Genomic DNA, 72,089 nt, shown 5'->3' with positions numbered 1-72,089 from the left:
CCTCTCTCTCTCTCACACACACACACATACACACACACACACACACGCGCGCGCGCGCGCGCGCACATAAAGACATACAAATGCACATTCAAACATTCTTCCTTGCAGTAGATGGAGTTGTCAAACTCATACAGTTTTGTATTTGATGTTAATTTTATTATTCATTAATATTCCTTATATTACTAGTTGGGCGGTCTGTGATTTATGGGCTGAATATCACACTCCTTTCTGTACCAGCTGAGTGACATATGGTGTAAATTGTTTCTGTTTGTAGTATTACATTTATGAATGTCCTATTGTTTTGAAAATATGATTGGTTGTTGACAACAAACTTCATAACTCTGTAATGTACTGTAATGCTGTTTTCAGTATGCTCGACTGTTTAAAAGATGTTTACCGGAGGTTCCAGAGCGGACACCACACATTATCCTTATTACATGCTTCCGTGTAACAAATATTCTTCCCTCAATGAAGAGTTATCGAAGAAGAATGCCATAAGATATTAGTGAATGGAAATGGGTAAAGCAAGCCAACTTTTAACACTTCAATTTACAAACTCTGGAGTTACCTTTAACACTATGGGTGTACAGCTAAGGCGCTTAAGAATATCTTTAACATGATTCTTATACAAGTAGAAAATAGAAACCTAAGAATTTAGAATATGTTTTTCCATCTACATAATTAGCATCATGAATTATTTATGACGACATGGTCAGTCTTTGTGCAGTACTGAATTGAATATGTTGTGTTTATCTAAATTCCACGATAGTCCATTTGCAGGGACTTCTCAAGTATATATATCATTTTCAACTTTGGGAGCTACTGTATTACGCTTGATTATAATATTTACATATTCAATAAAGAAGATTATTTCTGCTCCTTTGATATAAATGGAAGATCACTTATATATAAAAAGAACAGGAGTACACCCAATATTGATGTCTGTGGTACATATGTAATGATGATTCCCCACATCATAATATTTAGTGCCTTTAGGAGAACCTTCTGAATTGCACAATGAAATGATTTTGAGAAACCACAGAAGTTACCAAGGCAATACTTCGCATTGAAATTTTGATTTTCAATTGAAAAACAGCATTCATTGGATATCCGAACTGAGAGAGGTGTTACTATTCTTGAACAAGTAATTTGTTCTGGAGTTTTCAAGGAAGAGGCAAGTAGTGAGACTGGTCGCTAATTATTAATACCTTTTTTACCATCTTTCTTGTAAAGAGGTTTGACAGGAGTTCTTTTTTTTTCAACTTGTCTGGAAATGTCTTCAGTACCAGACATTGGGGTAGTCGCACCATGAATCGGGTCCAGGAGAGCAAAGGTTGTATACTGGTTTTTCATCAGTTGACAGTCTGTGGAAGAAGGTAGCCCATACTGCCTGCTTCAGTTTCTACAATATTCAGTTTCTACATTATTTCCAATGGCCGTCCCAAAATACTAATGTAGTTCATCAATCATTTTGTCTGTCAGCCTGTCTCTTATGGTTTTACCATGAGAAAGTTTCTTGTCTCTCAAACTTTGTTTCACCTTCCTCAACCTAGTGCCCATCCTCTTCTGGACATGACCAACACATTCCAGGTTTGTGATAATCTTCTTACCATAAGGCTGAGCGGCTACTACACTGTTACATAATTTTGATTCTCCATCACCAAAGAAAATTTTAACGTTTCCAGCTGGTGTAGTTTGTATTTAAAATATATAATGAAATACCTCCCATGTGAATGTATAAGTGATATATACAGGGTGTTTCAAAAATGACCGGTATATTTGAAACGGCAATAAAAACTAAACGAGCAGCGATAGAAATACACCGTTTGTTGCAATATGCTTGGGACAACAGTACATTTTCAGGCGGACAAACTTTCGAAATTACAGTAGTTACAATTTTCAACAACAGATGACGCTGCAAGTGATGTGAAAGATATAGAAGACAACGCAGTCTGTGGGTGCGCCATTCTGTACGTCGTCTTTCTGCTGTAAGTGTGTGCTGTTCACAACGTGCAAGTGTGCTGTGGACAACATGGTTTATTCCTTAGAACAGAGGATTTTTCTGGTGTTGGAATTCCACCGCCTATAACACAGTGTTGTTGCAACAAGACGAAGTTTTCAACGGAGGTTTAATGTAACCAAAGGACCGAAAAGCGATACAATAAAGGGTCTGTTTGAAAAATTTCAACGGACTGGGGACGTGACGGATGAACGTGCTGGAAAGGTAGGGCGACCGCGTACGGCAACCACAGAGGGCAACGCGCAGCTAGTGCAGCAGGTGATCCAACAGCGGCCTCGGGTTTCCGTTCGCCGTGTTGCAGCTGCGGTCCAAATGACGCCAACGTCCACGTATCGTCTCATGCGCCAGAGTTTACACCTCTATCCATACAAAATTCAAACGCGGCAACCCCTCAGCGCCGCTACCATTGCTGCATGAGAGACATTCGCTAACGATATAGTGCACAGGATTGATGACGGCGATATGCATGTGGGCAGCATTTGGTTTACTGACGAAGCTTATTTTTACCTGGATGGCTTCATCAATAAACAGAACTGGCGCATATGGGGAACCGAAAAGCCCCATGTTGCAGTCCCATCGTCCCTGCATCCTAAAAAAGTACTGGTCTGGGCCGCCATTTCTTCCAAAGGAATCATTGGCCCATTTTTCAGATCCGAAACGATTACTGCATCACGCTATCTGGACATTTTTCGTGAATTTTTGGCGGTACAAACTGCCTTAGACGACACTGCGAACACCTCGTGGTTTATGCAAGATGGTGCCCGGCCACATCGCACGGCCGACGTCTTTAATTTCCTGAATGAATATTTCGATGATCGTGTGATTGCTTTGGGCTATCCGAAACATACAGGAGGCGGCGTGGATTGGCCTCCCTATTCGCCAGACATGAACCCCTGTGACTTCTTTCTGTGGGGACACTTGAAAGACCAGGTGTACCGCCAGAATCCAGAAACAATTGAACAGCTGAAGCAGTACATCTCATCTGCATGTGAAGCCATTCCGCCAGACACGTTGTCAAAGGTTTCGGGTAATTTCATTCAGAGACTACGCCATATTATTGCTACGCATGGTGGATATGGAAAATATCGTACTATAGAGTTTCCCAGACCGCAGCGCCATCTGTTGTTGACAATTGTAACTACTGTAATTTCGAAAGTTTGTCTGCCTGAAAATGTACTGTTGTCCCAAGCATATTGCAACAAACGGTGTATTTCTATCGCTGCTCGTTTAGTTTTTATTGCCGTTTCAAATATACCGGTCATTTCTGAAACACCCTGTATATATATATTATTCGGAAAATTGCAAATTTTATAAAGAGATAAAAATCCGAAAATGTGAAAAAAATTTCCTTTCTAACTCTTCTTAAACAGCGATTTATGGATTTTATCAACTGTCTACTCAATACAGTTCAATATTTCTTGTAATATGAAATAACTTATATTTCTATGTTAGTTCTAAGCATTTCGAACAATTTCCTTTGTTTGTACGCGGCACAGTAAGGCGTTAGACAGAGTCCGCCAGAAAAATGTGTACACACTTCAAGGAACGAAAGGTATTACTTATGTGTTTATTTTCCAATTAATAATTGATCACACATGTTGTACAACCTTCAGTTTAGCACATGATTACTTTAAATGTTCAAAATGTTCACCGTTGGCGGCTATACACATAACAGAAGACGAGCGGTCGTCGCAAGTACGTCTGTCAATGTTACAGTGGAGATCGCTGCACCTGTCGCAGTAATCTCCGGGCGAAGTTCCTCCAGCGTGCGTGGCTTACGACGATAGACGTTATCTTTCACAGTTCCCCACAAGTAAAAGTCCATAGATGTTAGATCTGGCGACCATGGAGGGAACTCAATGGGCCCTCTTCGTTCGATCCAATGCCCTGGAAAATTGTCATCGAGGAAAGCTCGTACGGCTAGGTGGTAGTGTGGTGGCGCCTCGTCCTGTTGGCAGAAGACCTCTTCATCAGCTCCATAAACCGCGCTATACCCGGCAAAATTGATGTGCGTAACATATCCACGTACACTTCTCCAGTGACAGTAGCATCAAAGAAAAAGGGTGCTACTAAGCCCGTAGGTTATAGTCCTCTCCACAGTTGAACCACTGATAGATGACCGCTTTATCTACATGAACATTTTCCGGTGTCCTGTATACACTGTTATGCTGAATCACATTTCCATTGAGTTGAGGTTGTGCCTCGTCACTCAACACTACATTCGTCACAAATTGTTTGTCATCAGTTACCATTTGCTGATACCATCAGGATTGTCATCATTAATCGCGTGCAGCTTTCAGAATTTTTCCTACACTAATACTCCGAACCCCCACTTTACGTGCACATTGCGTAGCAGACTTCTGTGGAGAATTAAGAAACGTTTACGATACGAGAGCCGACGAAGCAGGACTCGTAACTGTATGCTGTCTTCCTGATCTTCCTTTGTGAATATCACAAACCGTTCCATACAATTCAAACTTGTTAATGGCGCTTTTAATTGTTAGGCGGTTCTGTTTCAAACCCCCGCCTCCACTCAGTTGCACTTCAACGGCATAATCAAACTTGAGAAACCAAAAAATGGTTCAAATGGCTCTAAGCACTATGGGACTTAACATCTAAGGTCATCAGTCCCCTAGACTTAGAAACTACTTAATCCTAACTAACCTAAGGACATCACACACATCCATGCCCGAGGCAGGATTCTAACCTGCGGCCGTAGCAGCCGCGTGGTTCCGGACTGAAGCGCCTTTACCCGCTCGGCTACCACGGCCGGCCTTGAGAAACCACTTCACAATACATTTGCGTTGCTCGAATGTCAAGTGTGTGCCAGCCCTCTTCTTTTCTCAACAGTGAGTTGAAAGTATTAACATCAGTTGAGCCAAAGACCATACTACAACACACCCGTAACTCATATCGAACGATAATATCGATATGTCGACAGAGCGTGACAAAGAGTGAATACATTTTTCTGACGGACTCTGTATTAATAACATCTCCAATCTGCAGCTGAGGCTGAAGAGACAATGTTGATCACGATTGTGTAACAAAATTTCTTATCACCAGTACGTGGCCTGCACAGCGAAGAAATGTGCTGGTTTGCAGCTCTAGACCTCCAGGCCGTGTATCCAGTTGTAGAAATCAGTCCCTGTTGTCTCGTGGGAATGGGTGCACCGGCGTTTCGTTCAAAAATTTCTGTCATTCTGTCGTTAATTCATGTTCATGTGCGCGAAAATATAGAATATTATAATAAATTGGGGTTAATTTGGACTAATATTTTATTGAATTACATACATGATACCCTTTTACTGTATTACGTAAGAACTAGCACCCAAGACTCAGTGCTAGGGCCACCCTTTCCCGTATCGCTATTGCGTTGAGCGGCAGTTTTCATTACGGCGCCTGAGTCAATTGGGAGCTATCTGACTTTCGGCATGTCTGATAGAAGTATTTTCAGGCGAATTGATTAGGATACTATATCACAGAACTGGCATGAAATAACCTTCGCCGTCTACTGTCCAGTTCTTTGCTGAATATATATGCAGATAGATAGAGATGTATTCCCCAACGAAACATTTCTGTTGTCATGATGGTGTGGTTTAGATGTCTCTACGATACAGAAAGCCGTACGTTAAGAGGAACCACGTTGGAGGAGTATCTATGAAAATGCCAGACTAACATTCTATTTGAAATGTGGTGCAACAGGAGAATGCTGAAGATAAGATGAGTAGATTGGATGGCTAATAAGAAGGTAGATGATACGAATTGTGGAGCAAAGAAATTCTTAACGTGACTAAATGACGAACTGGATTCATAGAACAGATCCGAAAGCTTGAAGTAACCAAGGGATTGGTTCAAAAATGGTTCAAACGGCTCTGATCACAATGCGACTTAACTCCTGAGGTCATCAGTCGCCTAGAACTTAGAACTAATTAAACATAACTAACCTAAGGACTTCACACACATCCATGCCCTAGGCAGGATTCGAACCTGCGACCGTAGCGGTCGCTTGGCTCCAGACTGTAGCGTCTAGAACCGTACGGCCACTCCGGCGGGCAAGGGATTGGTAATTGATGGAAATATATATATATATATATATATATACACTCCTGGAAATTGAAATAAGAACACCGTGAATTCATTGTCCCAGGAAGGGGAAACTTTATTGACACATTCCTGAGATCAGATACATCACATGATCACACTGACAGGACCACAGGCACATAGACACAGGCAACAGAGCATGCACAATGTCAGCACTAGTACAGTGTATATCCACCTTTCGCAGCAATGCAGGCTGCTATTCTCCCATGGAGACGATTGTAGAGATGCTGGATGTAGTCCTGTGGAACGGCTTGCCATACCATTTCCACCTGGCACCTCAGTTGGACCAGCGTTCGTGCTGGACGTGAGACGACACTTCATCCAGTCACAAACATGCTCAATGGGGGACAGATCCGGAGATCTTGCTGGCCAGGGTAGTTGACTTACACCTTCTAGAGCACGTTGGGTGGCACGGGGTACATGCGGACGTGCATTGTCCTGTTGGAACAGCAAGTTCCCTTGCCGGTCTAGGAATGGTAGAACGATGGGTTCGATGACGGTTTGGATGTACCGTGCACTATTCAGTGTCCCCTCGACGATCACCAGTGGTGTACGGCCAGTGTAGGAGATCGCTCCCCACACCATGATGCCGGGTGTTGGCCCTGTGTGCCTCGGTCGTATGCAGTCCTGATTGTGGCGCTCACCTGCACGGCGCCAAACACGCATACGACCATCATTGGCACCAAGGCAGAAGCGACTCTCATCGCTGAAGACGACACGTCTCCATTCGTCCCTCCATTCACGCCTGTCGCGACACCACTGGAGGCGGGCTGCACGATGTTGGGGCGTGAGCGGAAGACGGCCTAACGGTGTGCGGGACCGTAGCCCAGCTTCATGGAGACGGTTGCGAATGGTCCTCGCCGATACCCCAGGAGCAACAGTGTCCCTAATTTGCTGGGAAGTGGCGGTGCGGTCTCCTACGGCACTGTGTAGGATCCTACGGTCTTGGCGTGCATCCGTGCGTCGCTGCGGTCCGGTTCAGGTCGACGGGCACGTGCACCTTCCGCCGACCACTGGCGACAACATCGATGTATTGTGGAGACCTGACGCCCCACGTGTTGAGCAATTCGGCGGTACGTCCACCCGGCCTCCCGCATGCCCACTATATGCCCTCGCTCAAAGTCCGTCAACTGCACATACGGTTCACGTCCACGCTGTCGCGGCATGCTACCAGTGTTGAAGACTGCGATGGAGCTCCGTATGCCACGGCAAACTGGCTGACACTGACGGCGGCGGTGCACAAATGCTGCGCAGCTAGCGCCATTCGACGGCCAACACCGCGGTTCCTGGTGTGTCCGCTGTGCCGTGCGTGTGATCATTGCTTGTACAGCCCTCTCGCAGTGTCCGGAGGAAGTATGGTGGGTCTGACACACCGGTGTCAATGTGTTCTTTTTTCCATTTCCAGGAGTGTATATATATATATATATATATATATATATATATATGTGTGTGTGTGTGTGTGTGTGTGTGTGTGTGTGTGTGTGTTTGGGGGAGGGGGCCAGATAAAATCTGTAGAGAGAGAGGAATGTACGGCGTTTCTGACAACCCACTTCCTATTTTTGAACAGTTATAAATTCTTTAATCATGAACCAGTTTAACGTCATTTTGAACATCCACATAAGATCCACCATTCTTTACGCATTTTTTTAAAAACGAACTGGTATGTGCGATGCTGCTGCCTGCAACATGTTGGGTGGAAAATTGTCTAACACATCAGATATTATACTGCTCCCAATTCATCCAAATTCCGTGGATTTCTCTTGTAAACCTCCTCCTTGGCCCACCCCCAAAGAAAAATTCGGAGGTGATAAATCAGGGCTGTGGGCAGGCCATTCATGTGCAACGACCTGGGAAATGATCATGCACCCATTCGTGGACATCATTTGCAAAATTTTCAGGTGCTCTGTCCTCCATGAAGAGAAGCTGTGGGTTGTCCCATTGTGAAATTTCTGGCCATACACGATCTTGCAGCATTTCCAGGTATCTTTCGCCATTCATTGTGTTCCGCAGAAAGAAAGGACCAACAACTTCCGATGAGGTGATACCACCCCACACTTCGGATGCCACAGCGCTTTTTCAACACATTCGTGTCGGTTTTCAGCCGTCTAATAATGGCAGTTATGCCAGTTTACAAATCCTCCTATGTGGATAACTTCCTCTTCATTTCACGCAATGTTCCTGAAAAGTTTAGGACAATCATCATTCCATCCCAATAAAATTTTTCTAACTCCATTCTTCTGTAACAGTCATCAGGAAACAATTTCTGCATATAACTTGGCTTCCATGTCGCAAAAGTAAGATCTTTCGTAGAAACTGTTGCAACTGCGTAACGTGAAAGACCACTTTCAGGAGATACTTGAGGCAGTGATTTCTTAGGGCTTCTCGTGAACGTTTCACGAACATTCTCTGGTGTCCTCGACGTTGATGCTCCTCCTGATCTTCTAGCATCGGTGACACTCCCTGTTAGAATTTGGCATGGCAATTTTTAACTGGTTTTCCATCCAGTGTTGTATAGATCCCTCGTTTAGCCCTCCACCAGCTTTGTACTCGTACCACAGATCCCCAGATCTCATAAAGAGCTGCTATTTTGACCCATTCTCCCACCGTTTACACAGGTGCCGTTTTCCAACAGAAACAAAAGAAGGAGCGCTGTTTCTAACAAAAGTGGTTCTTAGAAAATTGGTTCATAAATAAAGAAATTATAAATGTTCAAACATGACTCATCAGAAACCCTGTGGATACATGAATGTCATCTTACGGAACTTTAAAGACACATCGTAATATTTAGTCAATTATTTTAGTGAAAATGAAATAAAGTATTGGGACATAGCCTACCAAACTGGCAAAAAGCGTATATTGAAGTAATAGGGAGAGTGCAGTGGACAGAGTACAGAAGAACGAGGAATCTTGCATCCAGGCTAAAAAAGTTCATCAATCAAGAACACAGAGGATAGAGAAGAATACTTAAGTCCAAACAAAAATATAGGGAAGAATGTAAAATTGATGTGGATCAAGGGAGATACTAACATTTAATATAATGAAACATCGTCGTTCAAAACCGCAGATTTTTTTAAATCTCTGACAGTCACAATCTGACCAAAAGATTATATTGTGCAAAAGAGCAACATGCAAATGGAAACCGAATAACGTTTGTCGAAACGCAGTAAAGAGACGTTTTATGGACGAATGCAGCTGAAAATTCCCTTGAAACCTGACATAGTAAAGGCGAAAAAAGATTTAATAAGCTCCACACTATATGCAGTTTTATTATGCATCATCCTCCAGTCCTCTTCACGGAATATATGTTATAAATGTGATATAATATGAGCAGGAGATACGAATCACATTGCCTTTGTGTGTAAGCTGTATACAAACCAGTTAGCAGATTTATTACAATCAGGTAGCTTCTTACGTTACCTGTCCCCCATCAAGATAAGATATTAATTATAAAAGGCAATTATGAAATTTGAGTATATTCACCTTCACCCCATACAAACCTAGAAAATTCCCAAAACACGAAGTGGTTGCTACATGGCCTGCAGAAGAAAGGATACTACATAAAAAAATTATATTCAATTTTGTACAGAACACAGAGCGAACCGATTGGAGTACAGTGGAGGCACGCAGTTATTATTCTGTGTTACACAGAGTAATAATGTCGAGAAGACGTCCAGAGCAGGACTTTGTGGCGACCCACCCTCACATTATATTCAAGCAGGAAACGAGTTTGTCATTCTGAAGCTAAGACGTGGAGACCGAAAGTCGGCGGCAGAGGCGGCGCCCCGCTAATGCGGTGTGATGGTGATACGGTTTCCGCAAAGTTATTGCGGGGGCTGATAAATTGCGCGTCAGCTGGGGGAGGCGGTGGCGGTCCGTGATGCGGGGCGACGGCCTAAGCAGCAGCCGACAGGTCCATTACGGGAGGCGGGAGGCGGCCGCCAGCCAGCTAGCGGGGAAATTACGGGGGCGGGGGGCGGAAGGCCGCTCGTGGGACACTGGTGGTACTCTAGGTCGTAGCTGGCGTCATTAACCGTACTATATGTGATTACTGGTGTACTTCCGGCTATATATCCGAGTTGTTGTTTCCATTTTATGCATACATCGACACCGACCCGGTCGTCTTCAGGTGTTGCAGTTGTGCTGTTGGGTGTTATCGCTGCCGGGACACCTATCAGACTTTTAACTATTGTTGCTCCTGCACTGTTGACAACAGGTAATTAAGAGTCCGACTGCCGACGCCCACTATACTCTGCTGCTCTTTCGTCTTACAGAGCCCGCACAGATATTCCGTGAAATGAACATTCTCTCACCATTTCCCAGCTGTAGTGTATCTGATGGGCAGCGAGATCTTTATAAACTGAGTGCTGGACACCAAGCCTTGTTTAAATTGAAATCTCCTTCCATCTATGTTGGTTTCCTATATCTTTATTTCGACAAACACGTTAATTACGCCGTCCCTGAAACTTTGCGTTTGCACCGCTATAGTAGTCTCATTTTGTTTCACGATCACATTCGAGGCAGTGGGCAGTGACAACTGACTCTCGTGGTTGTTTTAGTTGGGTGTGTCGCTGATGTTTTTGTATTTCTCTTCGATGGTTCTAATAGTCTACCGCATGTAACACATGCCACATTTGCTTGGAATGCGGCACACACCCAACTCCCGGGGATCTAGGTCGTCTTTAACATTACAAAGAAGACACTTGGTAGAGCGAAATATCTACATGATATCCATTGTTATTTCACACCCGTCAAAAGAGATAAAAACGCTGATTTTATTCGAGGAGGGTTGAAGGTAGTTACTTAACGAATACTACTTGCATGTAATTACGCTTCATCAAGTCCTTTATTATTAAGCACTGTAGACCACGTATACTCTCGGATACATATACTCATTTTATTGCCATTTCCCCGTAGCTGAGTGACTGCTGGCACGGTAGCTCAGCGTGTTCGGCCAGAGGGATAGCTGCTCTCTGTAATCAAAAAACTTAATAAATGAATCAACGTTAACTTGAATGGGTGTCATGGGACGTCCGTCCCCGATAAATGCAACGATCGATAACGATCAAAATGAGATAAAAAAAAGTTGTTAGCGCATCTGAGTGCCAAGAAGCGGGCCCAGGTTCGATTCCCGACCGGATCGGAGTTTTTCAACCGCCAAGGAATGGATGTTGTGTTTTTCACATCATCATTATCGACACGCAAGTCGCCCAGAACTCTTTACGAATACACCATTTCAGTGTGTGTACCCAAATGTTTTTAAGTTCCCCGTTGCTGGAGGGCAGTTTGGTTTTGTATATTGCTGGCTGAACACATGTTGGAAAATTTCAAGGGGATAACGTCACGAGGCAACTGTCAACGTTATTCCTGCTCACCTGGAGTTTCGTTACGAAGATGCTCTTACTTTCGAGCCATTTCTTGGGTGGAAGACCATTTTCATTTCCGTTCTGCCTGGGAGCTTCCCCATCACTGCTGTACAATCATTTTCTTTTTCCACTCATTGTGCTTGACACACCTACTGGAGAAGCGAGGGTAAAGACTGTTTTCCAGGGGATGACCTAAGGATCAGCTGTGTACCGAAACCGGTAGCCAATAGCCGAAGACCATAAACTACGACTACAAACAAACTTCTTCATTTTGCCTTATTTCTCGTTCAGAATACAAAGCAACAATTATATTAATATAAATAACACTGCCACATTACGGACTACAAATTCATCTTTACTCCGGAAGCCATCATACGGTGTCATGACTGATGCACTGATATCGTCCTTAAGTGGTACTGTTACTGTGTGACTACCATCGCCGGCCAATGGGAAAGCAGCGGTGTCTTTCAAACTACAATAAGACACCCCAAAACGCGTAATTATTCCCACAAGAGCAGTAGCGGACCAATAATAGCGAAAGTGGTATTTTACTTCATAAGCCAACCCGCGACCTGCTCGCTTGGAGATGGTATTTGAGAAAGAGGCAGCTAAGGGCTCCAGTATTGTCCAAAATAGGGGAAATTCTATGTTTAATCGTTGTGAAAACTATGTTACAGAAAGCACGGTATGTATCACTGGGCACTACTGTCAGTCTTGCAACCAGCAGCCGCCGCATACAGCGGGTAGCCGACGGCCAGGCGAGAATGTGGCAGGCATCAAAGAGCGCTTCATCGTGACGACCGACGATTGAACTTACATAAAACGTAAAGTAATATTAAAAAAAAAAAGAATACTGTGATATACCGGACTTAGTCACGGCCGGCCGGAGTGGCCGTGCGGTTCTAGGCCCTACAGTCTGGAACCGAGCGACCGCTACGGTCGTAGGTTCGAATCCTGCCTCGGGCATGGATGTGTGTCAGGGTAGTTAGGTTTAATTAGTTCTAAGTTCTAGGCGACTAACGACCTTAGAAGTTAAGTCGCTTAGTGCTCAGAGGCATTTGAACCATTTGAATCAACTTAGTCACTTAGTAATACATACAGTGCCAAGCTAGGATCGCGCATTTATTCTGGAACATTGTATTGAATTGAGAACTAGTAAGGAATTTTCCTTGGCTTGTTAGTGTATTCGTTACAAGCAAATGTAACGAAATTTAACTTTGTATCTTGATGAAAGTGTTAAGTAGTTTGGACATAAAGTACAGCTTCTGTTGAATTATTACGAATTATGCTGTGGTGATTTGGACTTAAACGTAATTACAAACTTTCTTGAAAAGAGACTGAGAGCAGTTTACGGGAGTGGCAGTTTATTGACTCGGTGGGAGTGAGATTATTCTTTGACGTTGCTCAACTATGTGCGTACCATTAGTACAGTCGTATTGATTACGGGCACTTCTATGAAAGCCTCGTTTCTTGTGGCTTCTTTCTGAGTCGGTGACTACACTCGAAGCACTCAGGTTTCCTCAGGACAGTCAGTTGATCGAACACCTGCACACGAAGAACCTAACAGCCTGTAGGATAGGAGAACCGCCGCCGAGTTTACTGGTATCCACAGTAAGAATAAACCGCGAACTGTGAAAGAAGTTACGACGTGGAACACTCGTCATGAGAGCGGTGTATACTTTTAATGCACGTACACAACGACGCTTCGTTTGTCACAGAATTGCGTATTTGCCACAGCAATGAGGCTCTCATTAGTGTTCAGTTAGGCAGATTATTGGATACCTTGCAGCAGACAATATTGGCACTCCTGCTTCAGGGAAAGCCAATAATATTTCAAAATTTAGTGTGCTCTCATTATCCTCTTCTTCATCGGTCATCAAACATCGGTGCGATCACAGTACAGCGAAAAGAGCTTTCGAATAATTGCACAAGACGTGCACCTGTGCATGAAGTATTAATCTTTGAACACGTTGGTCACATTTATTCTTCTAAAATCTGATTTTGCCGTGTATATTTTCTCGACAACAAAGTTATTCAAAAATGGTTCAAATGGCTCTGAGCACTATGGGACTTAACACCTGAGGTCATCAGTCCCCTAGAATTTAGAACTACTTAAACGTAACTAACCTAAGGACATCTCACACATCCATGCCCGAGGCAGGATTCGAACCTGCGACCGTAGCGGTCGCGCGGTTCCAGACTGAAGCGCCTGGAACCGCTCGGCCACCTCGGCCGGCCGGTGCCGTAGGCAATGACGCAAAATTCGCTGAAGCTGTATATCACTAACATACTAGTTACCACCTGATTGAGAAAGAAGCTTAACTATCGATCCTTTGGGTATTTTTTATTTTAAGTCACCTTTTTAAATAAACGAAAATAACATGACTTTTGCTGCTTTGATGCATCCTTTATCAAAACATTAAACTGTGTCGTCTGAGTACTGTATGAGAGTCACATTTCAAGCGGAGGTATAAACTAAGAAGTTATTTAAGAATGTAAAAGATGAACTTTTCATGAACTGAGTAAGGTCGCTGTTCTTCTCAGTTTATTCATTAATATCGTCTGAGTCACATTTCTCTTCCAACTAACAGCTTTGTTGTTCGTTTATTGCCAGGTTATAAACCGAAGCAGGTGTTACGGTCTATAGCGTTAGTCTGGTTCTCGAAAATGTAGTTATAGCTCGAAGTACATTGAACTTAACCAGCAAAACAAAGCAGTTTAATTGATGACGGCGTATAACTAGTAAAAATACGCCAAGTTAACTGCAATTCTCGTCGGCGAGATCCAATTGTATGTAATTTACTGGCTAGAGTAGTGAAGTTATTCCGAGGTGAAACTTCCGACAGCGACTAAGTGAGGAGTAGTTGGGAACGCTGAACACTGCTGTGCTCGCGCACACGGCGCCTGGCTGTTGGATTGAAACAAGCGACAGTCTGGCGCGGCGCGTCGGACCAACAGCTGTGCGTTGTGGGGCTGTGGGGTGGGGGCAGGCGCCCGCAGACAGCGCAAGCAAACGGCCGAGCCGTGGCGAGGCGAGGCAGCCTGGCCGACTCGTTTGCTTTGTTTGCCCGACACTCCAGCCGCCCACGCTGGCACACACACACACACACACACACACACACACGACGCTCCGGATTAGACGGCTCTTGCGGCGCTGACAAGACCTTGCGGCCTCGTACGAAGCAGAATCCCTTCGACCACAGTTACGACTATTTACTGTTCTTTACTCTGTGGATACACTGAAACTTCCGCGGCCCATCCTATTCGAAAGGAGTAGTAAATGTTTAGAAAGGTTATTCACTTTATTTTAATGTTTGGAGATAGGATCAATTTACCGCCAAGGCCTGCTGCTAATATTTCTTTATTGAACAACCGGTTTCGGTCCACGGCCCACCATCAGGTTCACAAAAGCATTTACAGAAACATACTAGCCGATATAAGATGGCGTCATATAATAAAAGTTACGAATTCGTCACTGTTGTCGCATAGTGATATAAATCACGTCCTCAGTCATAAAATTTTCTCCCCACGTCGGAGGTTCCAGTCCTCTCTCTCGGGCGTTAATGCGAATGTTGTCCTTAGCGTAGGTTAAGTAGTGTGTAAGCCTAGGGACCGATGACCTCAGCAGTTTGGTCCCACAGTAGCTTACCACAAATCTGCCAATAAAATTTGCCAGACATCGCACTGGTTCATGCTATATCAATAGTCAGCATTAACATCACGAACCGAAACACTCTACATGCTAACACTATGTGGCATCCCTGTACTAAGAGTATGTAAAATGCCTCTGCTCGTTGCGTAAATGCAGACTTGATATACTATGAAGAAGTGTGCTACCAGATAAATGTTACGATTGACGATGAAATTTAAATTAGTATTACTCGTGAGTTGTGCGCCCCCTGCAGTCGAGTGGTCAGCGCGACAGAATGTCAATCCTAAGGGCCCGAGTTCGATTCCCGGGCCCGCATCTCGTGGTCGTGCGGTAGCGTTCTCGCTTCCCACGCCCGGGTTCCCGGGTTCGATTCACGGCGGGGTCAGGGATTTTCTCTGCCTCGTGATGGCTGGGTGTTGTGTGCTGTCCTTAGGTTAGTTAGGTTTAAGTAGTTCTACGTTCTAGGGGACTGATGACCATAGATGTTAAGTCCCATAGTGCTCAGAGCCATTTGAACCATTCGATTCCCGGCTGGGTCGTAGATTTTCTCCCGTCAGGGAGATCCCCATCGACGCGCAAGTCACACGACATTTATTTGCTCGTGAATTCCAAAGAGCTACAGTAGCTCAGCAGCCCAGTGACTGTACGTAAGGAGTTAAAAAGAACAGGGTGCAATGGTCCCCATGACCCACACGTTTGTGTAGTCAGCCTTAAGCGATGCTTGAGTTGGTGTAAGGAACGACGCCGTTGGACTACGAACGGCAATTCGATGTAGGTGATTTTCGTGGTTCGGATGTGGTCCCCTTATTACAGCTGAGAAAATGCTAAATGCGGAAGAATGTTAACAGGTTTTGCAGCATTGTGCAGTTCGGAGATGATAATCGCTTGTATTAGCATGATGATGCACTCTGTCATAACATAGATGTTACCTGTCTAGTTCAACTGCACTTCATGAATATGTCTACAATGTGAAATTAGTCTGACATTCCATGTGATTATGTACTAGGGGCGTTTTTTTTTTTTTCTCGACCAATTTCGGTTGAAAAGGTGCGGAACTTGTTATGGGACATCGTTGAATATTCCCACTTCAGTCCTTATAGTCTGATGAAGTTGCGGTAAGTGGTGGCGCTATTCATAGCCTTCACAATGGCGTCTGTGAAGGAGATTCGTTCCAAGTAGGGAGTGGCCATTGAGTTTACTTTGGCGGGAAATCGGAGCAACGCAGACATTCACAGGCGCTTGCAGAATATCTACGGGAATCTGACAGTGAACAAAAGCGCGATGAGTCGTTGGGCGAGGTGTCTGTCATCATCGTGATAAAGTCGAGCAAACCCGTTTAGTCTCCCGCGTACCGGGCGGCCGCACACAGCTGATTCCTGCAGTGTTGGAAGGTGCGAACACACTTATTCGAAACGGTTGACGGATGACAAACACCTCGCTGTACCAATGGACGTCTCTGATGGCAGTGCTGATACCCACGTCCACCCATTGGGATACTCAAAAGCTGTGTGCACTCAGGTTTCCTCGCCACCTAACAGAGCAACGAAGGACCGTCTGTGCGGAATTTCTTCCGCGCTACGAGCCTCATCGTGGAGGTTATTGATTTACTGATGCAGCAACATATTGGCTTCCACATCGACCAGCAGAGGGGTACCATTCAGGCAAACAGGCCATCCCTACTGGGAAATAGCCTCCTAAACGTTGAAACATAGGCTTTTGTAGCCAAGAAAGCGGGGAATACTGTAGTGTAATGAAATCCTGAATAGAACCAAGCTGCGTTCAGAAAAAATTATGTTGCATTACTTATTAAACATCCCTAAGTTGAGTGTGTATATTACCTATGTGTCAACGGATTGCCGCCTAACTACCCACTGTTAGTGCAGCTTTAATAGGCCTAGCTTGAAAATTAACATAGCCGTTCGAAATTAGTCACCAGCATAATTACAATAAAGAATTTAGTTTAATTAAAATATCGAGTCTTAGTTTGAACCTATAATGGAAATTCCTAAAACTGTAAATCTATTGGTGAACGTGGTTAGTTTAATACTCGCGAAAAATAGATGTGCGAGACAGCCTAACACACATTAAATCAACCTATCCCATTATTTGAGCTTCAGTCCGTACAGCTGCTGTCCTATTCACAAAGTGTAAAACGAAGTCTATGCTCCTTAAAAATAGATACAATGTGAATATTGATCGCTGCTGCTTCCTCCCACAGAAATCGCTGTAGCTTTAAAACTAGTTCTTTCAGTTTTGTAACTGCAACGTTTTCCATCATGGAAGATCAGATTTCTTAGACAAAGCAATGTTATACCTTTAAGCACCCATTCTCCTGATGGTGGATGACTTTTCACCTCATCATCGAGGTAATAGCATCGAGGGGATAGCATATGACAGTAAGTTGCTTTCATTGCAAACATGCTTTCCCGTCACTTTAGCTATGTTGTTTGACCTAGTGACGTGACGTACTGGTTAGCATACTCGACGTGCATTCGAGAGGCTGCAGCGATGGTTCCTTTAAAAGGGCACGGCCGATTTCCTTCCCCGTCGTTGAAGTAGTCTGAGCTTGTGATCCGTCTCTAATGACCTCGATTTCCACGGGATGTTAAACACTAATCTTCCTTCCTTCTTCCTTTTATGTTGTTTCATAGCGTCCCACGTGAACTGGTACCCGTAACAATCACATTTGCTTCCCTCGCCGCTATAAGATGTGAAGTGTCTCCTTGTACGTCCTGGACCACGGTGTATACGCGGTACGTTTGCCGAGTGGGATGAAGAGCAATTAGGCAACTGGATCAGATGAGTAAATCTTACCTCATTCGCTAAAATGCCTTTACAATCACATAGACATCCGTGACAAAGCCCGCGAAAATGAGCATACGTTACTCCGTTGATGGTGATGCAGGAGTTAAATGAGACATGAAGCATGTTGAACCCTTTAGTCCATTCTGAAGAAAGTAGAGCCACTCTCTTCTTACCTTCACTCTACCCCCATTAACTGAAGCGCTCCAAGCGAAGTGGCACGGTGCTTAAGGCTCTGGACTAGGATTTTGGGCAGAGGGGGTGAAATCCACATTTAGGCATTTAATTTGGATTATGTTAAACAGCTATAAATGTAGGAGATCACTCTGGGCGAGTGACAGGTCTGGCGTCGTGGGCCTAGAGATTATTCTTAAAATGATTCAAATGGCTCTGAGCACTATGGGACTTAATATCTGAGGTCATCAATCCCCTAGAACTTAGAACTACTTAAACCTAACTAACCTAAGAACATCACACTCATCCATGCCCGAGGCAGGATTCGAACCTGCGACCGTAGTAGTCGCGTGGTTCCGGACTGAAGCGCCTAGAACCGTGGCCGGCTAGGTAATTCTTCTTTAGCTTTCCAGGAGACCAGGTTTTAGGTGTGTCTGGTGGGGAATCCTGGTTTGTTGGAAAGAGTGCATTCCCATGTACGCGCAGTAGCCCAATCAAGTGATTCACAATTAAAGTGTTGTAGTATGAAACTGTATAAACCACTTAGCAGCACCTTATTTTAGTAAATATAGCTAACAAATTGTATCTGAGCATCAGAATAAATGGTTAAATTTGTTTATGGGTCGTACTAACTTATTATATGGTCACACATAATAGATTGCAAAGCGATTACAGTGGTGGGTTTAGGCTCTTTTAGTTGCAGCAAATTTTATCATTGCCTTTCTTTTCAAAATTTAAACACTTCGCTCATAATTTCACACTGAGGTTAGTTCAAGAGTGCTATAGTGACCTAAATTGTAGCCTACATATTCTCAGTAACAATATAAAATAAATTTCCCCAAAACGATTACGACAATTTGTGGGCTGTTTCCTTTGAAAACTTCACGGCCAATCTTTATCGCCATCGTTGTCCTTCTTTCCCGAGCTATGGTTCTGTCTGCAACGACGTCGCCTTTCACTTTTGCTTACATAACACAAACGAAACTCTAGCATTCACTACAGCCACCTGCAACGTAAAGTACAAACTTTGAACCTAACAGCAGCTACAAGTCAAGCCATCTGTACTAGGATAGATCACTCTATGCCAGGATAACAAAAATCGGTGACGCTACTATGCTGCAGCCTTTATACGGGGCCAAAGGTTTTCCAACGAAATAGTGATCTACTGTATGGTCAACCAACAAGGAGCGTAAAAGCTATCACAGTTGTAATTCATACTTGAACAGAAGATAACAAACTCAACTGAGCTTGGCAGTGGATAGCAAAATGTGACGTCAGCTCTAAAGATGGAAACACTGCTGCAGAGTTCCACCTCCAGTGTTGGCATTTTGTTGAAATAATGTTACAAGTGTATCATTACCTGAACACGTAGTTCGTGGTGTCTGTTGCACCGAGGACTCGATATATTTATTGCACCTTACAAGACTTTTGTGTCACAAGGAAGAAGACACCTACAATTGCCACGGTTTCGTTACTACAGGCACTATTTACCTTTTTACCACGTACACGTGAGATACTATGGAAGAGGTTATCGCAACATCCAGAAGAACGCTTAATAAGGTAGTCTGGGACGACATTTACTCTCACAGTCACTTCAGTGACTTTGTGGATATGGAAGCTGTGGCCTTCCTGTAGTGCATTCCTAAACTAGAAATACTACACAGCAAATGATTCATACGTAAAATAATCTCGATCACCTTGTGCTCCAGTTTCATGTTGACATTAAAAAGATCCGCCACATTTGTATGAAGGTACAAGGGGTGGTCAAAAATATAGAAGCAACAAAAGCACATCACATTATCATGCCTAATACGCCGTAAAAAACCCGTTGGTGTTCAAAACAACTTCCAGTGGTTTAGGAATGGCTAACTGGAAGTTCTGTTTAGTTTTCAAGGAAAAAGCTTCCGACAAAATGGTAGCGAGTTCAGCAAGCCATCACGCATCCTTCTCTCCTAAGTAGACCACAAAGGCTCGATAATGTTGAGACCTGGTGATTGTGGTGGCCGGGGCAGATCCAGCAACTCAGCCTTGTGCTCACAAAACCAGGCCAGGACGATGTGAGCTGTGTGAAGAACGGTGCTTTGAGATTGGAACACGGCATCGCCATTGAGGAACAAACATCGTACGATGGGATGGACTTGATCAGCGAAAATGGTCACATATCCATTGGCAGGAATGCGAACATGCAGAGTAATCTTGGGGCCGTGGAATACCACGATGCGGCTGCCCAAATGGTAACCAAACCCCTGTCATGTTTCACTCCTGGGACGTAAACTCGGCGTGAAACTGAAATCAGTGTGAAACTAGACTCATCCAGCAAAGTGGCGTTCTTTCATTGCTCCACAGTCCAGGTTTTATGGTTTCGGCAGCACATTTTCCTGTTACGGGTATTTGCGTCACTCGTGATTGGGCTTAGGATTCCAGCTCGCTCTTTAGTTCTTTGCGTATGGATTTTTTTTTCACGTTTTTTATTGCCGACAGATTCACGACTGCGACGTTCAGTTCTTATACTTCGACAAAATAATCTTCAATGATCGTCTGCGGATAATTTTTTTCTGCTTTTCCTGTATATAGTATAAATTTTATATATGGTATCTATTAAAAATCTAACAGTTCGGCTACTGTAGTTACCGAAGCACCTGCTACATCAGCACCAAAAATTATCTGCGACGTAATGCTCTCACAGCTGCACAGAAGTCTGTGCTGCTACAGTAGACACTTGAAACGTGTCGAAGACGTTTCACAGGTGCCATTCGAGGCCAAATACAACAGCGCCACCTGCTAGCATGTTTAGCATACGCATTTATGTCACCGCGTGCATTTCTCGCGGTGTTTCCATATTTCGTTCAGTGAACTTTGTCAGGTGACACTGCCAACAGTCTTCATAACAATTTTTGACAGAACTGTTCCTATATAGTGACTGAAGTAGTTACATAGGGCCCTGTCTGGAGAGTCTGGCGCGCACAGGAAACAATGTTTCCTACACTCACTGCTCATTGTGCTTCTGCCAGGGGCCCTGTTCAGTATCTTTCCGCCGCTCTGCCGATCGGATCGTTAGGCGAGCGCACAGGGCAGCCTTGGTTTCCCCCACGTAAGCATTTCGGAAGCGATAACGCATGGTTCTAGTGACACGAGGCGCCACTGTCAGTTTTCCTAGCGCCTAGCAATCAAATGCAGGCAGCAGATACCAGATACGTGCCTGCGCGGCTAGCAGCCATCAGAGGCATGCTATTCTTCGCACTATCGAAAAATGTGTTTAGAATATGTAGTACTGCTCAAATTCCGCTGACCAGGTGTTTCCATGCAAACATAATAACGATTATTCTGCCATTTTACACTCATTCACATCGGCATCTTGTTTTAGATTTTATGATACGAATAGTAGTTAGGAATGGTGTGTGGTATCCATTGTACAAATACATCTACAAAAACACACGGAAAATTGTTTAAGAGAGTGTCAAAGAAAAATAAGATGCATAAATGTGGTTGTAGCTTGCTCTTACAGATCCAAATGATGAAGTAGCCTACTTCCATATGTGATACATCAACGATTTGGGTCTTAAAAACATAATTTAAGAAACGCCGTTTCGAGAGCGTATGCCGAGACCAGCTAGTGAAGATCGTCAAAGTTTATAATATGCATCTGATGAATCAAAATATTTCATACACTCCTGGAAATGGAAAAAAGAACACATTGACACCGGTGCGTCAGACCCACCATATTTGCTCCGGACACTGCGAGAGGGCTGTACAAGCAATGATCACACGCACGGCACAGCGGACACACCAGGAACCGCGGTGTTGGCCGTCGAATGGCGCTAGCTGCGCAGCATTTGTGCACCGCCGCCGTCAGTGTCAGCCAGTTTGCCGTGGCATACGGAGCTCCATCGCAGTCTTTAACACTGGTAGCATGCCGCGACAGCGTGGACGTGAACCGTAAGTGCAGTTGACGGACTTTGAGCGAGGGCGTATAGTGGGCATGCGGGAGGCCGGGTGGACGTACCGTCGAATTGCTCAACACGTGGGGCGTGAGGTCTCCACAGTACATCGATGTTGTCACCAGTGGTCGGCGGAAGGTGCACGTGCCCGTCGACCTGGGACCGGACCGCAGCGACGCACGGATGCACGCCAAGACCGTAGGATCCTACGCAGTGCCGTAGGGGACCGCACCGCCACTTCCCAGCAAATTAGGGACACTGTTGCTCCTGGGGTATCGGCGAGGACCATTCGCAACCGTCTCCATGAAGCTGGGCTACGGTCCCGCACACCGTTAGGCCGTCTTCCGCTCACGCCCCAACATCGTGCAGCCCGCCTCCAGTGGTGTTGCGACAGGCGTGAATGGAGGGACGAATGGAGACGTGTCGTCTTCAGCGATGAGAGTCGCTTCTGCCTTGGTGCCAATGATGGTCGTATGCGTGTTTGGCGCCGTGCAGGTGAGCGCCACAATCAGGACTGCATACGACCGAGGCACACAGGGCCAACACCCGGCATCATGGTGTGGGGAGCGATCTCCTACACTGGCCGTACACCACTGGTGATCGTCGAGGGGACACTGAATAGTGCACGGTACATCCAAACCGTCATCGAACCCATCGTTCTACCATTCCTAGACCGGCAGGGGAACTTGCTGTTCCAACAGGACAATGCACGTCCGCATGTACCCCGTGCCACCCAACGTGCTCTAGAAGGTGTAAGTCAACTACCCTGGCCAGCAAGATCTCCGGATCTGTCCCCCATTGAGCATGTTTGGGACTGGATGAAGCGTCGTCTCACGCGGTCTGCACGTCCAGCACGAACGCTGGTCCAACTGAGGCGCCAGGTGGAAATGGCATGGCAAGCCGTTCCACAGGACTACATCCAGCATCTCTACGATCGTCTCCATGGGAGAATAGCAGCCTGCATTGCTGCGAAAGGTGGATATACACTGTACTAGTGCCGACATTGTGCATGCTCTGTTGCCTGTGTCTATGTGCCTGTGGTTCTGTCAGTGTGATCATGTGATGTATCTGACCCCAGGAATGTGTCAATAAAGTTTCCCCTTCCTGGGACAATGAATTCACGGTGTTCTTATTTCAATTTCCAGGAGTGTATATGGCGGTATAGTCTAAAAGTATTGTGGTGGGGATCTTTTATATATGTCTACTGTTATTACGGATTCGATCGCAAATAATGCTTGTGACAAGCAGGAGTATAAAGGTGATTGCTGCTACTTTCATTTACAGTACTTTCATCTGTACTGTTAGAATGGCTCTGAGCACTATGGAACTTAACATCTGTGGTCATCAGTCCCCTAGAACTTAGAACTACTTAAACCTAACTAACCCAATGATATCACACACATCCATGCCCGAGGCAGGATTCGAACCTGCGACCGTAGCGGTCACGCGGTTCCAGACTGAAGCGCGTAGAACCGCACGGCCACGCCGGCCAGCTACTCTTAGATTCCTGTGTAATCACACACTCGGAAATCGCTGCGTAATTTGAAAAACATGGTGAATTATATGTGATAAGAAAAAAAGTCACTGTCAGTTGTTTCACGCATAGCAGTTTCATCTATAGCAATTTCATCTTTCATTTCTTAAACATACGGAAGTCACGAAGTCGAAGATACGTCATTTACATCTACATTTACATGTAAATCCTAGTAATGAGTACTAGGATTTACATGTAAATACAACAAATATTGCCGAAAAATACTTAACTTTCACGAATAACAAAGTCTCAGAATGTGTTACAAACACGAAGGGGAACAAAAAAATTTCAGCCATCCAAACCTGTGACCCATCTTACTGCAGTTCATTGCCTTAACCACTTGGCCACTACAACCAGTACTATGTACTCGCTTTATTCCTAAGTATTCTACCTGAGAGAGACGCAGGTTGACTTCGTTGCTAAATGAACTGGGTGTAAGCCGTAAATGCTTGAAGTTTTGGAAGGTTTCCACTATCAGGCTTCACAAAATTACTTTCCTTTTATACTTAAAAGTTGTAAACGCGTTTCGATTGTTAACAACGAAAACATTTGTTGGAAAAAGTACACGAAGTCACTATTAATTTCAGCTAACACTCGTGTAATATACGTAAACAGAGCTGACGTCTTGAAATTTAATGATTTTTAAACTCTTAATTCGTATTATGTGAGAATAATTACCGAAAATGTTTTTTGATCATTCACAGTGACAAAAATACAAACCATATTTCTAACAACCAATTATGATCTAACTTTCCACTTGGATGCATCCTGGTGATTCTTCAGTAAAACATAGTCATTACGTCCGATAGTGAAAACACTCAGTAATTCTAAAATAACAAATTCTAGCTGTAAACAAATTACACCAAACCGAACGAGTGGCCTTATTGAAACCTAACCACTGCTCGGTATAGCTGTCGGAAAATCGGCGGTAGGACCTATTGGCAAGAGGTCTCAGAAGCTTACAGAATAGCAACTTCGGACAAAGAACTGAAAATGACTTCATTACTGAGGCTCACATACCGCACCTATCGGTATGAATCAGATAAAATAGAGACCCAGGTGATCATCAGCGTGTTTATGTGCTTGTCATGTTCCATGTTACAGTAAGCTATTAGACGTTTTTCGGCACGATATCTGCACAATTCTGTGAGAATTTGATAACAAGACCAATGGAGTTCTACCTGATGATATTCCGTGAAGCATTTCCCTCCACATTCCCTCCACACGACCATACTCTATCCTTCGCACCCGGCATGTTGGCGATTATTACGCTCTTGTATTTAATAAAATCCCGTCTCCATTCGTACTGAAATGTATAAGGCTAATGGAACTATTAGCCTGATATCTTAGGTGAGTGGTCAGTGTGTCTGACTGCCAGGGTTTTTTTTCTTCGTGGACACTTGGAATGGGGTGTACTCAACCTTGTTATACCAGCTCATCGCTACTTGAATGGGAAGTAGCAGCTCCAAGGTCTGAAAAGCCGGCAATGGGAGGAAGAGCGGTGCGGTGACCACATATGAATGACGTCACGCGGCAGAGGCTGACAGCGTTGCCATTCTGTATGCGCACGTTTATCTCGGGCAAATCGCACAGTTTATTTATTTATTTATTTCCACATATTCAAACGATATTCGATTCGCTGTCACTGCATATAGCAGCTTTCATATCAGTGGGCTGCGGCAGTTACTGATACTGAGTACATGACACGTTTTTTAATGCTGTGTATATTACCTATGATTTTTTCCGCGGTGAATCATGCGTAATACTTTCTTAATTGACCTTCAGTTTTGTAGCGGTAGTGTATAAAGATTTAACTATAAATTTGTCTCTCTCAAGATTACATACCGACCTCACAGTTGCTCTCTGGTTATGGTGTTCTGGATATCTTCCCAACCGATTGCATTTGGTTATACATAATGCGTAGTTCCTCCACGACTACATGTAACGTTCGCTTTCATGGTTTGCCAAGGTCATATTTTGCTTCACATCTTGCGATCATCAGACCTTTTGCTCGAAGATATTCATACATCCCTTGGCAGTTGGAGCTGTTTAGTATCCACTGTGTATAGCAGTCGTTTCATTATGAACAGTTCTTCGTCCTTGTTTCTCTCCACAGATTTTTATGCTGCTGTTGGCCACAAATCTTGTTCAAACGTTTTCACTCTAAATTCATAACTATTACCTCTTCTTTGGTGATTCTCGAAGTCTTAATTTTACTTAACACGTCTTGAGCTTGTAACACTAACGCTATCCCCTAATAACTAAACATTTAGTCCTGTCATGGGAAAGCCACATATATAACTAACATGCCGGAAACACGCTAATATTACCCTCTGAGGGGATTTCGAAGATTGATTGCGCATGTGTCTAATGGACAAAGGTTTCTGACTGTAATTTTGGAATTTGGTCAAATTAACAGAAAAATCTACCGGGTTTTACCCTTGGGAGTTAATGAAAGTGGTAAAAACATAAATGAATGAAAAAAATTATATATATATATATATATATATATGAGAAAATTGAATATTGGTCAATGAAGTTATTTTTGTTGAGATTTCCCTTTTGAATAGCAAACAGGATACAAATTGAAACAGTGCACTCTGCACTGTTTGTAGCAGCAGTTGCCTATAACACACACACACCAGTAAATTATGAGGAGTTAATTTGCACCAAGCTCATACTAATAACAGCACTACTTAATCAGATACCGAAATGTCACTCCATGAAGTGCAGAACTAAATTTGGACATGGGGGACTTCTATCTTGACTGACATGAACAACACAAATAAAGGTGAATAATGTCATAAATACACTGTTTAAGCTTCTCTACAAATATCAGCTTTCCTTCGCAATAGTAATAGTTCAATTTTTTCCTGATAGGTGGAGAATATCATGAACAAGAATATCATGGGGACCTTTAAACTAGTATGGTTTCACTAGTCAACGTTCTATGATTAGTAAAGACTAATTCAAAAAATGTAATCATTCATTTCACTTGGAGTAGTTCATAAGTTACTTGGCAAGACAATAAAATACAACACTAGGTGTAATTAACTTCAAAAAAGGAATCATTCATGAGAGAATCCAAAGCCACATTATTTTTGAAAATGAGCATAACTTCACTTCTAACATTAGTATTGTAAATCTGTTCATTAAATATTTCTATGTATTTGCCTTTTAATCAACTGTGAAACAATTATTCTAGACAATAATATTTACACAATCTTGCACTGTAATCCTACAAAACTACGTATTATAATAAACTAAGGATACTTCAGCAAAAGCCTATCCAACTTCTTTTGTGGTTTTAGCTTTGACTTTCACTACTCCTTTTACTTTAGGTGGAAAATCACTTTTAAACACTTGAATGCAAGAACTGTTCATTTAAATCAGGATACTCGGTTTTAGTAGCACTTAGGTGAGGACCCTGCGTATGTTTGTGATCAGGATTGAAAATATGGTTCCGGACACGAATTTAGGTTTTACATGGTTATTATTGAAACAACACACAAATTAACTGGTCCATGCTCATATACATTACTCAACTGAAAGTATGAATTTTATGAATCAGGGGCCAAAATTGGTGGCAGGTGACATGGCGGATAACTGTACTCACGGCCCTTGATGTACGAATGCTTTATAAAATCTCCTTTTGTCGTTGGATTTTCAACATAGTAGAGCCATTCCATTATGCTATGAATACCAAATAATAGACAGATCCACATCTGAGGCAAATCCTTTATAATGCAGCTTCCAATTGCCTCTCTTAACACCGTCGAAGTATACCGTGATAAATCCAGCCACATACTGCCTGTCGTTCACACCAAGGAGCCGCTCATTTCGACCGCCAAACCCACCTTTTACATCGCGCCATGCCACTTCTGTTGCGGAGGGACTTTGATACAGCTTTTACATGTTACAAATACAATTTCCCTAAGCATAAACCAGCTTTTAGCAAACATTTTCCGTTTCACGAACATATTCTTATTACAATAATTTATCATTTCAACTTCTTATTTTGCTTTTTTTCATACATACATTACAAAATTAATTTTCTTACCATAGATCAAGGAATTAAAACAACACAGAATACACACTTCATAAATTTCAGATACACAGTCACATAACATAAACCTACTTCTAATCAATATTAAGTGTTACAAGCTCTTATTACCCTATACATATTTTGGTTATACTGAAGATAGAATGTGAGTTCATAATCTGCTTCATACCGAAATGAATTTTGAATAGTTCAACAAGCCATTAATTTTTCCTTCAGTTTTAGGTAGTTGTGGTTTATGGAATAGGTATTCACGTCTCTGCACTGAACACCTTTCTTAAAGTCTTTAGCTTGCATGGAACATTTCTCTGTGCAGCTTCTTTGCACCCTTTTCGATTGTGACTGACTCATTGCCAAACAAAACCGATCTATGATGTAGTGTAAACTGTAACGAAACGTTGCTTTAATTTCTTCTGATAGTAACTTTAATAGAAGTATGGAAATGGACGTTGTCCTGCTAAACTGTAAGTGGTTAAGAACATCGTTATTCCAGGTAGCCAAAATGCGAAACAGAGTTGAGATTTTAAACCACTGTGTTTTAATGAATCTAAAACTGAAGCGACACGTGATGTGTTCCTTTGGACTTTTAGATTTAGGATTTCCGTGGTTTCATTAAACCACTTAACGCAGATGCCAGGAAGGTTCCTTTGAAAAGGACACCGATGATTTCCGTCCACATTCTTGTCCTGTGCGGGCTTGTGCTCCGTTTCTAGCGACACCTGCCTCGACGAGAAGATAAAAACTAATTTTAATTCCTTTTTGTCGTAAGCGTCGCAAAGAAAGACACTATCTTAAATGGTCTGGAGCTGTGAAAATCAACCAATCACACAGCGAAATCCTAGGTATCGACAGAGCCGTGATTTTCACTGAGGCTTGTAATGGCTTTCGGGGTCGGGCTTACAGCACGTCTGATACCTCTCAAAACAAAAAGAAAAGTGAAGTCCTATCGACCCAGCTCTTTCGAAGAAGAGAGAGGAAGTAACACAGCGGAAGTCATCAAAGAAACGTTCTGCAGTATTGATTGTGGCGCGTTAATTAGCGTGTCTCGGAAGAGTACAAAACTATATAGCACTTCTTTGGGCTACATATTATATAAGTAATGGATGTCTTTATGAAATACTTAGTTTTCCATTTCAGCTTGATTTTCTTATATTGCTCAGTACTATTCGAGATCTGTCACGCGCTGAGCCCGTCACTACAGAACATATGCTGTGCCAGGGCCTAAAGAAGATTCGTAACAGAAAAGAAATGTCAAAACCATTACGATGAATAATTTCAGTACTGATATGTGACATATGACGTTGCGTTAGCGTACCAAACTACAACGATGATAAAAAAATATGCCGTATAAGAACTTGCGAACTTGCAATTTAATAAGAAGCAGCATTTATGATCTAAATCAATATAATGAAATCTGTTACTCTTCTCTAAGTTACACAAAAATTGTACTTAGGATAATATACTGTACATCTGATTGCTGTACTGAAACAATACTCGTAGAATTATCTACAAAATGTAACGATTAGAGTTTAAAACATTTTAAAAAGCATGCGCCATGCGATCGTAGAGACATTGGCAGATACATTGACTGCTTCTCAACTTGCAGAATGTAGCACAGAATAGTGGCACGACGTCATGCAGAGAGTCAGAAGCAGTTACGGATGTGAAGAAAGCAACTGACGGGTCTGCTACTCTACACGATACACAATTATAGTATGCACACATATATTAACGACATAGCGGTTTCATGTCACTGGTAATCTCAGTTTCTACTATTATATACGGTTATAGTCATTCGCTTACTGTGACAGGGTACCAACTTGGTACAAATGCAAACAAACAGCCGGCCGCAGTGGCCGTGCGGTTAAAGGCGCTGCAGTCTGGAACCGCAAGACCGTTACGGTCGCAGGTTCCAATCCTGCCTCGGGCATGGATGTTTGTGATGTCCTTAGGTTAGTTAGGTTTAACTAGTTCTAAGTTCTAGGGGACTAATGACCTCAGCAGTTGAGTCCCATAGTGCTCAGAGCCATTTGAACCATTTTTTTTTTTTTTTGCAAACAAACAGACCTAAAATCAGACTAATGTGACAAGACAAATATGATGGTGATTCATAACTGAGCCGGCCGGGGTGGCCAACCGGTTGTAGGCGCTACAGTCTGGAACCGCGCGACCGCTGCGGTCGCTGGTTCGAATCCAGCCTAGGGCATGGATGTGTGTGATGTCCTTAGGTTAGTTACGTTTAAGTAGTTCTAAGGTCTAGGGAACTGATGAACTCAGAATTTAAGTCCCATAGTGCTCAGAGCCATTCATAACTAAATCATCTAACACATCCATTTCGGAATAAGAAAATGTGGAATACGAAATATAGGGGCTGTATATTCAGTTCTGGGTGAAGCTAGTGGCAGACTGTACAGCATTGAGATGACTTGGGAAGAGCGTCTTTTTTCTTCTTCGTTTTCTCCATAGCCTTTACCGAAATACAGCTTTAATGTGTGTAATACGTGTAAATTCGAATCAACGGAAAGCAAGCGAAATACCCGAAGTTGGGTACTTCCGAATTCCATAGACATTTTGACGCAAGCGACGCTTCGCATACATATGGAGACACTTCACCCGACAGACGCTTGGACGAAAGGCATAACTTTCGATAAAAACTGGTTAATGAGGCAAACACCAGCCAGGCAGGAACCCAGAGTATAAATTTAGACCCATAAAAGACTGACATACATGTGCAACAGTCTGTCAGAATAATGATACACACTTATCGCTGTACTTTGGTAGTAGGTACTAGGTACAAATCTTGTTGTTAGAAGCCTTTACTGCCCTGCCTGTCCTAAATCTTCGATTTCTGTTGTTTCAGGTAAGCCACCAGGCATACTCGAGGAGGCACTCGGCTGTTGTGGAGTGACGACTTCCAGCTATTTTCAGGTATATCGCTAATCGATAGCACCAATAAATGGTGGAACATAACGGCCACTAATGAATCCCTTCAGCTGACAGTTACACAGCCACGAGTCAGAGCGAGCGAGATTAAGACACGGAAACATTTCGTGAGCGCTGTTTGACAGGAAAGATTAGTAAGAGTGCGAGGTGTAACCTTTCCTCTACCCCCAACTCCCCCCACATACACAAAAAAATTCTGACGTCACACTACCGATTTTGTCTATTTCTTTGATCAACTGAGAGATTATTCAAGTTCTGAACTGTTTCGAGATGATATCGATGTCATAGGCTGCTTGAAAAAGAGAAGACAATAAAAGGAAAATAGCCGAAAAGAAATCAGAGAATTAAATGAGTTAAAATTTTTTATAATAATTTTTAGCCAGTGTAAATAGCTACTTATTGGAACTCAGAAGGAATTTAATGCTGAACTGCCATAGGTAAGAAGATATGCCACTGCTGATCTTTTCAGCTAAAGATGTCGGTAAAGGGGTAGGCCACTGCGTAGTCAAAACTGGCAACACAGTGAGATATATACGAGTATGAGAGAAGACTGAAAGTAATATAACGGTCGAATGTCACGTGAATTAAGTTTGGTGAAAACAGGTACCTCAGTCTGTGATTATCGAGAGGACAAAAAGTAGGCATACTGTGTCGTAATCTAGCTTGCGAATTGTAGGTAACCAGGATAAATCACAGAGAGAGCAAAATGATCATAAAGGTGATATCGGTCATGTTATCTCAAATACTGAATTGGAGGCGACGTGAGCTGTCACTGTTCGGAGTTTGCTGCAACCCGTCACGGTAGTCAGATTTGGACTAAACAAGGCTGTGGCCTGTTTTCGTACTGATTTCTCTGGAGATATATTTTCTGAATAACACAAATACCTTCAGTAGACATAGTGATTTTGGGCAACGATGCCACAGGCAAGACAGCTTTTGATCTCTAATTTGTTGCGTGTACGCGCGAGCGCGCCTATATGTGTGTGTGTGTGTGTGTGTGTGTGTGTGAGGGGCGTGTGTCTGTGTGTGTGTGTATGTGTATGTGTGTGTGTTTGGAAAGCAGCGAAGCCGCTGCCATGCCCGAGACATACTGAGGAGCTTAACATGGACTAGTACCATTCATTGCGCCTCGGTTGAATTATCGAGCGATGTGGCGTAATGAGTGATAAGGCGCTAGCGTCATTCATGTAGAACCGTAGTCCAGATGTCCATCTGGTACTGTTTTAGGTACCTCTAGGTTTCCCGAAGTCATTTCAGAATCACCCAGTTTCTTCGATTACATGAGTCCAGTTTAATGGAGAAAATATACAAAGAGAACCATTACAGAATATCTATCGAAACAAGTGGGAGGAAGTGCAAAGATATCTGGCGTTGAAGTATCATTATCACGTATACGAAGAACTTACATTACAGTATTCAGAGGTTATGTTGTTAAATTTTAAAAAAAAGAAGACTATAAGTATCGAGTGCTGTATATGCTGATAATGTAGAAAGACTGTAATTTATGCTCAACACAACTGTCACTCCGCCCCAAACGGGCATTACAATGTTCGCAAATAATATGATTATGAACTTAAATGCCGTCACTGTTTTATAAACCGCCTTTTGTAATTGAAGCTGTGACCAGACTCTTACATTGTTATCGGTATCCAGTACAGAACATAGTTTGTGGTGTAGGTTACATTCAGTCCGCTTCTGTGGTGTATTTCAGTTTTCCAAGTCACAAAATTCCTTCATGTGTACGGTTATTCACGAATAAACACACCAAGGAAAATAGTGGAACATAGTTATTAGTGCCATTCCCACTACTTTTACATACCTTATAAAACGTTTCATAATTTTTCCCTCGGCATATTTTCAATTTCAGAAATGCTCCTTAAGGAGTTTCACGGATATACTATAGTACTTCACAATACATGCTTGATAAATTTACGCAGATTCGACAAAATTAATAACGTTAGCAGATATTAAAGCTTGTGTTGTCCAGATGTTTTCGTTATAAAATAATAGTGATAATAATAAATACGAAATAAAAATAAAATAAGTTTAAAATTCTTAAAAATATACATAGCGTTTAATACCTAAAAATAAACATAGCTTTCTTAAACTGAGTCACTAAACACTATGCCCACAAAATTTTTGAAAACATTATGACTAAGGCAAAGTTGAATGAATTTTGATACACATCACTTCGTTGTTACAAGTATGAAACACAGGAATATCTAAGAAACACTAACTGATGCTCTCTTTCTTGTTCGACTATCGGCGACTGTTTGGACGAAACATGTTTTAGAGGTAAAATGAAATCAAACTTACAAATAAATGAGCTTTCACTGCTAACAAAGATTTCTACTGTCACTGTATTAACACTGAAACTCACTCAAAGTATTTGTGGGTTGTGATAAGTCAGTACACGCTATTGGTGGCGTCTAGTTAATTTATGTGAACAAAAAGAAAGGCACTTATTTCTCACTAACGTAACGAGCTTTTAACTGTAACTATTTAAATGTCAGACCAAGCAGTGTTGCTACTTGATCCAGTAGTCGGAAAGAAAACTGTAGCTGTCAAAGTACTTTTGAGATATTTCTTTGATATTTATCCATCACTGGATATCCTATGCAAAATTTTGTCATACTAGTTTGCATTGTTTCTACAGTGTAGGAAATATGACTTTGGAAATGTTTTGTGACATTCAAGAAGCTTGTGATTGTGGTTCGGCTCTCAAGTAGGACGTTTACCAATAGATATAAAGACCGGAAACTGTATCATGATTATTTGGAGGTAAATAAAGCAACATAAAAACTTGTGATTTTTCTGTGCAAGAGTAGCTAACTCGTTTTCATGACGTAAAAGATGTTTTGCTAATACCATAAATCTTTCCTATTTCTTGTGATTCGTTTACAGGGTTCCGTACATCAGTTGGTAGAAATGGAACCCTTAAATTATCACTTTGTTGTTCGTCTGTTCATCCATCTGTTAAGACCTCTTTTTCTCAGGAACAGGTAGAGGAAATAGGTTGAAATTTATGCCAAATACTAAAATCTTCGGTTCCTTGGCAGTTTAAAACCTTTGAGCTTCTAAGTCAATTTAGTCAAAAGATACGGCCATTTATGTCAAGTACTTTGATATTCGCAAATTGACTCATCAAAAACTGTGGATGAACTATCTATTTCCGTCTGCATACATAATTACACGGAACCTTCATAGCGCGTTTCCTATTCGTACTTGTCCGGTTTCTTATCTTTTCATTTTTCAATTTCGTTATTTGTTTTTTGCCAAGATTAATCGAGGAATATGGACCAACGATTATTAAGTTACATGAAAACGTGACAAATATATTGTTTTTAAAGTTCTCATAAAGAGTGCAAACAAACATTGATGGAGAGGTTTCATGAGCTAACCATTTCGGCTGAGCAGTTTTTATTTAATATAATCGCATAGGTTTAGAGATGCTGTTAATAATCATTCTGTAGTGCCCATTTACCAAAGGGCTGTTACTCTGGCAATGAGAAATGTAAATTTTTACTAGAAGCTATTCCCACTTTTTCGGAGCAGTGATTTTGTATCTCAGCCTTTTGCTGTGAGTCGTTTCTCCGTCTCGAATGATCTCGATATGGAGAAGCCTACTTTCCACCACTTCGGGAATAGCTCTTCATAGGATTATGTCACTCTTTCTTTGCATCTCACGGAATCATAAATGGATGCACTATAGACCAACTACGTACCAGAAAAGCCGTCCATCCCGTATCACTGTTTGTATACAACTACAATTCTCGGATCAAAATTCGAGTCAGGATTAAGCAGTATGCATGCAGTTCAAGTCTAAGGGAGAAGAGGCTGAGGATTCCTAATATGTTGCCAACAGGCAGTAACAAGAATCAAGGGAAACATTTCTTTGTGAATACGAGTCACTTTCCGTATTATACTTTTTCTTATATTGTATACAAATATTTACAGTGCAATATAGTCAAGCAGTCGTTGGGATTACGAACCGAACGATTTACCGTGTAAACAGCCACTGGAAGATAAGGGTTCTCTGCGCTCGTAAAGCGATAAACCTTCACGAGTATTGTCGTCATATTTTTATAATTAAAGGCTAAGCGTAACTGGTTGATGCCAATGGATCATCATAAAATCAACGTTTTCCAGGAATGTCAAAATGTCGATGTAGTTACTAAGTTTCTTTGCTGCATTTAGTTTAGATAGCCTTCGAATATATACATTAACAAAGGAACGCTGTCTCGTAATTCATTTATAATTTCGATATTTGAAGTTACTGTTTAGCTGCTTCACATACAAGAAATATGCAGACAACTAATAACGGAAAGTTCTGTGATCTACTTATAGTTTGCTTTAACTGATGTTAAATCGGAACCCGAATGAAAACGTAGATTCCCAGATTCACAACGCCCATGGATTTACTTATATTACAGTCGTCTGTTGCCCGGGTTTTAGTGACACCGCTTCATACGTACGTTTGAGGTGATCCTTTAACTTTATAAATGACGAAAAAAAGTTCGAATAATCTTGGTTTATTCTGGTGATGTACATAAACAATAACTGATACCAGTGTGCTGAAACATCCAGTTGCCTCGTTGAGTCAGTTTTGTCACCTTCACTCTGGCAGAAACAATGCAGTGCCATCGTGTAAACATACGGACATCCGTCGTCTGCCATAGCGGCTGCCAATACTCTCACCACAACAACCGTCCACACGAGTTCTGCTGCCAAAAACGGTGCCTACCTGAGCTGAGGTTGCTGCCTTTATTGTAGAAGCAAGTGACGTCACTCTCGTTGCATCAGGCAAGCCCTATGTCAGAATTATATCGTGTCTAATGATTCGAACTCAGTGCCACGTAAATTTAAATTATGTTGATGGCTAACAACAAAGGACACTGGGAATCCGTCGCAAATCGCCGGTCCCGGTCGCAAGCATATTGTGTTTATCATATACTGATAGAATCCAGCTAAAAGGGGTCGAAAGGGCAAAAATTATACAGAACAAAAATAACTAGAAAAATTTCAAAATAAAATTCGAACAGAATGTTATTGTGATGTATGGAACGATTCCGTCTGGTCATAGGACTACGAAGCTGAAATTGGATTTTTTCGTGCCAAAGTGTTATTAAAGTTATTGGTATGTCTTTATCGACTTTTTAATAGATTAATAGCAATTAATGAGAAATTAGTTGTGAGATGTGAGGTATTTTGACCTTCTGCTTGGTTTGAAATACATCAAATGTTTGAAAAGATTTTCCTAAATTAATGTAAAAATTAAGATGAATGCAGCACTGGTTGATGAAAGCCAGCCACATGTTATGTCATTGTAAATAAACGCTCGGTCTATCTTCCAACACATGGTAGTGAAGCTGTGAGTAATTTCTGAAAGACGAACCAAGTACGTAAACTTGATCCACACGAAGAAGGCTAACTGTTCTGGCTGTAATTCTTATCCTGGTGGGAAAACGTAACAAAGTACGTCTGTGGAGCATTTAATGTGTTTCAAATAGCTTCTAGTTGGGTAGGCTAAATTAAATTTTAAACTTCTGCATGCACTTCCAACCGAACTTCCTCCCCTGCCACTTTAGAAGCTAGGATTAGCGATGAAATCGCGGCCCAAATAGCAATCAGCAAATGTCACAAAACGGAAACGAGTTCAAATGTGTGTGAATTCCTAAGGGACCAAACTGCTGAGGTCACGGTCCCTAGACTTACACACCACGTAAACTAACTTATGCTAAGACAGCACACAGACCCATGCCCGAGGGAGGACTCGAACCTCCGGCAGGAGGGGCCGTGCAGTCCGTGCATGCCGCCTCAAACCGCGCGGCCACTCCGCGCGGCAAACGAGTTCTGACGGGCAGCTGGGGGAAGACGGCTTGGAGGAGAAATAGCAGTTTGCTTTAGCATCACAAATGATCTTTATTTATTTTGTAAGATATAATCGATTAGTCGAAAATCCATGAACTGCCCCAGGACATGGTCATAAACAATGAATGAATACTACGTTACGCAACAACGCATGGTCCCCTTAGCATAAGAGCTGTGTAAAGACAGCAGGAATACACTCACGTGGGGAATAAAAATAAGAAATTCGTTACGTATAAGAAGCGAAAATTATTATTCTCTCCCATATCTTGCAGACACACTTGAGAACATCCTTCTTTACTAACCATCGACTACTATTTCAAACACTGACGGCAGAGAGAATTACGGCCTACCGTTGAATGGGCGACTGTGGATACTGTGGCTGTACCCTAGGGCACTGTGAGTCGTAAGAACGAGTCCAAACGGCTATTTGAATTGACTGGATCAAATAAATAGAAACAAAACCTAATGTAAGACTTAATTCGATCCTCCAAAGAACAGCGGAAGACATCGCACTGTCTCTCCCGTGGTCTTACCATATCAGTCAGACGACGCAGCAGCCGTGTCCTGCTCGTGTGTCGGGGCTCCGTACTTCCTTCTCACTCGAGGAATCACCCGTACAGGCGACGCCATTCTGCTCCCTTAGTAATGGGGAGAACGAAAAGTATGATAAATTTGAAAGTGACAAATCATACTCTCCCCCGTGTCTCCAGAGTTTTCTACCCTAATCTCTATATATAAAAGGCAATGTCTCGACAGATTGACTTAGTGACTCATCATCGCCCAGTCCATACCTCTAAGGACAGAAGTTTGAAATTAGTAGACGGTGGCGATCTTATACTGTAGGCGTCGTTTAAGAGGGGAGTTTTCGGTATTCCATTCCCAAGAGGGTGAAATAGCGAACGAAGAGTTTTTTCTTCAAAATATGTCGCTATGAAGGCATTTGTGAACCAAAATTTTAAAAAATTGGTATTCAGTTTCTCGGTCAGAAATGAACAAACACATGTTTCAATACTTTTGAAAATTTAACCCCCATGGCAGTCAATTAATAGGTGAGAGATTTCCTGGAAAATATATCATTACTAAAGAACTTATAAAGTATTTTTAAAGCTACGTCTATGAACACTGATACTGACTTCTTGGTTACAAATAGAGAAATACGTGTTTCGATGTTTTTGTAAATTCTTCCTCTAAGGGAGTGAAATAGGGGACGAGCTGTTTTATGAAAATATTTCATTATGAAAGTATTACTAAAGCTAAACCTACGGAAACATGAATTTGGCTTCTCAGTTAGAAATAAAACAATAAATCTTTCACTGTTTCTGGGAATTCAGTCTCTATGGGGATGAAACATGGGATGAAATTTTTTATGGTAATAATTCTTTATGCAAGTATTTATGAAGCTAAAGCTACGAAAATTTGTATTTCGCTTTTCTGTTAGAAATGACAAATACGCATGTCACTTTTTTTGGAAATTCAAACCGTAAGTGGGCGAAACGTTCTATGAAACTATTTCGTTGCGAAAGCATTTTTAAAGGCTAAATCTCTGAAAATTGTTGTTTGGCTTCTCGTTTAGAAATAAGAAATACATGTTTTGCTGTTTTTGGTGGGATGAAATAGAGGATGAAAGTTGTTGTGGGTTGGCAGGAGAGCCAACACCGTATTATTAGAGGAAGCCGAAAGGCACGCGTTTTAGCTCAGGCAGGCTGGCGTGAGGTCTGTAAGAGGACAAAGAAATTAGACTTTAGAAAAACGCACGTAGCTGGTGTAATACTTAACTTTAATCCATTAATGATGAGCGTCGCTCTTGACTGTACATGACTCAGTATCAATAGTAACTGGTAATGGCGCCTTGCTAGGTCGTAGCAAATGACGTAGCTGAAGGCTATGCTAACAATCGTCTCGGCAAATGAGAGCGTATTTTGTCAGTGAACCCTCGCTAGCAAAGTCGGTTGTACAACTGGGCGAATGCTAGGAAGTCTCTCTAGACCTGCTGTGTGGCGGCGCTCGGTCTGCAATCACTGATAGTGGCGACACACGGGTTCGACGTATACCAACGGATCGCGGCCGATTTAAAGGCTACCACCTAGCAAGTGGTGTCTGGCGGTGACACCACATTCCTCCCCCGCAAATCGGCGTACGGTTGTGGCATAAGGCTTCCGCCCGCCGTGGGGAGGACCCCATGTTGACGTATGCGACGAGGTGGGGAGCCTAACAACAGGCGAGGCTGTGCCACCCGCACCCTGCCATTCGGACCGCGGGGAGCTAGGAAACGCCTGAAAACCTGCTCCAGGGTGCACGCCAACATGCGGTGTATGCGCCCACAGAGAGACAGGAGGGGCCGAAGGGTCGACCTCCATCGGGCCGGGGCACCCGACGGGCGAAGACGACATATGGTCAGGAGCGGGCAAGAGTTCCATGTCGGAGGACAACTGGTTACGGGAAGCGATCGGCGGCGCGTGACCCAGGGAGGCGCCCGGCGGTTGCAGCGACGCGTCAACTGCGGGCGTCGCCGGCGAGAGAACAGGCGGCGGCGGCGGCGGCGGCCGCGGCGCGTCGCCATGGGGCAAAATGGAAGGCAGCGTCGGTAACATCTGGGGCTGAGGCGAGCCAGTAGATGGGTCCCCAGGGCGCTGACCGGACGGCACCGTCGCTGAAAGCAGACGGGGAGTGGCAGATCCCGTGCGACGACAGAGGCGCAGCTGATTGAGATGCCGACGAACCTCACCAGAGGCCCCCAAAACCAGATACATAGCGCGGCCGAGGCCGCGAAGAACGCGCCCTTCGAGCCAACGCCGTAAACCTCGATAGTGGCGGTAGTAGACAACGTCGCCTGGGGAAAAAGCAGGTGTCTGTCGCTGCACAGGAACCTAATGCGGCGGATGTAGCAAAGACATCAAGGTTCGATGAGGGCGACCATGGAGCAACTCAGCCAGCGAGCGACCATCTCGGGGCTGAGAGCGATACGAGGACAAAAAGAGCAATAACGCGTCCTCCCCATAATGCGACTCTTTCAACTTCAACATCTGTGACTTGAAAGTCCTGACCAATCGTTTAGTGGCACCGTTTGACTGTGGCGAAAACGGCGTGTACGTCAGATGTTGAATACCATTGGCCTTGCAGAATGACTGAAATTTGCGGACATGAATTGTGGGTCATTGTCAGAAACAATAGTCTGTGGAAGACCTTCAATGCAAAAGATAGTAGATAACGCTTGGCTGGTGGCAGATGACGTCGTGGAAGACATCCGGACAACAAAAGGAAAATTACTGAATGAATCGACCACAACCAACCATCGAGCTTTCCAGAATGGACCAGCAAAATCGATGTGTAAGCGTCGCTAAGGGAAAGTGGGTTTTGGCCATGCAAAGAATTTCCGTGGTGGTGCTGATTGTTGTTCGGCACACACCATGCAAGACGAGCACATATTCGTAATCGCGGCATCGATTCCGAACCAAGTACAGTGCTGACGAGCAAGTTGTTTCATTCTCTCTATACTCCAATGTCCTTGGTGGAGAAGCTGTAAGACAGAGGACTGTAACGAACGTGGGAGCACGACCCTGGACTGATCATTATCTGAACGCAACAGCAAAACACCACGTCGAACAAAAAGTCTCTCCTTGTCAGCAAAAAATCGGCGAACCAACGCGTCCCCCATCCGTGACTTTGACAAGGGCCATTGCGTAGCAACAAAACGCAGAATGGTAGCAAGTACGGGGTCGGCAGCTGTGGCTGTAGCTACACAACGAAAACCAATCGGAAACGATTCGACCACGCCATCGGTTTCCGAATCAATGAACATGCAAGCAAGTTCGGAGGAATCGAATGCTCTATCCTCAGCAACAGGCAAACGGGACAACGCATCGGCGTTTCCGTGCTTAGCAGTGGACCGATACAAGATATCGTAGCGGTACTGCGAGAGGAAAATAGACCAGCGAATGAATCAACGCTGATTTCAACTGGCGAAAGGCGCATTCGCATTCCGTCGTCCAGACGAATGGAACACCTTTACGGCGTAAGCGATGAAGCGGAGCTGAAATAGAAGAGGCGTGGGGGATATATTTATGATAGTAATTTATTTGTCCCAGCACACTCTGTAGCTGTTTCAAATTCTGCGGAGAAGGCAAGTCTTGTATGGCACGGAGGTGCTTTGGGCATTGAGTACATGTCCCAGATAGGGTAAGTCACGAGCAAAAAACACACATTGTCCTTCCGCAAGCGAAGACCATTTTGTCACAAGACCTGAAATAATGTTCTGAGATTGGATAAATTTTCTTCTGCCGTCTTTCCGGAGATCACGATATCGTCCAGATAGTTAGATGCAGTAGGGACCGACACACGAACAGTTTGTAGATATTGCTGAAACAATGCAGGGGCGGATGCGCACCCGAATGGCAGTCGTTTGAATCGATACAAACCAAGATGCGTGTTAACCACCAAAACGCGCTGGGATTCTTCGTCCACCGGTATTTGCAAGTACGCATCTGCTAGGTCCAACTTCGAAAAATATATACCCGGGCACAGTTTGTCAAAAAGATCTTCCGGGAGGGGTAAAGGAAAAGTTGCAGTCACTAGTTGTGGATTCACTGTTGCCTTGAAGTCCACACAAAGTCTCAATTTTCCGGAAGGTTTTGGCAGAATTACTAAGGGTGATGCCCAGAGAGAAGCCTGCACACATTCAATTACACCTTGTGATTCCAAATCGGGTAATGTTTTTGCGACCTCATCACGCAATGCGTGAGGAACATTGCGCGCTCTGAAAAATTTCGGTTGCTCCTTGACTTTCAGTTCCAAATGTGCTTTATAGTTCTTAGCGCAACCGAGGCCCGGTGCAAAAATGTCTGTAAATTCTTCACATAGACGAGAAACACTGTCTGAAGGCACAGTCTGGTTCACTGATAGGACCTGATTTACTATAGACAAGTTCAACAACTGAAATAAATCGAAACCAAACAAGTTCACTGCAGAAGAAGAACGAAGGACGTAAAATGACCCAAGTTTTGTTTGTCCCTTGTATGTTGCAAGATGTCTGCACTGTCATAACACAGGGATCTTGTGACCTGAATAGGTAGTTAACTTAACAGTCGCGGCATGCAACGGAGGTGTGCCCAGCAGTTTGTAAGTGCCTTGATTGATCTGTGAAACTGCAGCCCCGGTATCGAGCTGGAATGGTATCACTTTGCCGTTAATGTCCAAGTCCACAAAAAATTTATTGTCCTGCTGGCGACAAGAGCGACTGTCTTGTGCAACGTGAACTGACACTGGTACAAAATCACGTGTGACTAGACGGGAGTGCCGGCGACGTCGACGCACACTATTTGTGTGACGAACACAGTCACTGTTAGAGAGTGAGGCACTGGGCGGAGTGGCATGAACTACACTCCTGGAAATGGAAAAAAGAACACATTGACACCGGTGTGTCAGACCCACCATACTTGCTCCGGACACTGCGAGAGGGCTGTACAAGCAATGATCACACGCACGGCACAGCGGACACACCAGGAACCGCGGTGTTGGCCGTCGAATGGCGCTAGCTGCGCAGCATTTGTGCACCGCCGCCGTCAGTGTCAGCCAGTTTGCCGTGGCATACGGAGCTCCATCGCAGTCTTTAACACTGGTAGCATGCCGCGACAGCGTGGACGTGAACCGTATGTGCAGTTGACGGACTTTGAGCGAGGGCGTATAGTGGGCATGCGGGAGGCCGGGTGGACGTACCGCCGAATTGCTCAACACGTGGGGCGTGAGGTCTCCACAGTACATCGATGTTGTCGCCAGTGGTCGGCGGAAGGTGCACGTGCTCGTCGACCTGGGACCGGACCGCAGCGACGCACGGATGCACGCCAAGACCGTAGGATCCTACGCAGTGCCGTAGGGGACCGCACCGCCACTTCCCAGCAAATTAGGGACACTGTTGCTCCTGGGGTATCGGCGAGGACCATTCGCAACCGTCTCCATGAAGCTGGGCTACGGTCCTGCACACCGTTAGGCCGTCTTCCGCTCACGCCCCAACATCGTGCAGCCCGCCTCCAGTGGTGTCGCGACAGGCGTGAATGGAGGGACGAATGGAGACGTGTCGTCTTCAGCGATGAGAGTCGCTTCTGCCTTGGTGCCAATGATGGTCGTATGCGTGTTTGGCGCCGTGTAGGTGAGCGCCACAATCAGGACTGCATACGACCGAGGCACACAGGGCCAACACCCGGCATCATGGTGTGGGGAGCGATCTCCTACACTGGCCGTACACCACTGGTGATCGTCGAGGGGACACTGAATAATGCACGGTACATCCAAACCGTCATCGAACCCATCGTTCTACCATTCCTAGACCGGCAAGGGAACTTGCTGTTCCAACAGGACAATGCACGTCCGCATGTATCCCGTGCCACCCAACGTGCTCTAGAAGGTGTGAGTCAACTACCCTGGCCAGCAAGATCTCCGGATCTGTCCCCCATTGAGCATGTTTGGGACTGGATGAAGCGTCGTCTCACGCGGTCTGCACGTCCAGCACGAACGCTGGTCCAACTGAGGCGCCAGGTGGAAATGGCATGGCAAGCCGTTCCACAGGACTACATCCAGCATCTCTATGATCGTCTCCATGGGAGAATAGCAGCCTGCATTGCTGCGAAAGGTGGATATACACTGTACTAGTGCCGACATTGTGCATGCTCTGTTGCCTGTGTCTATGTGCCTGTGGTTCTGTCAGTGTGATCATGTGATGTATCTGACCCCAGGAATGTGTCAATAAAGTTTCCCCTTCCTGGGACAATGAATTCACGGTGTTCTTATTTCAATTTCCAGGTGTGTATATGAATTTCCATGGGCGAAGTGTCACGAGCCTGAGTATCCTTGGTTCGATTCCGATTCCGGCGCGAAGCAAAGGGCCTGGAATGGTTTTGAGCTCCCGTTCTGAGCTTTTTCTGGCAAACACTTTGAACATGTCCTTTTTTATCACAGTAAAAGCAAATAGCTTGGTGTGACGGGCAATTCTCACGCAAATGTCTAGTAGCACACCGCGGGCATGATTTTAGCACTGTATTTGCTTGCCAGTGCGGTACACTTGGCTGAGAGCCTGGCGGCAGTGGCGCGGCCGGGTGCAAGTACTGTTTACTGTAAGGAAGGATCCTTGCAGCTCGCCCGGCGGGCCGGTTAACCTGACACATGGGTGGTGAAGTTGCAAATGATTCCTGAGCAAAGTCAAGTGTGTCCTGCCAATCCAGTACGTCACTTGTTGAAGGGAGGGATTGACTAGTTTCAAAATCTGTTCCCGTATACGAACATCAGAAACGTTCTGTGCAATTGCATCACACACCATAGTATCTGAATAAGGAAGTCCACATTGACACTCAAAAGCACAATCCCTAGTAATGCCTTGCAAGGTTGCAACCCACTCCCGATTAGTCTGACCTACCATACGTCTTGTACGAAAGAAGGTATACCATTTGGCAACTACATTGACTAATTCTTTGAAATATGCATCTAATGCAGACAAAATTTCGTCGTAGGACAGAGTTGCTACATCGTGTCGGGGAAATAATATGACTATCACACGGTACGTTTTCACCCCTATGGAGGATAACAAAAAAGGCTGCCACTCATTACCTTGAATCTGTAGGCGGCGAGATGGAATCCAAATTGGCGTGACCACTCCGTCCAGCTTTCCAGAGCAGCATCAAAAGGACAAAAAGTTGGTGCAACTGCATGTTGTGGCTGCGTCAGCGATGGAGCGGCGGCTGCCGCATCGTTTTTCATTGCACGTTGACCCTGGACAAGCCATCCAAGGGCATCCGGTAAGGCCTGCGGCTGCTGATTCTGTAAGCGATAAAATTCGGACAGTACATCTGGAGATGGTGGCGAAGCCATTTCACAAGTAAATCAGGGCAGTATAGTTACGAACGCGGTGTTGCCTCATCGCCATTGTTGTGGGTTGGCAGGAGAGCCAACACCGTATTATTAGAGGAAGCCGAAAGACACGCGTTTTAGCTCACGCAGGCTGGCGTGAGGTCTGGAACAGGACAAGGAAATTAGACTTTAGAAAAACGGACGTAGCTCGTGTTATACTTTAATCCATTAATGATGAGAGTCGCTCTTGACTGTACATGACTCAGTGTCAATAGTAACTGGTAATGGCGCCTTGCTAGGTCGTAGCAAATGATGTAGCTGAAGGCTATGCTAACAGTCGTCTCGGCAAATGAGAGCGTATTTTGTCAGTGAACCCTCGCTAGCCAAGTCGGTTGTACAACTGGGCGAGTGCTAGGAAGTCTCTCTAGACCTGTCGTGTGGCGGCGCTCGGTCTGCAATCACAAATAGTGGCGACATGCGGGTCCGACGTATACTAACGGATCGCGGCCGATTTAAAGGCTACCACCTAGCAAGTGTGGTGTCTGGCGGTGACACCACAAAAGTTTTTTAGAAAATATTTCGTACCATTAAAAAAATTTTACTGCCAAATCAATTAGAACTTATGTTTTATTTCTCGGTTAGACATAAAGAAATATGTGTTAGGGGATGAAAGTTTCTCTGGAAATGTCGCCACTCCACCTACCTTAGTCGCTTTTTGGTCAGTACATTCACAGAAGTGTATGCCTCTATGGCCTTAATGAGCGTGAAAGGTGTATTAGGTGTTGCAGTTTGTCAACAACATAAAAAATCGATTAAATAAAAATAATAAAATCTAAGCAGGCCGTATAATCTATGCGACCCAAGCACCTGGGGCGCAGTTAGTCTGAATCCATTCTTTTCTCTGTCTTTTGTTGCCCTCCCACCCTAACTGTTTCGCGAGTATCACTTTAGAATTCAAAGCAACAGGATAAAAGCTCGTTAGATTTTAAAATGTCCAACCGGTCCAAGGCTCACAACATCGCTTCCCTCTGTCTCTATCTCTCACTTTCTCCACACTTCGTCGTCTCAGCCTCCCATAAAACGCTGCTAGGTCGCAGTTAAAAGGAGGGAGATGGTTCAAATTGCTCTGAGCACTGTGAGACTTAACTGCTAAGGTCATCAGTCCCCTAGAACTTAGAATGACTTAAACCTAACTAACCTAAGGACATCACACACATCCATTCCCAAGGCAGGATTCGAACCTGCGACCGTAGCGGTCGCGCGGTTCCAGACTGTAGCGCCTAGAACCGCTCAGCCACCCCAGCCTGCCGGGAGGGATATGTCTGATGGATTTGAAACTTTCCAATCGTTGGTCATGCAAGGGTTCGCGTTGTTCTGCCCGTCGCCCGTCGTGCACTTCCTTCTCCTGTCCAAAATAGTCTCTCTCTATCTAGCGCTGGCTCTGGATCATGGAGTCCCGGGTTCGATTACCGGCCGGGTCATGGATTTTTTCCGCCGGGGACTGGGTGTTTTCGTTGTCCTCATCATTTCATCAAAATTCAGGACAGGGCGAAAGTGGAAAGTGAAAAGACTGGGAATTTGTACGGGCGCTGCAAGCAACGCCGTTGAGCGCCCCACAAACCAAAAAATAATCCTCATTAAATCGTCTCTGTCTAATATTGGGGAGAAGTATTCGTTAGAATTTAAACCCGCCAATGGTTCACTCCTTTTTGGTCCGGCATTTGGCCATATTCGTTACGCAAGCACCTCCTTCTCACGTCCGAAGTTGTTTCGGATTGGTGGAAATTGTCCTCGCACTCCAAAAAGACATAACATATCTACGGTTACTATACTGTCATATGTGCAACACACACTGAGGAAATAACCGATAGTGTGGGAACTTCAAAGTTCTTATCTGTCCATTTTCATGATAATTTAAATTCGACAAAGCACATTTTGGAACTCCTGAAACATCTTAGTCCATTTGCAGTTAGAATTACTGCACATCTTGGGGAGAGACAAATAAGCCAGTTGGCTCACTTTTGCACATATTGATTCAGTAATGCCTTATAGAATAATGTTCTGGGTTAATTCACCTTTAAGAATTAAAGCTTCACTGTTCAAAATCGTGCTGTAAGAATAATGTGTCGTGCTTACCCACGACGATCTTGTAGACATCTGTTTAAATAGTTGGCCATTCAGACTACTGCTTCCCAGTATATTTACTCTCTCATGAAGTTTGTTGTAAATGATACACAGCAGTTCAAAAGAAAAATTTAATGTACATAGTTACAATACCAGAACGAAAAATTTCGTGCATTACGCCGCATTAACGTTGTCTTTAGAACCAAAAAGGCTCCATATTGCTGCAACTAAAATTTTTGAGCCCTATCCAGTGATACAAAATGTCTGACAGACAGCTAACTAAAATGCAAAAACAAAGAAAATTGTTTCTGCTTGACAACTGCTTTTATTCCGTAGAATACTTTCAAGTGCTTTAATGTGTAAAAGGTGGTGGGCACGTATTACTCATATCTGTCTATTTAAAAACAGGAAAAGAGAAGAAGAAGGGACTCTATAAATGTTCAGCTTGTAGCAATATTTACAAATTAATTTGCGATATGAATGTCAAATGACTCGTTTCACATTATTACGATTTATCGTGCGAAATGATCCATGGAACATGACAGTAACTAACTTACTAAAAGAAATCACTGTTCTGTATTTTACGTCGTCTGTCACGATGATGCATTACGGATGACATTTTTCAATTTATATGAAAGCGACTATTAGCCACGTTTCAAGATAAAAAGGGACATATAATTTCAAGCTCTTTCATGTAATAGGCCGTAGTGTCTCATGTTATATCAGAAACAATCTTTATTGCGTAGAATTTAAGTTCAGCGAACAGAGCTCTTTTAATTAGAAACGGTCAATTTCGAGTAGATATATTGGTCGCAGTCGATCTCAGATTGACGAAAAGCGCGATGAGTTGAGTAGAATTATATTTCAGTGCCACTTCATTTGACTGTACAGACTACGGAATGTTCGGCATCAGCAAAAACGAAACGAGGAAACGAAAGGACAGTGGTCCCCTCGATTGTAGTGGAAGTGTGAGCACTCCAGATAAAAGCCGCTAGAGTGCCAGACGATTGCGGCATCGCGTGTTCAGAAGGGGCGAGTTGCCGGCATGGCGAGAATCGTGCCGGGCACGAAGCAAACGTGGCTCACGACAAGTGACGCGCCACCTGGTAGCATACCGCGCAGGCGCAAACGGGCGTCTCGTGTCACAAGATAATGAGCAACTCCTTCACCTGAGCGAACGGGATTTAAGTTCACGCTTTAGGAACCTGACTCTAAAGCATGTCGATTGGTGGGGAAACGGTAACAAAAGCGAATTTGCAGAAAGTGGTGCGCATGCCGCTCGTTGTACCTGACTGGCAGCAATGGCAGTTTTTGCTTCACACGGGACAAGCCACAGCCGAAAAGCTTTTATAATAAAGGGAAGTATCCATTTTGTTGTATCTAAAACCCTCAGGTAAACTTCAAATGGGCTGTTTCCTACCGTTTCAATGACAGCATGTGATTCTGAACTGGAAATGAGTTTCCTTAAAACAAAACTGAAAGCGCAGTTAAATGAATATCAAAAAATATGAATATTCTCCAGTTTATCTCGTCTATCAGAACACAAAAGGAACTAAGAATTAGGCTTCCACAAGTACAAAAATAGAAATGACTTAACACTTTCGCATTCTGACACGTCTCACCCACGTAATGGAAACAAAATATGTTTTAGTTATGTGTAAGTGGTTGGTAGAATACGATAAGAACCCGCTCGAAGATAAATAACATGGTGTCGAACCACGTTTATCTTAGTGTACAGGCGCAGTTTGCCGTTGGATCGATGCATAGAGTTCGTCAGCTCGTCTACAGTGCAACGATGAAGAAAGTATCGGTGACGAATTTTTCATTTAGAAACCGACCTCAGGAACAAGACAGTGCTCAGCTCCAGCACTTAGACCAGGAAAGGCACTGAGCTGATTCATATATTCATCACATCACCCAAGTTATAATAGATTTGCAATACTTCCGCAAAAAAAATGTTCCATTTTCATTCATATCTGACCGAAGTGTTCCATATGCTAAATTATTAATATACCATCTAGCGTTCTATAGACCAATTTGATACATGACTGGAATAAACTGCATGGATCTCCAGTGTAACAGGCTTAAAAAACTGTGTAACGGCGAACAGGCTTTGGCAATATATCGGTAGCCACCTGCAGCTAAAGCTATGACGGAGCACGTTCTGCACATCACAACTCTTTCCAAGAGGGACTCGCACTTTGGACGATGAGAGCAGGGCGTGAGTACAGCCGGATGCTGTAGACGCAGTAACTATTGACGAAGATTCATCTACTGAATTACGTCTGACAGAAGCGAGAAAACCGACTCAAGAAAGAGGAATGTAGCAAAACACGGGATTGCGCGTAAGTCACCAGGGACTCGTTTGTCAAAGTCAGAGCGGAAGGAAGTCTAACTTCTGCAGTCCTTGTGTCCGAGTAACGACCGAGGCGTTCAGTGGCCAATCCATTATGGAGGCCACCATTACCGTAAATCGCCACTCAGCACTGACCCCGCAGTTTCGTCTGTCGCACTGAAGTACTGTCTGGAAGAACAGTGGGCAGTAATGCTGCATCAAGTTAATGGACACGAAAAATCAATCCTTGTGCTGGAACATCCCTAATTACGCTTTTATGATTTTATTTCTCGTCACTCGACAGATTTTCTATGAAGAATGTGTTGTCGTCGTGGTCAGTTAAGAACAAGAAAACAATGTGGTTTCGTTTCCATGTGTACCTATTTGGAAACTATCTACAGTCGTAAGTATTACAACTGTATGACCATATATATCTGTCTTCCACTATTCACTGGCAAGCCAGCGGAATTAACAATGCATGTTACAGCCAAGCAAGGTGCACTTCAATATCATGAAGAACATCAATCCTTTTCTTGATTTGCAAATCAGATACAAGTTGTTGGGGTTGCTAGTGAATAGTGTGTATGGATCGTACGGAATATTCACTACATTTTCATCGAAATGACACATTTTGAAAGCTGAATCACTACGGTTTCCTACTTAAATTTGATTGGAGCAAGGATTTAAACAATGCGTAGGAGCTCTAGCTTGGGATGGTGTTGTGATTGATTTTCATAGTTAATATATTTTCACCGGCAATGGGTAATCTATGTTATTAATTTTAAATTGACCGTACTTCGGAATCTACGTTATACCATACCAGGGTTGGACACAATAACATTAAAACCATGCCATAAACTGTTCATTTACGACAATCGGTATCGCGAACTGCAACGACAGTTACAATGTTTTAATTCTCAATGTTCTTCCAGTGTGGGCTACGGGATAACTCTGAAAAGCGAAGAAGGCAATTAAACTGCTAGAGTTACTGTTTGTGTTACTAGCCAATTCTTTGTCATTAAACTTTGAAAAAAACACACTATGTGCAGTTCAGATCTTGGAAGAGTTTTCCAACCGTATACGCTTAAAATATGATGACAAGCAGTCGCAAGAAATGGACAGTGTTAAATTGCTCTGATTACAGTTTGACAACAAATTCTAGTTCTGGAGCAGAACTGCTGAACTATTGAAGCGCCTAAACAAATCTTTAATTGAAATTCAAATTATTTTTAGAGGTAACTATCAAGCCAAGCTAAGTTTTTTCAGCCCAAAGAAGTGTAATAAGAATTATTTGTAGTGTGAAATCAAGAATAGCCTTCAGAAACCTGTTTAGATAAGTAGATATATTAACTACCAGTTCCCAATATATTTATTCCGTTTTAAAATTCCTCATTAAAACATATATATCTCTTCGCAAACCAACAGCACAGTTCATGGAATCAATACTGAAAGTAAGAATTATCTTCACAAAGATTTAAAGTTACTTATTTTGGTGCAAAAATGTGTGCATTAATCATGAACACACATTTTCAATAACTAGCCAGGACCCATAAGAAGTTTAAATGCCAACAAAGTTTGGTTTAAGAGGAACCTGGAGGATTTGTTGGTGGCAAACTCATTTTAGTACATCGGTGAATTTCTTAGTGGAACAAACAGATGTGTTTGTGTCTCTAATAATAGCAAATATTGCGAGTATTAGTACAATCTGACTTCCATACAAATTCAGTGCAGTAATGCGATTATTGTTAGTAAGTGTTGTAAGATGATTTTTGTATTTAGAATTTATTACCTTCTAAATGAAAATATGTTATTTTTTGGTCATTCCACATCCGTGACGATTATTTCACTTTGGATCTGTGGAAGTTACAGTAACATAACTGTTTTTCTTTGTAAACATTTATTGTGTATTTTTTTCTGTCATGATCTACACTCTGTAAGATCTCGCTATGGAACAATTGGTATGTAATATACATCTAATCTACCCTAGTTTGTGGAAAACATCATAGTGGTAAATCTACCAGTTCTCTTCAAAAGCTAGCTGGTAATTTTCGGGATTTCAGCGTACGGTTGGCCGAGTCAGAACTCCATCGACTTAAAACGGCTTCGGAGTCAATGTTTCAAACGATTTCAACACAATCTTTCCTCAATAGGTTCCAGTAGTTTTAGAAACGTTACCAAAAGTTATGAATGGTGGGCTCCATGTGGTTCCCAAGTTGTGCAGCGACCGTAAACCATAAAATTACCAAATAAGCAGCAACCAGTCGCAAAATCATGTTTTATTTATTCACTTTTGCAAATCGATTCAACTGATTAATAGCCATCATCGGTGCTTTCAACGAATATGAGCCCTGAGTAGCAATACTGACTTCAAGTTTCGTTGAAAGCATCGATGAAGGCTGTTAATCAGTTGAAATCCATTGGCAAAAGTGAATAAATAAAACATGATTTTGCGACTGTTTGCTGCTTATTTGGTAAATTTAATTACCAAAAGTATTCTGAAGCTAATGAGGTTTACTTTAAGTATGAATAAAGGTACTTTATTATATTTTTCGTTTTCTTCGCTTTGTGATAATATTCACAGAACGTTTTATTTTAGGGCCATCTCTCCTCACTGAATCTAGTGACGTACAGTTAAACTCGCCAATATGCCTACTTTTTGAAGTAAATTTACAGGCGGTTACCTAGAACTTTGACACTTGTCTTCTGATGCTTCTTCTTTTCAACACGTCAAACTTCTGACTCATCATCAACGATAGTGTAATCAATAGCTGAAAAGGCCACTCTCATGGTGAAAATTGACCGCAAAATAACTTTTCCTGCCGTGCCCTTCACATTGGCAGTGATTGATTGCAGTACACTAGCATCCATTAGCAAACACAATCTACGTAGTCTCTCTCATTCTCCTCCAGCAAAGAGCCGCCAGCTGGCCGACCAAGAATGGTAGCCAGTAAAAGGTTTCTGGTAAAAAAAAGAAAAAAAATGTATGTGCTCCTCTCCACAATTAGTCTGTACTCTACGATAGAGCTCAATTGCTTACTCGATGGCGGACAGCGCGTCACATGATGATACAGTCACAGTTGGCGCACTAACTAAAAAATTTCATACAGTTCCTGTCTTCCTTAAAATCTATAATCGACTACAATTTTCTATAAATCATTTGCTTGTATTAAAAAATAAATTTTGTAATCCGAAAGTATATGAGCTAACGAAACAGTTGTTTAAATACTTTTGCTGAGTTGATGTTACATTATACTAAATATCTCACAGAAACCTGAAAAAAACCGTTACTGTGCCTAATAGACTGGAGATCACATGTCGTCACAATGCTCTATTCAAATGTAGACATGAAACTGCTTAGACATCTGTGACAATACCACAACAAATTATGCACCCTTTAAATTTTTTTTATCTAAAATTTTAAAAACCTTTCTCACGCCGGCCTGATTTAGCTTCACTGATCAGGATAATAAAAACATGCGTATGTTAAGGGAATTTTCATTCACAAAGCAGGCTTATCACATTCACACAGTTCAATACTGTTCTATCCTGATTAAATCGAGATTAACTTAAATTCCATAAGGCAGTGAAGCAATTTCGAAGTCTCGGTGAGACGAAAATTGTCAGTCGATCTCCTGGAAATATTTGTAATCATTATTAACTTTCGGTGATCACATGGGGAAGACCGGAGATCTGCTGGTAAGACCGTGTTAGCTTATTTATTTGAAGTAACTGAATATCTTGAGCATACAAAACGGCAGGTTCGTCCAGTGTAAATCAGACGTTCCCCATTGATCCCGTGCAACACAGCCTAGTAAGCAAACACTGTCAATAATAATCAGTTAAATAATACGCGAACACACTTACTTTAGTTTAGTTCATGTATTAAATTCATTCTCATACAGAATCTCATCAAGATGGCGACTAGCTCAACAATACATACATATACATCCTCCTTCTTTCACGACTAATCGGCAAGAATTCCCTCATTCTTTTCATAAGCGAAAACATAGATAGCAGAGAAGCTATTCCATGGAGTGAATGGACGCTCCAAGGAATAATTGGGCTTGAAACTACTTTGCATTGATAATCGGTAAGATAAGAAGAGATATTTCGAGATATGTACTGAGTTATATAATTTATAAAATTTCTGAAAATATCGCGGAGAGACCGCTGCAAGAGACATTACATAGCCCCTCGCAGCGAGCAAAGTTGATATGTATCCACTTTGCGAGCTAACTATTAGCTTAGCTAACTCGTTAGAATTTGTGGAACATGCGTTCCTATAAATTTTAAGAAGTTAGTAAGATTTTTTTTTTTACTACAAGAATTGAAATAGATTTGGTATCTTTGTTACCTAGATACCTAGTTGTTGCTTTCACGTGTACTGGGGCATACCCGCATCCCACGTACACAACCAGGGAAGATGCACTTCTATAGTTGATAATCAGGTCTACCTATTCAGGAACTGGCCTTCACTGGGAAACCCCGGAAAACCTGGAGGCTTAGACCCCAACTAGGTATCACAGATGATAGGAAAGACAGAATAATTTAGAAATTTGAGAGATATTCTAGAATTCATAGGAAAGATAAAATCTGCCTCATAGCCAAAAAAAATCTTTACACATGCAAATTTTTTACAATCTTCTGAAAAATTTTCTTCATCGATGTCTTGCTGAACTGCGGTGAAACTGATCGAACAGGAACATGGGACACGGCACGGAGGACAGGCGTCGTATTGGCGTACCGGATAGGAGACGTAACGGATTTGAGAGACCAGAAGGAACCTCAGGAACAGGTACTCACGATTGTGGCATGAAACAATCGAAATTCGTCTAAGGAATGTTCAACTATTAAAGATTCCTGAAAGAGAAGGTTTAGTCGAATTTCTCCAGATTCATTTTGAACTCAAATATGGACCTGATCCATCCAATCTTCCATCTGAGGAATGGAAAATCCATTCGTCTTATACTTTCCATACCTAGGTGTCTTAATCGATACTGTAGTTGCACAATATCACAACTCCAGATCGGAAAACAATTTTGAAAACATGTGTAATTTCATCCATCTTCTTGAGTAAGCCGAAAGGTTCTAATCCTGGTTTTATTTATTTATTTATTTATTTATTTCGTTGGCTTTCCAGGTGGAAGTAGATCTGAATCTTTCCTAATTTGGTTTCAAGTACGAATGTGGATAGCATGTCAGAATGTTAAAAACTTTATTATTTGAGACAATTTCCAAAAAAAAATTATATCTTACTCATACATGATTAAAATGAAATTTTGCTGAAGGAGAACGTTTAATTAAGTCTTGCTGCATGACCTCTCCAGCTGAAATTAATATTTGTTAGTATTTATCGACGATCAAATTTTTCTCTTTTATACTCCAAATGCCGCATTTTCTCATGAACATATATGAATGCAATATAACAATAAACAAATCCAACTGGAAAATGACACATTATTACAAATTCAATGAATAACTTTCTTATTAACTCTAATTTTATAAACACACACTAAGCTAGTTAATTAAATTCTCTTGAATAGAATTTAGCTCGCGCCAAAAAAAAACCAGCGAGTCTTTATATCGGTTTATGTGTTCTCCTGTGAACTGTCAGTTTACAAACACTAACTTCACACCCAAGCGCCGTATTCGATCATATAGTTTCAGTAAACTTATTCTCACTGGAGATTAACACTCCCTGAATGTATATTATTTCACACGCACAAGCTTCTTTGGTGATCATCGTGTAGACAGATAATCCGTAAGTCTTCACAGCAGCAATAGCTACAGTTCCACTTACTTTTCTAAATATTCCTATACTATCACAGAAGCTATCGCTTACTGTTCATTAAACTATCACAGATGCTTGGCATGCTGTCATTTAACCTATCACAGTAGCTGAGGCATACTGTCCTTCGCACTTCAATTCTTTTTTCAACACCCAAATCCTTCATACAGACTTTTCATTTAATTTGAAACACTTTCCTTAAAAGTACCTCTTTAGGCCTACATGGGGAAATAATCCTTTTATTCTTCCAGAATCCGGATATGCTAATAAATACGCACCAGTATTTGGGTATATCAACTATTATATATGGAGCTGTATAAATTAGATTCCATTTTCTGATGGTCTTCTTCAACCTTGATGACTTGATGTGTCTTCTTAAAAGAATTTTCTGTCCGATATTGAAAGTCTGAATCCGTTTGATGTTTCTGTCATGGATTTCCTTTCGATGTCTTGCTTTGTCCATAATATTAATGAGAGCATTGCGAATTTTTTCTTCCCATGACATTTTGGTGTCCTCGAGTTTAGGCAAGTTATCTACCCAAAAGTTTCTTTCGTTATCTCTGAACATCAGTTCATTCGGGGTAAAGTTTGTAGAACTATGAGGTAAATTATTATAAATCTGCTCAAACTCGGTCGAATAGTTTTCCTAGTTGTGATACTAATTTTCTCCATAAATATCCAGCAAACATCTTCGCATTGTCAGATATTATAGATTTTGGAATCCCTGCTTGAGGAATGTAGTCATTTAGAAACTTTACTGCGGCAGCTCTTGCAGTTGCTGATTTTATAGGATATAGTTTAACATATTTTGTAAACACATCACAAAATCCAATAATGTACTTAACACCACCTCTGGCTCTAGGAAGTGATCCACAAATATCACATGATATAAGTGATCTTGGTGCTTCAGGTATTATTGAGTGAACCGTAATTTTATTTCTCTTGTTGCCCGGCTTAGTCTTTTGACAGAGAACACATTTCTGTATGACTTTGTGCACTTTTCGCCTTATATTTGGGAAGTAACAATAATATCTAATCTTATTAGCACACTTTACAACACCAACATGACCCCAGGTCAAATGTGTAAACCAAATTAATCGTTCTTCATACACTCCTGGAAATTGAAATAAGAACACCGTGAATTCATTGTCCCAGGAAGGGGAAACTTTATTGACACATTCCTGGGGTCAGATACATCACATGATCACACTGACAGAACCACAGGCACATAGACACAGGCAACAGAGCATGCACAATGTCGGCACTAGTACAGTGTATATCCACCTTTCGCAGCAATGCAGGCTGCTATTCTCCCATGGAGACGATCGTAGAGATGCTGGATGTAGTCCTGTGGAACGGCTTGCCATGCCATTTCCACCTGGCGCCTCAGTTGGACCAGCGTTCGTGCTGGACGTGCAGACCGCGTGAGACGACGCTTCATCCAGTCCCAAACATGCTCAATGGGGGACAGATCCGGAGATCTTGCTGGCCAGGGTAGTTGACTTACACCTTCTAGAGCACGTTGGGTGACACGGGATACATGCGGACGTGCATTGTCCTGTTGGAACAGCAAGTTCCCTTGCCGGTCTAGGAATGGTAGAACGATGGGTTCGATGACGGTTTGGATGTACCGTGCACTATTCAGTGTCCCCTCGACGATCACCAGTGGTGTACGGCCAGTGTAGGAGATCGCTCCCCACACCATGATGCCGGGTGTTGGCCCTGTGTGCCTCGGTCGTATGCAGTCCTGATTGTGGCGCTCACCTGCACGGCGCCAAACACGCATACGACCATCATTAACACCAAGGCAGAAGCGACTCTCATCGCTGAAGACGACACGTCTCCATTCGTCCCTCTATTCACGCCTGTCGCGACACCACTGGAGGCGGGCTGCACGATGTTGGGGCGTGAGCGGAAGACGGCCTAACGGAGTGCGGGACCGTAGCCCAGCTTCATGGAGACGGTTGCGAATGGTCCTCGCCGATACCCCAGGAGCAACAGTGTCCCTAATTTGCTGGGAAGTGGCGGTGTGGTCCCCTACGGCACTGCGTAGGATCCTACGGTCTTGGCGTGCATCCGTGCGTCGCTGCGGTCCGGTCCCAGGTCGACGGGCACGTGCACCTTCCGCCGACCACTGGCGACAACATCGATGTACTTTGGAGACCTCACGCCCCACGTGTTGAGCAATTCGGCGGTACGTCCACCCGGCCTCCCGCATGCCCACTATACGCCCTCGCTCAAAGTCCGTCAACTGCACATACGGTTCACGTCCACGCTGTCGCGGCATGCTACCAGTGTTAAAGACTGCGATGGAGCTCCGTATGCCACGGCAAACTGGCTGACACTGACGGCGGCGGTGCACAAATGCTGCGCAGCTAGCGCCATTCGACGGCCAACACCGCGGTTCCTGGTGTGTCCGCTGTGCCGTGCGTGTGATCATTGCTTGTACAGCCCTCTCGCAGTGTCCGGAGCAAGTATGGTGGGTCTGACGCACCGGTGTCAATGTGTTCTTTTTTCCATTTCCAGGAGTGTATTCTTTGTGTATACAGACACACCACTTTGGATTCTCAGTCTTCCCAGATTTAAAAAATAAAATATTATTCACAAGCCGGTAGTATTCCAAATTGACCATAGGATTTTGTTGATTGAATTGTCGTATTATAGCATTCCATCGTCGATCCTTCTTCTGAAGCTGAGCCATTGTCTTACATAAATGAATATAATATAACTTGTAATTATTTTCTTGAAGAAGAAGCACTGGAAATTCTGCCTTATTGTTTACATCCAGTTCAGGTGTTATTCCTTCTGGAAATCTTGACAATGCGTCAGCTATAATATTTTCTTTTCCGGCTACATGAATAATTTGAAACTGATATTCTTGCAGCGCCAGCGTCCACCTTGGCAAGCGAGGATGCAGCAACTTACAAGTTTGTAAAAAGGCTAGTGATTGGTGGTCACAATAAACGGCTATCCTTGAGCCATATACATAATAATTAAAACTTTTCAAAGACCTGATAACTGCTAAAGCTTCCAATTCCGTAGTGGTATATGCTTTTTCACAGGTGGATAAAACTTTGCTAGCAAATGCAATTGGACAAAAGATTTTTACACCATCGATGTACCTAATTTGAAATAAACAAGATCCTAATCCCACATCTGATGAATCAGTGGCTAAACAGAATCCGACATTCATATCGGGGTGGTATAATAACGGAGCATTTATCAGTTGATGCTTAATTTCACAAAAAGCCTTTTCACCATCATTAGACCATTGCCATGGTACATCTTTCCTCAGGAGCCGGTTTAGTGCTTCAGAGTTCATTGCTTGAGTTTTAATAAATCGACGAAAAAATGAAGCCAAGCCTATAAATCCTTTCAGTTGTCTTCTGTTTCTTGGAGTTGGAATATTTTTTATCGCACTAATCTTCGCTTCTGTTGGAAGAATGCCTTTTCCATTAATCATATGTCCTAAGAATTTAATTCTCTGTAGAGAAAATTGGGATTTTTTTAGATTTGCAGTTATACCAGTTTGTTTGAACAAAGCAAAAATCCTCATAATAAGTTGTACATGTTCCTCTCAAGTTTTAGAGGCAATTAATAGATCGTCCACAAAAATTGTTATTCTACAACGTAGTTCTGGTCCTAGGGCATAGTCCAAGGCAGAAATAAAAACTCCAGAGCTGATATTGAGACCAAACGGAACGACCTTGAACTGATAGCTTCTCCCTCCATATATAAAAGCTGTATATTTTCTTGAGTCCTTGTCTAACTGGACTTGCCAGAACGAACTTCTCAAATAAAAACTGGTTAAATAGGATACATCTTGAAATTTCTGTATTAACTCATCGATGTTCTCCGGATGTGTGCGCACAGGTACTATAATATTGTTAATTTCCCTTGCATCTAATACCAACCGAACTTTTCCTCCTGGCTTTGGTACAACAAGCAACGGAGAACAATATGGGCTGTTCGACGGTTCAATAAGATTCCAGTTTAACATTTTTTGTATCTTTTCCTGAACTGGTTGTTTTAATCGCCAGGGAATGGGATAGTGTGTGCGGCAAAATGTCTTATGGGGCTTAATCTGTAATGCACAAACATATCCTCTAATAATTCCGGGCTTTTCATCGAAAACTGACTCATATTCTGTTAATATATTGAATAATTGTTCCCTCTGACTATCCGTTAGGCAATCTGACTCAGCAATCTTCTGTTCGACTGTTTGTCTGAAATCCTCTACTTGACTTGATCGGTAGTCGGTACATATTATTATTTTCAGCACAAATCAACTGCACAGCAGCACCACGGAAATATCGCTCATACACTGCCTCCTTTCTCAGTAATATCAGTGTAACAAATTGATCTTCGATTTTAAAGTGCACCTTTCCTTCTACCAAGTCCAGCTTGCAATTGCAGGCTTGCAAAGTTCCAATGCCAAGAATACAATCTACTAACAACTTTTCCACTACAAGGAATGTGCATTGTTTAGCTACATTTCCCAATTTTATCTCTATAAGCGTTTGTATCTTGACGTTCCGGGATTTTGCTCCCATTGCACCTATAACTCGGCTATTTTGTACTGGTAGGACAGGGATATTCTTAATTTTACTAATTCTGCGAAACAAAGTTCCGGATACTACGTCTGTAGATGAAGCTGTGTCCAATACAACATTGGTTAAAATTCCTCCCACTTCTGTGATGATCTCAGACACAGGAACCCTTTTATCTCCGACTACACAGGCCTCTAAGTCTCTCGTCAATTCATCTGTCATTAATTCGCCTTCATTATATCTCAACATTGCCACGGAATTAATTTCGTTTAAAACAGGTTCGCCCCTTTTGTATTCCCCGGCCGTCTTTACGGAGCATAAAGCGGCCCTCTTCAGTTTAAATGACGATTATTATTTCCTCTTGAATCATCTACTACTTCTGTTATGACTGGTTGTTGTTGATGGCTGGTTGTGTTATTTGCTTCAAATCGAGGGTCAGAATTTCTGTACGCATTATTATTATTTGAAGACTGCTGGTTCTGATAATCTCTTGCATGTCCAAACATTGGGTTGTATCTGCGACCTGTTCGATTGTCTCTGAAACTGCCCCTCGCAGCACTGTTATTGAAATTTCCATTTCCGTTACAATTTTTTCCGTTGAATCTCTGACTATTCCTAGTATAATAATTATTAAATCCGTTTCCGTTCCGGTTTGCGTTTGGCGCCTCAATCGCTCTTCTCTGCATAACCGGTTGTCTTGGCCGATGTTCATCTTCCTCGATCATATCTATAGTGTCAAGCGTAGTCATGAAAGAGTCAACGTCATGCTCATTAATATACAGCATTCTATTTCTGATGCTGGCCGGAAGTGGAGATTTTAATATGCCAATCACGTCTTGTAGAGGCATAGGCTTATCCCAATACCGCTATTTGTTTATATACTTCTCAAAGTATTTCTTTAAAGACCCACGTGAAAAGGAAAAAGGTTCCGTGTATAATACCTCCTGCCTTAAACGTTCTTGTACTCCTTCAGACCAGAATTTGGATAAAAATGCTCGTTCAAAAGGAAAAAGGTTCTGGGTATAATACCTCCTGCCTTAAACGTTCTTGTACTCCTTCAGACCAGTATTTGGATAAAAATGCTCGTTCAAAATCTTCATATGAGTCCCAAGTTGATATCATATCAGATGCCCATATAGCTCCTGACCCCTGAATATAACCGGTCACGAAACTAACCTTTTGCCACTCACTCCAATTTTTTGGCAATACTCCCCTAAAACTTCTTATAAACACTACGGGATGAACATTTTTCTTGTCTGGGTTGTAGATCTGGAATTGACGTTGTTTCAGCATTTTCTCCTCAGTATTGCTTTTACAATTACAGTCATTATGAGTGTTGCGATTGATGTTGATTGCAAAAACGAACGTGTGCATTAATGTCCCTGTCTGTACTTGATCGGGTAATTAATGTAGCTTCATTGATAGATCTTGTTATGGGTTCATTTCCTTGCGTGGAACACAAATCTTCTCGAGATAGATTAAAAGATCTCTCAATGTTTTCTTTCCATTGTTTAAGTTCTTCGCCTAGTTGTTCTTTGCCTACTCGAAAACCTTTATTAAATAAATTTTCTGGAATTGACGTTGTTTCAGCATTTTCTCCTCAGTATTGCTTTTACAATTACAGTCATTATAAGTGTTGCGATTGATGTTGATTGCAAAAACGAATGTGTGCATTAACGTACCTGTCTGTACTTGATTGGGTAAGTAAGTTCTTCACCTAGTTGTTCTTTTCTCCTCAGTATTGCTTTTACAATTACAGTCATTATAAGTGTTGCGATTGATGTTGATTGCAAAAACGAATGTGTGCCTCTCAATGTTTTCTTTCCATTGCTTAAGTTCTTCGCCTAGTTGTTCTTTGCCTACTCGAAAACCTTTATTAAATAAATTTTCTGGAATTGACGTTGTTTCAGCATTTTCTCCTCAGTATTGCTTTTACAATTACAGTCATTATAAGTGTTGCGATTGATGTTGATTGCAAAAACGAATGTGTGCATTAACGTACCTGTCTGTACTTGATTGGGTAAGTAAGTTCTTCACCTAGTTGTTCTTTTCTCCTCAGTATTGCTTTTACAATTACAGTCATTATAAGTGTTGCGATTGATGTTGATTGCAAAAACGAATGTGTGCATTAACGTACCTGTCTGTACATGATTGGGTAAGTAAGTTCTTCACCTAGTTGTTCTTTGGCTTCTCGAAAACCTGTATTAAATAAATTTTCTTCAGAACTCTCGGTCATAGAATGCATAGCTGCTCAGACCGTATGTTCAATATTGTCAGAAGAAATGCTTTGCCTTTCTAAACTTAACTGCGAGAATTTTCCCGCGAGAATGTTTACCTTATGATCAACCTCGTCTTGTCTCTCCTTTATGTTATTTATGGATTTATCCAAATTTTGGATGTCCTTCGGGATCTTGTCTTGTGATTGTCTCAAATCCTGCATATCTGCTGACATCTCATTTACTTGTTGCTTTAATTCATCTTGAACTTCAACTAATACCGGAATTACAACCATAGAACATTACATCTGATCTTGTCCTTGAACTATCTGTGGGATTGACTCGACCTGCTCTTTAATAGTATCAAGCTTAGTAGCAACATACTCAGTTAGCTCTAGGCGTAACTTCTTCGCATTTTCATTACACTGCTGAGTGACTTGCTCAATTTGAGCAGCTAATTTTAATTCTGTCTTTTCATTCTTAATTTTCAATTCTTCCGCAGTTTTATTTAATTTATCATTAAGTTTCTGAAAACTCTCTACTAATTTATTATTTATTTCCGCTTGATTAGCTTCTAATTGCTCCTGGACTTTCACTTGATTGGCTGCTAATTGTTCATTCATTTCCCTTTTAATCTCTATTTGCGCTTTAGTTAATTCCCTTTTAGTTTCTATTTGCGCTTTAGTTAAGTCTGTTACATTTTTGGCTAACAGTGTTAACTGCTGCATGATTACAGTCAATGGGTTTATTTCGTCCTGCTCAGATGACATCGAAACACTTAAGCTTTGTTGTGGGGCCTGACTAATGCTGCCGCTAGGCACTACTTCAGTTAAGCTAGCGTCTAATGTTTTACTAACCTCAGAAACAGCTGAGGGCTGTTGTGATTCGCTCTGCTGTTGCATTGCCATTTTATAAGCCGCCCTAGTAAGAACCATTAATACACAGAACAACAAATATATTAAGTCACTCGCATCTGAGTTAATAATGTCACTGACCTAAACTTTGCATAATACTCACTTATAATAAACACTTCCTATCTAAAGTATAACCCAACAGTCACTCAATCAATCTCATTCAAACCGATAGACATTTAAATAGTTATTCTAAATTTCTATTTAAAAAAATTTAATTGTATATTGTCTGGCCTGAACGACGTTCTCGTAGGTTGTGGCGAAATTGTGACTTCTGGAACAGGCCTCGTCTTCTTTTCTCTCGCGCACATGCAACATAAAATTCACACAATGTTTAAGTAACGCTCAAAAATATATCCTGTCACAGTGAAGCCAACTTTAATATTTTCTTTGTGGGATCAAAAATTTAAAAAAATCTCTCACACCGGCCTGATTTAGCTTCACTGATCAGGATAATAAAAACATGCGTATGTTAAGGGAATTTTCATTCATAAAGCAGGCTTATCACATTCACACAGTTCAATACTGTTCTATCCTGATTAAATCGAGATTAACTTAAATTCTATAAGGCAGTGAAGCAATTTCGAAGTCTCGGTGAGACGAAAATTGTCAGTCGATCTCCTGGAAATATTTGTAATCATTATTAACTTGCGGTGATCACACGGGGAAGACCGGAGATCTGCTGGTAAGACCGTGTTAGCTTATTTATTTGAAGTAACTGGATATCTTGAGCATACAAAACGGCAGGTTCGTCCAGTGTAAATCAGATGTTCCCCACTGATCCCGTGCAACACAGCGTAGTAAGCAAACACTGTCAATAATAATCAGTTAAATAATACGCGAACACACTTACTTTAGTTTAGTTCATCTATTAAATTCCTTCTCATACAGAATCTCATCAAGATGGCGACTAGCTCAACAATACATACATATACATCCTCCTTCTTTCACGACTCATCGGCAAGAATTCCCTCATTCTTTTCATAAGAGAAAACATAGATAGCAGAGAAGCTATTCCATGGAGTAAATGGACGCTCCAAGGAATAATTGGGCTTGAAACTACTTTGCATTGATAATCGGTAAGATAGGAAGAGATATTTCGAGATATGTACTGAGTTATATAATTTATAAAATTTCTGAAAATATCGCGGAGAGACCGCTGCAAGAGACATTACGACCCCATCCTCATCATGAGTGGAGGAGAGGTGAAAGGCCACAGGACGCCTTGATCTCTACTGCACAGAAGGGTCGCTTCCCTGCAGACTCACTCACACTCTTCCTGTCAGTTTGTGTGTTCACTCTTAGGTACATTAGTCTCTGTCGAATAGTCATAGAAACGTAGGCCTACGACAGTGTGAATGAGAAAGTTTTTATATACAGTTACAGGAAACTTGATCTGGCTGTGACCAAAACGACATAAAAAGACGTTAATCATTTGGCACTCCTCAAGCCTTAATTTATCCACGAGAATGGTGGTTGAGCTCCGTGGCTCTGGATATAATTGCCTAACGTAGTCATCACGGTAGTCATCCACTTTTTATATACCTTTACGTACACGATGACTCGTTTACTCATGTTTTCACCTATCTTCAGTTTACGTAATACATACGTATTTTCTTCAGTACTACATTTTTGTCGAATGAATTATGAACGTAACAGCTGCCCTATGCAAAATAATAATTCGTTCAGTTAACGTGTTTCCCTAGTTGTATATTTACATTTAATTAATAGTTTGATTTACTTTCTTTGGTTCTGTCTTGTATCTCGTCGGTTCTCATTTACATACGTAACACACGCACTTTTAGCTTAGCTGATACTTTGATGGAGCACAACATTCGCCGTGTGACCAACTTACGTGTTTGCTTACAAAGATAGATTTACCTAAAGTTAAGTTAAAATTTTTGTACTCATTCAGAAACTATTTCTGAAGGCAGTTGAGTTTATAAACTTAATATTGGCGAAATGTATAACTGAAAGAGTGAATTACGTCATTTTACTTATTTGACATGCAACGCATGAACTGTCAGGGTAAACGCTAGGTTATTTTACAAGAAGACTTTTTTCTAATACAAAAATTACGGTATTAACAGTCAGCGAAAAAGATTACATACCTAGTAGAAAAGTGACTAATGTTTCATTAACGAAATGATAACTAAATCAGCGTTTGAAAAACCTAAGCAAATCCAACTATGCTTTACAAGTTTCTGAAGCCCGGTACTCATTACATTTTATGTGAAACGAGGATTATGACGCCATTCATTTTTTCAGTCACACAGTGCATATATTAAGTTTTAGGGTTGGCAATATTAAATCTACAAACAGAACCGACTTCAGAAGTAGTTTGTTAATGTATAAGAACATTGTAAGTTGTCTTTTAGTATATTTTCTGGTGTAATAAACACAAAAGTTGGCCACATAGCGAATGCTGCGCTGCATCACTGGATCAGTGAAACTAAAAGTCTGTTTTCGAAGCATTTTAATGTAAAACAATGCGTTACAAATTGCAAATCTTGTGTTGTGTTACGAAATGATCTACGACCATTACCACTGAATAGAAAAACGCTGTACTTTTAAACTATGCATTGACTATGAATCTTCAAGCCTCAGAATGAAATTGGAAACACATTCTGACTCGCAATAACTAAGTTACACACGTACACGCACACACACACACAGTCATATCCATAATTAATGCGCAACCTAAACTGGATTTTGCGTGGCTACCATCTGAACAATGAGCAGTACGTAATGATGCATCAATAACTGACCAACAATTAGAGAAATACTTGCTTTCCACATATAGCGTCCAGTAGTGCTCATGAGGATTTCCCCTCAAGCATGTAGTCGTTGATTCTCAGCTTGAAAGAATAAATGGAACCACAAAATGAACACATAGACCATAATTTATGAATGCAACTTCCATCTAATATCTCTTTAAAGTGCCAGCTCTGTCCATAGCACATTTAGTAAGCAGCAATCGCCGTAACCACTGCCATCCACCAACCTTTCTGCGTCTGAAACCTACATCGTGCTAAGAGGGAATCCTTGTTCATAATGTCTTGTAGTAGCAAAATTAGTTCAGTGAGTGGGCTCTGATCCATAAGAATCTTCACGGGCCAAGATTAGAATGAATAAACAAGGCAACATGGTGGCATAGCAGCACGGTGCTCTATCACGCATAAGTAACAAAGAAATGATTTGGGTTGGAAGGAAACCAGTAAATCCACGATTCTTTAGAGAATCTAGCTCCCGTGAGCGAAAGAACTTCACATATATGGTTACTTTTACAAATGAAATAAGATATTAAATACTTGACTTTAATCATGTTTAACCTTTGTCAGTTACGGACGGTTAAATAATCTGAACATTCAGAAATACTAACATCAATGACAATACAAACGATTATTTACGTAAACTCTTTGATAAGAACGCCATTAGTATCAAACACTGGCATTCAGAAGCTAGTGTTTCATCCATATCAGTATTTATGAAGTCTAGAAAAGCAGTATTAAATCAAAACGTCATGCGGGGTGTAGAAATTACACTGCGCGTCATTTGAAGCCACAGCTAGTTTTTCACACCTCTAAATATTTATGACGTCGTATCTACTGCCCTCCCGGCAGTAAAATGATAGGAAGGCTATTCTTTCTTTTTTGACCCCCGATCGGTCGCAAAATTGAAGCCACAGTGAAAATCCGGTGACGTTTTGTCCAGATATGAAGTGTGAGCACTATGCCCGCATGCCCGTCTAAGGCGTCATGTTGTTTTTCAGTTCTGAGCGCATAGTGAGCACGTAAAGATGCTTAGAAAATGCACTAATGACCATTAAAATTGCTTGATTTTATTTTTCTTCAGAATCAGGCCCTGTAAACTACACCATGCCTTCGGACTGTTTTGCTCCACTTAAGTTCTGAAAACACCTCACTATGAGGAGTGAGGGTGGCGGGGGGGAGGAGGGGGGGGGCAGGAGGCGGGAGGATGACGTTAACACACCCGCCCAGTAATACCGCCTAACCATAGAACAGAGCTGCTGCAGCTCCTAGTGCATCGCGTTACAGTCTTTGCAGAGCCAATAACTGATCTCTTGAGCTCTGTGCAGTAACCAGGATCGCTGACAGCACAATACTTCCAGCAACAGCATGTCAGAATTAGTTTTAACAGCGTATCAAAATTAGTTCCCTTTGACGTATGCTGCAGTGCTAGGGTAAAACATATATTTAGACACGATGATATAGTACTATACTTGAGCGCTTCTTACGCAATGCAGGAAAGAGAAAACATGTAGTTACATGAAATAGACGTTCAGCATAGTCTCTTTATCGCTAGTTCATGCGTTCCGGAGATAATCATATTTTATATGGGTTTGGGTTCGTTTTCCTTCCATTTAAGACTGTGTGGTCACCTTTACCTGATAAACGGATGTGGACGCTAGGACTATTAGCCACGAAAACAGCTGGGTTTGTCCCACTTTTCATGCTGTTTCTCTAGTACTACTTAAGGATCCGAAAAATCACTATCACCCTTATGTAATCGTTTACGGCTCCAGTGCTAACGCATGATAAAACCGTATGTTTTCGGTAAAGATATGCAGCACGGTCCTGACCCACTGCTACTTGAGCTGAAGTCTTCCTCGTTTTGCTGCAAGAGATTCTTTTAGCTATGAAATTACACTCCATCGCTCACAGTAATTCTGCTGTAGAGATAGAAAACACCAGCATAATTTTTAGTCCCTCGTAGATGTAATGCTGCAGATGTGTCTACGTAACAGGTAACTTAGTTACGAAACTGCGCGTACTGGAAGCCTGTGAAACTGAAATCTGATAAGCTTGTACACGGGAAACAAAACAGATCGTAAAAAGTTGAAGCTGAGGCCTGAAAATGAATCAAAATTTCGCGGAGAGAGTGGATTTCGGGCACGTGGCTCGCACAGAGAGTAACAAACGCAACAACTGAAGCGCTGACGTGCGTGTCATCACTCCCAGTGAAGCTGCTGGGAGTCTCCTTGCTGTACCTATTTCCATCAGTGAGTGAGATGTAATTGTGTTTCTTGATTCCTTCGTAAACTTTTTCATCACATTTTTGTAGCTCATTACGCCTTCCATGAGGCTACTGAACGACGTATGACCGTGGATTAGTACTCCGTTTACGTAATACTTCATGTTTTATATGTTTTTAAACGGCTGCATGCTTACCTTTCACGTACGTATTCATATACCAGTAAAAAACGTCTTAATGAAAGTAAATATGAAATTATACAGGCAAGCAGAAATAGTATAAGCAAAAATTCGTCTACTGAAAGCAGAAGTTCAGTATAAAAATATTACTTTCAAATTTAGCTTTTTCGTCAGGCGCTTTATGTCATCATACAAGTGATCAAACACCGTCAGCTATCTCATAATACATATAGTGTATTTTTCCATTTGTATCTGTTTGACATTTAATTATAGCTCCGTATTAAACCGATGACGTGAATTCCATTTACTTACGTCGTTTAATCTTTTATTTCAGCTTATATTTCGTTGTATTGTCTATGTATATAAGGCAATTCAAAATGAATATAACGATGACAAACTGCTTGTGACTATTTAATGCGTAACAATACATCCATAACCATTAGCGAGAAGCTTGTTGGCAATTGAAGACGTCGGGACATTTAAATATCTGATTTGTAATACTCTTTGTAAGACATAACATGTTGTAAACTCTTTCGTTAGTATAAATGTTCTGTGACTTGTAAATAAAGAGTGTGTTAGAATGAAAATCTATGATTACTGCTGTCGTTCCACGACATAGAAACTGGTGCCGAAACCCGGGAGATTCCACACTTGCTGCTGTGACAACACGATTTTTAAACATACTTCACGCACCAATACCACGAGCGGCTTACTGCAGTGATTTGTCACTTCAGGAAACAAAAACTTCCGACGACAACCGCCTGTGCACACAGTTAAGTTTAACTAAATTATCGCCAGCCGGAGTGGCCGAGCGGTTCTAGGCGCTACAGTCTGGAACCGCGAGACCGCAACGGTCGCAGGTTCGAATCCTGTCTCGGGCGTGGATGTGTGTGATGTCCTTAGGTTAGTTAGGTTTAAGTAGTTCTAAGTTCTAGAGGACTGATGACCTGAGCTGTTAAGTCCCATAGTGCTCAGAGCCATTTGAACCATTTTTGAACTAAATTATCGTGCCACACTTTTTGTACTGCCATTGTTAAGTGCAGTTGATTACACTGTTGTGCTCTATACTGTTATTGCAGTTGTTCAGTTCTCGCTTTAACGGTTTATCAGCTCTTACACTACGCCTGACATTTTTTGTGACTGGTTCTGCCATATGTTAGTTCTTTACCAAAGTACGTGCTATCTTGATCCGCTTAGACAATTGCAATCACTTCACGATATCTGACACGGAAAACGCTGATAGCAACCATCAGTTACACAGCTTGAAAAGAGTACAGGCGAGAGCAAGAGCTTATATTACACGTATTTTGAACGAAGTACACAACTTTGATGACGTAACTACCATTGAAGATTTTGAATATTCCAAAGATCGATAGCAGGAAGTATAGCGCACACTAACAGACAGAACCTGACAATAAAATACATGATCTTCTTGATGACGCTGATATGTTCAAATGAGATGAATACATAGACGCAGCCAAGCGTGTAATTGCACGGATGTCACGGAGAACAGAGGGGAAGGTTAAGAATTCCATGTCTCACTCTACCATCAGTGATTAACAATCTGCTACAACCGTCACTTCAGTTGTTCCACCACTAAATATCAAATTTCCCACTGTAGAACTTGAGACGTTTTCTGGAGATGTTGTGAACTGGCCTCGTTTTTGAAAACAATTCCAGCAATCGATTGATCAAGATCCCACATCCACCATTCATAAACACCAGTTCCTGCGTGGCGGCTTAGAAGGGCAAACAAAGTACACTACTGGCCATTAAAATTGCTACACCAAGAAGAAATGCAGATGATACACGGGTATTCATTGGACGAATATATTATACTAGAACTGACATGTGACCACATTTTCACGCAATTTGGGTGCATAGATCCTGAGAAATCAGTACCCAGAACAACCACCTCTGGCCGTAATAACGGCCTTGACACGCCTGGGCATTGGGTCAAATAGAGCTTGGATGGCGTGTACAGGTACAGCTGCCCGCAGCTTCAACACGATACCACAGTTCATCAAGAGTAGTGACTGGCGTATTGTGACGAGCCAGTTGCTCGGCCACCAATGACCAGACGTTTTCAATTTGTGAGAGATCTGGAGAATGTGCTGGACAGGGCAGCAGTCGAACATTTTCTGTATCCAGAAAGGACCGTACAGGACCTGCAACATGCGGTCGTGCATTATCCTCCCTAAATGTAGGGTTTCGCAGGGATCGAATGAAGGGTGGAGCCACGGGTCGTAACACATCTGAAATGTAACTTCCACTGTCCAAAGTGCCGTCAATGCGAACAAGACGTGACCGAGACGTGTAAACAATGGCACCCCATACCATCACGCAGGGTTATACGCCAGTGTGGCGATGACGAATACACACTTCCAATGTGCGTTCACCGCGATGTCGCCAAACACGGATGCGACCATCAAGATGCTGTAAACAGAATCTGGATTCATCCAAAAAAATGACGTTTTGCCATTCGTCCACCCAGGTTCGTCATTGAATACACCGTCGCAGGCGCTCCTGTCTGTGATGCAGCGTCACGGGTAACCGCAGCCATGGTCTCCGAGCCGATAGTCCATGCTGCTGCGAACGCCGTCGAACTGCTCAACTGCTGTTTGTGTATGAGAAATCGGTTGAAAACTTTCCTCATGTCAGCACGTTGTAGGTGTCGTTACCGGCGCTAACCTTGTGTGAATGCTCTGAAAAGTTAATCATGTGCATATCACAGCATCTTCTTCCTGTCGGTTACATTTCGCGTCTGCAACACGTCATCTTCATGGTGTAGCAATTTTAATGGCCAGTAGTGTATTTAGTTGATGGCATTGCTGTGATCTCTGACACATAAGAAGAAACCAAGAAAATCCTCACAGCTCGGTATGGCGATAAAAATGAAATTATACAAGTTAGGCATGATAATGTGTTGTGATTTTGGTTCAAAATGGTTCAAATCGCTCTGAGCACTATGGAACTTAACGTCTGAGGTCATCAGTCCACTAGAACTTAGAACTACTTAAGCCTAACTAACCTAACGACATCACACACATCCTTGTCCGAGGCAGGGTTCGAACCTGCGACCGTAGCGGTCGCGCGGTTCCAGACTGTAGCGCCTAGAACCGCTCGGCGACTCCAGCGAGCGTGATTTTGGTGTTTACATATTTTTGTCGAACCCCTGTATACACACACAATGAGTGTTCGTCGTCTTTATCACAGTGCAGTAACAGCCTCTTGGATCAATAGGGAAAGGGGCAAATGGAATTAATATATTGTCTCTCAGCGACTTTTTTCGTAATAGCTAAGGATATTGCAGAGCTTCCTTGACGTTAAGGGAGCTGCTTAATGATTACGATGAATATTTTCGTGTTTCAAAGTTATTTTATTGTTATACTGAATGTGTATCTAATGAAGAAAAGCTGGAATACGATGAAAACCCTACTAAGAAGTACTGTAGTCTACTCGAAAATCAATAAACGATATACCGGTAGTCTGGAGACTGCCATTAATGGTAGCCACTAGTATCGCTTCTCACTGCTTAGACCTTAGAGATATTAGGGTTTTAACAAGGAATGTGATTATTGTCAACTGTGCGGTTCATCTCTTATCTCTTTGTTGAACGAATGTAGGAACTGAAGAGTCCTTCAACGGTGAGGAATCAAGTCGATGACCGACGTACTGAGCACCTCTATACCACTACTTCTTAGCTTTTTCCGTGAAGACGGTTGACACGAGAGAAGCGAGTACTGGAGGTTGGGATTGTTTTGTGGAGTCATAGCATAAATCATTTGTAATAAAATGCATTTTCAACGTGAATATAAATCATTTACTTTTCTATCGCGATTTTCATAACCATCTCAGAGCTATATTGTGATATACAGGAGCAGGACATAATGTATGGAAAATTCTGTCAACAGTATACCGAGATATTTTATAAGAAATAAATTCTGAGCTATACCAGAATTTGTAATCGTGACATTTGGGTCAGTGGGTATTTATCATTGCGTGCTTTGGTTCATTCGGCGACGACGTCTTTGTCATCGAATGTGGTTTCTTGCATCAGTATGGCAACGTACAGTCAGCGCGGTAAATACAGAAAAGGTTACAAAATAGAAGTATGTTTATATTTCATAGCGTTCGAAATTGAAGTGTTGTTAGTGAAAGCTATGACAGTGAACTGTTGTCTGTGTCAATGAAGATACTATGTGTTGTCACTCTGACGCAAAAAAACTCCCACGAAGAAGCACGTACTCGCTATAAGAACCGAAGGCTCAACTATGTCTGCAGGTCATAGTCTACACCTCAAAATGAAGTTAAATTTGTGACTGAAGTTCGACATTGTTTACACGTTCATTTTAAATACCTGTCACGGTTATATTCAGCACAGGGTACAAGATTACGTTACACCAGACATCATTTGAGAAATGTGCAGGGCTGTAAGAAAGATTGACGTGAGAGTCTGCTATACATTTCCCTGCTCAAAGACTCAGAAATATCTGCAAGACGACTACACAAAAATTCATGAGGACATTACCCCAAGAGAAACACGGGTCGCTGCAGTGTAAAGTTTGAGTCATAAAGCAGAAGAGTAGTGCTTCCATCTCAGAACTTCCTCCGTCACAGGTGACTATGACATCAATACTTCCTGAAGTGTTGCAGTAAAACATAATTTCTCATTGTCATTCATTCGAAACCAAAATAAA

This window comes from Schistocerca cancellata, chromosome 2, assembly GCF_023864275.1.
Source record: "Schistocerca cancellata isolate TAMUIC-IGC-003103 chromosome 2, iqSchCanc2.1, whole genome shotgun sequence".
Classification (NCBI taxonomy): Eukaryota; Metazoa; Arthropoda; class Insecta; order Orthoptera; family Acrididae; genus Schistocerca; species Schistocerca cancellata.
Note: the sequence above shows the minus strand (reverse complement) of the source record.